We start from the raw sequence: 70,297 nt of genomic DNA, 5'->3' as shown, positions 1-70,297 counted from the left end.
TTGATAATAAGTCAATATAATGTAACTGGGATAGTTTTAGAGAAAATACGGTAATAAGTGAATGTAAGTAACTGGGATATGCCTCATGCAAAAGGTCTCTTGTAAGGTATCATTACAAAGCTTATAATCTACTGAATATGATCATCTGATTTGTATAAATGTACCACTCTTGTATCTAAAACTAGAAATATAAAATGTAACTCTGAGGGCCTATTGTAATTGTGTAAAGTGTGGACCATTAATGATGGTTTGGAATCTTGATGACTCCCATTGTCTGCAGATGGCTGTATTTACCTGTGAGTCTTCCTGTATATGTGTGTGCTGGCAAGTGAGTAATGAAGTCTTGCAGTGACATGTGATCATGTCACCTGAACTGGAATCCATCTTTAACCTGGTGCTTTTCCAGTGAGGGGGGGGTGGAAAACCAGAGAGACAAAGAGTTCCCGCCTTATGCAAAAGATATATAAAGGGGGGAAGAGAACAGAGAGAGGGAGAAGCCATCATGAAGAATCCCCTAGCTACCACCTGAGCTGCAACAAGAGCTGTACCAGGGGAAAGAATTGTGCCCAGGCCTGGAAGGTGTCCAGTCTGAGAAAAACTTACTGAAACATCTCTGAGGGTGAGATTATCTGTATTTAGTTTGATTAGGCATAGATTTGCGTATTTTATTTTATTTTGCTTGGTGACTTACTTTGTTCTGTCTGTTACTACTTTGAACCACTTAAATCCTACTGTCTGTATTTAATAAAATCACTTTCTATTTAGTAATTCACTCAGAGTATGTATTAATACCTGGGGGAGCAAACAACTGTGCATATCTCTCTATCAGTGTTATAGAGGGCGAACAATTTATGAGTTTGCCTTGCATAAGCTTTATGCAGGGTAAAACGGATTTATTTGGGTTTAGACTCCATTGGGAGTTGAGCATCTGAGTGCTAAAGACAAGCGCGCTACTGCGAGCTGTTTTTGGGTAAACTTGCAGCTTTGGGACAGGAGATTCAGACCCTGGATCTGTGTGTGGAGCCAAACAGGAGTGTCTGGCTCAGCAAGACAGGGTGCTGGAGTCCTGAGCTGGCAGGGAAAACAGGAGCAGAAGTAGTCTTGGCACATCGGGTGGCAGCTCCCAAGGGGGTTTCTGTGATCCAACCCGTCACAACCCCGCCTTAGGGACGACCCGGACGTCGTTCATAGGCGATTCCGTGCTATTTTCCAGTCTCATAATCCTGATTGGCAAGACGTGGGCCAGCTTTTAAATTGCCTATTGCGCACGGAGGAGAAGGAGCGGGTCCTAAGCGGGGTCCGGGGGGCTGCAGAAGCCGCCAACAAGGGCCGCGACTTTATAACTCTCGCTAACCCAGCCCAATGGAACCCGAATGATTTAACCCACCAGGCAGATCTAAAGAGATTCCTAAACTATATTTTGACAGGTATAAAACAAGCAGGAGAAAAAACTCTAGATTAGTCAAAGATCCATAATACGGTGCAAGGGAAAGAGGAGCACCCTTCCGATTTCTATGAGAGGCTTTGTAAAGCATTTTGTACCTATACTAACATAGACCCCAAGGCTACGGACACACAGTCCATGGTCAGGCTTATTTTTATCTCTCAGTCAGCTCCGGACATTAAGAAGCGATTGCAGCAGCTCGAAGGTGCTGAGGGAAAATCCCTGGAAGAACTGGTAAGCATGGCCACCCATGTATATCATACAAGAAAAAAGTTCAGGAAACCAAACAGGTGAGGATGCTAGCGGCCCTTATAAACACAAAAAAATGAGAAGGAAGAAGGGTGGCGGGGACACCCCAAGTGGCAACCAAAAACATATCACGGGGGGGCCCCGAGTCGCGCCAATGATATGTGTAACTACTGTAAGCAGCTTGGTCACTGAAAGAGAAAGTGTCCAAACCAATGTACCGGACGCCAGCCCCGTCGCCCAGACCGACCTCAGCAACAGATGGCTGTGGAGAGAACAGACGCTGTTAATAGTGAGGAATGACGGCGACCCAGGGGTCCTCTTGTTACCTATTCCAATGACTTTACCACCTATGTTTGTTCCTCCACAGACCCCCAGGTTCGCCTAACTTTGGGAGGAACCGCTTATTCTTGTCTTTTGGATTCAGGGGCTGCCCTTTCTACTCTTACTGCCAAGCCAAAAAGAGGAAGTCTCACAGATAAGAGCATTCCGGTAATGGGTATAGGCGGAAAGCCATTTGACTGTCCTGTATTACAGGAGGCTACTGTAGAAATCTCTGGGGTCTCCGCCTTCCATGCCTTTTTGCTAGCTCCTGACTCTCCAGTTAATTTCTTGGGCAGAGATCTGTTGTGTAAACTGCGTGCTCAGATTTTCTTTTCAAATGACAAAATCATCCTGCGGTTGCCTCAAAAGCAACTTCCTCAGCTATGTGCCGCATTAACCCAGGCTTCAGAGGACCCGATCCTGCCTACAGGCCTGATCCTACCCGAACGACTCAGGCAGGAGGTACAAGCCTCCCTATGGGGTACTTCAAAAGCAGACTTGGGCACTCTCTGAACAGAACCAGTATACATAACTCTGAAGCCAGGCATTAAAATTCCTTGGATTCGTCAGTATCCCATCCCCCGAGAAGCTCTGCTTGGCCTCCGGAATCTTATCACAACATTCCTGTGGTTGGGAGTGCTAGTTCGCACCAAGTCTCCTTTCAACACCCCCATTCTGACAGTCAGAAAACCTGACATGGATACAGATGGAAAACCGGTATACCGATTTGTCCAGGACTTGCGTGCAGTAAATAAAGTCGTCCAGGCTAGACACAACGTGATACCTAACCCTCACACTATCCTGACTGCCATTCCAGCAGGCACTGCTTGCTATTCGGTAATTGTGTAATGCCTTTTTCAGTATTCCCTTAGATCGAGACAACTGGAATATTTTCGCATTTACATGGACGGATCCAGAGACCGGGAAAGCAGAACAGCTGACCTGGACTCGACTACCGCAAAAATATGTTAAGTCACCAACCATTTTCTCCTCTATCCTGGCACGCGATTTAGCTGATATTAGCCTAGCGGGAGGGTCTACGTATCTCTTGTATGTGGATGACGTTCTGGTTTGCTCTCCGGATCAGGTAACATGCGAAATGGACACTATTTACTTGCTAAACTGCTTGGCAGAGAAAGGACATAAAGTATCTCCTTCTAAGCTGCAGTTTGCCAAAGACAAGGTAACCTATCTTGGTCATGTGCTCACCCCGGGGCATCCAGTACCCGTATCCAGTCAATCCTTAATATTCCCCGACCAGAGACAAAACGTGAAATGCGGGGATTTCTAGGCCTTGCAGGTTTTTGCCATTCCTGGATTCCAGGCTTTGGGGAAATGGCAAAACCCCTTTTTGAGCAGATCACCCATAATGCTGAGGAACCCCTCCACTGGGACTCTGGTGCCGTTAAAGCCTTCCAGGGAATTAAAACAGCTTTGGCCTCAGCCCCAGCCCTTGGACTCCCTAATTATCGAAAACCCTTTGTTTTCTATGTACATGAGCGGCTAGGGGTGGCCTCTGGTGTCCTTACTCAGACTTTTGGGCCTAGAGAGCGACCTGTGGCCTATTATTCTCAAAAATTGGATGCTGTAGCACAAGGCTTTCCTGGCTGCCTCCGAGCAGTGGTTGCTGCTGGTCTCCTGGTGCCCCAAGCAGAAAAGATTACCTTGGGCCATCCAATGACCCCACGGACTCCACACGCAGCCCAACAACTGTTAGTCCAAAAAAGAACTCAACATTTAACCTCTCAGAGACTAACGCGTTTGGAAGTTTCTTTGTGGTCTAGGACCAACTTAAAAATTAAGCAATGCCATATCTTGAACCCTGCCACCCTTTTACCTTTCCCGGACAATGATCATGAGCCCTCATATGATTGTCTTCAAGTAGTGCATCATCAAGAAAAACCCTGACCAGATCTTTCAGATGTGCCCATTCCGAATGCTGAACTGGAACTATACACAGATGGTTCTGCACGAGTCTTGGAGGGCCAACAGATATCCAAATTTGCAGTGACTACCCAGTTTAAGGTATTACAGTCTGCACCTCTGGGACCCTCCACCTCAGCCCAGGCAGCAAAATTAATAGCCTTCACCCGAGCATGTGAGTTGGCCGCAGGTCAGTCTGTAAACATTTATACTGACTCGAAATATGCCTTTGGTGTCTGCCATGCCACAGGCCAAGTTTGGGCAAAATACGGGTTTATTACCTCCAGTGGCACTAAGGTAGCTCATGGGCCCTTGATCCTGGAATTATTGAAAGCCATACATTTGCCATCTGAAGTTGCCATCATCCATGTTCGGGCCCATCAAAAGGGAAACAATCCCACCATCCATGGGAACCAATTGGCTGATACAGCCTCTAAGACAGCCTCCCTTCAACCTTTTGTTGCCAACCAAATGGTGCTCATGTCCTCTCCCTCAACAACTCCAGTCCCTTTTGTTCCTGAACCATCAGAGGTTAGTCGCTGGGAAAACATTGGGGCCACTAAGACACAAAAGGGGGAATGGCAACTACCTGATGGGAGAAGAGCCCTGCCCCGAGCTGCTCTGCGACCTGCCCTGCTTAAACTACATCAAAAAACACATGGTGAAGCAGAGGCCATGGCAGCTACTGTAAATAAACTTTGGTATGCACCTGGGGTATTCCCAGAAGCTAAACAAGTCCTTGCTACCTGTAATATTTGTGCAAAATTCAATCCAAGGGGGGAACCAAAATGCCCCCCCGGAGCAAGATTACGGGCATACATGCCCTTTGAACGGCTCCAAATTGACTATTCAGAGATGCCTAAGTGCCAAGGCTTCAAGTACCTTCTTGTAATCGTGTGCCAAATAACTGGCTGGACCAAAGCATTCCCAACTAGACGAGCAACTGCCTTGGAAATGGGAAAAACCTTATTAAACCATGTCATTCCTAGGTTTAGCCCTCCTAGGTCTATTGACTCTGATCAAGGGACTCATTTCATTGCCCAGATTATTCAACACATTGCTAAGGCCCTAGGTATTACCTGGCTTTTACATACTCCTTGGAGACCACCGTCGTCTGGACAAGTAAAAAAAATGAACCAAACTTTAAAACTTAAACTCTGAAAACTGTGTGCACAGACTGGGTTGAAATGGCTTCAGGCCCTACCTCTGGCCCTTTTGGCAGTTCAAACTGCCCCTAGAGGCTTTCTCTGTCTCTCACCCTTTGAACTTTTATTTGGCAGGCCATACACCAGATTTGCTGATCCAGAACCTGTGTCCGACTTAGCTACATGGGGTGACGAGGAGCTAACCAGATATGTTGTTTCCCTCCAAACCATTCTCATGTCTCTCCACAGGTACGCAGCTCAATTTCAGTCCCTACCTGCTGATGTCCCTGCCCACCGGATCACTGCTGGGGATTGGGTCTATGTGAAAGAGTGGAAACACGAGCCTCTCCAACCCTGGTGGGCGGGCCCATTCCAAGTCCTTCTTACCTCCCACACTGCAATTCGAGTGAGGGAATGAGAGTGGACTAGATGACCCATCTGAGGGAAGGGAGCAGAAGGAGACTCCACCGATTGGAAGGCAAAAGATGCACTGTCCTAGGGATGGGGGTTCCACGACCACCACTCCCAAGAGGAGGAGGAGGGTGGTGGTGGTTGGGGACTCCCTCCTCAGGGGGACTGAGTCATCTATCTGCCACCCCGACCAGGAAAACCGAGAGGTCTGCTGCTTGCCAGGAGCTAGGATACACGATGTGACGGAGAGACTGCCGAGACTCATCAAGCCCTCGGATCGCTACCCCTTCCTGCTTCTCCACGTGGGCACCAATGATACTGCCAAGAATGACCTTGAGCGGATCACTGCAGACTACATGGCTCTGGGAAGAAGGATAAAGGAGTTTGAGGCGCAAGTGGTGTTCTCGTCCATCCTCCCTGTGCAAGGAAAAGGCCGGGATAGAGACCGTCGAATCGTGGAAGTCAACGAATGGCTACGCAGGTGGTGTCGGAGAGAAGGCTTTGGAGTCTTCGACCATGGGATGGTGTTCCAAGAAGAAGGAGTGCTAGGCAGAGACGGGCTCCACCTAACGAAGAGAGGGAAGAGCATCTTCGCCAGCAGGCTGGCTAACCTAGTGAGGAGGGCTTTAAACTAGGTTCACCAGGGGAAGGAGACCAAAGCCCTGAGGTAAGTGGGGAAATGGGATCCTGGGAGGAAGCACAACCAGGAGAGCGCAAGAGGGGAGGACTCCTGTCTCGATCGATGAGTTATCTTAAGTGCCTGTACACAAATGCAAGAATCCTGGGAAACAAGCAGGGAGAACTGGAAGTCCTGGCACAGTTAGGGAATTATGATGTGATTGGAATAACAGAGACTTGGTGGGATAACTCACATGACTGGAGTACTGTCATGGATGGATATAAACTGTTCAGGAAGGACAGGCAGGGCAGAAAAGGTGGGGGAGTTGCGTTGTATGTAAGAGAGGAGTATGACTGCTCAGAGCTCCGGTATGAAACTGCAGAAAAACCTGAGAGTCTCTGGATAAAGTTGAGAAGTGTGAGCAACAAGGGTGATGTCGTGGTTGGAGTCTGCTATAGACCACCAGACCAGGGGGATGAGGTGGACGAGGCTTTCTTCTGGCAACTAGCAGAAGTTGCTAGATCGCAGGCCCTGGTTCTCATGGGAGACTTAAATCACCCTGATATCTGCTGGGAGAGCAATACAGCGGTGCACAGGCAATCCAGGAAATTTTTGGATAGTGTAGGGGACAATTTCCTGGTGCAAGTGCTGGAGGAACCAACTAGGGGCAAAGCTTTTCTTGACCTGCTACTCACAAACGGAAGAACTAGTAGGGGAAGCAAAAGTGGATGGGAACCTGGGAGGCAGTGACCATGAGATGGTCGAGTTCAGGATCCTGACACAAGGAAGAAAGGAGAGCAGCAGAATACGGACCCTGGACTTCAGAAAAGCAGACTTTGACTCCCTCAGGGAACAGATGGGCAGGATCCCCTGGGAGAATAACATGAAGGGCAAAGGGGTCCAGGAGAGCTAGCTGTATTTTAAAGAATCCTTATTGAGGTTGCAGGAACAAACCATCCCGATGTGTAGAAAGAATAGTAAATATGGCAGGCGACCAGCTTGGCTAAACAGTGAAATCCTTGCTGATCTTAAACGCAAAAAAGAAGCTTACAAGAAGTGGAAGATTGGACAAATGACCAGGGAGGAGTATAAAAATATTGCTCAGGCGTGCAGGAGTGAAATCAGGAAGGCCAAATCACACTTGGAGTTGCAGTTAGCAAGAGATGTTAAGAGTAACAAGAAGGGTTTCTTCAGGTATGTTAGCAACAAGAAGAAAATCAAGGAAAGTGTGGGCCCCTTACTGAATGAGGGAGGCAACCTAGTGACCGAGGATGTGGAAAAAGCTAATGTACTCAATGATTTTTTTGCCTCTGTCTTTACGCACAAGGTCAGCTCCCAGATTGCTGCACTGGGCAGTACAGCATGGGGAGAAGGTGACCAACCCTCTGTGGAGAAAGAAGTGGTTCGGGACTATTTAGAAAAACTGGACGTGCACAAGTCCATGGGGCCGGATGCGCTGCATCCGAGGGTGCTAAAGGAGTTGGCGGGTGAGATTGCAGAGCCATTAGCCATTATTTTTGAAAACTCATGGCGATCAGGGGAGGTCCCAGATGACTGGAAAAAGGCTAATGTAGTGCCCATCTTTAAAAAAGGGAAGAAGGAGGATCCGGGGAACTACAGGCCAGTCAGCCTCACCTCAGTCCCTGGAAAAATCATGGAGCGGGTCCTCAAGGAATCAATTATGAAACATTTAGAGGAGAGGAAAGTGATCAGGAACAGTCAGCATGGATTCACGAAGGAGAAGTCGTGCCTGACTAACCTAATTGCCTTCTATGATGAGATAACTGGCTCTGTGGATGAGGGGAAAGCAGTGGATGTGTTATTCCTTGACTTTAGCAAAGCTTTTGATACGGTCTCCCACAGTATTCTTGCCACCAAGTTAAAGAAGTATGGGCTGGATGAATGGACTAGAAGGTGGATAGAAAGCTGGCTAGATCGTCGGGCTCAACGGGTAGTGATCAATGGCTCCATGTCTAGTTGGCAGCCGGTTTCAAGCGGAGTGCCCCAAGGGTCGGTCCTGGGGCCGGTTTTGTTTAATATCTTTATTAATGATCTGGAGGATGGTGTGGACTGCACTCTCAGCAAGTTTGCAGATGACACTAAACTAGGAGGCGTGGTAGATACACTAGAGGGTAGGGATCGGATACAGAGGGACCTAGACAAATTAGAGGATTGGGCCAAAAAAAACCTGATGAGGTTCAACAAGGACAAGTGCAGAGTCCTGCACTTAGGACGGAAGAATCCCATGCACTGCTACAGACTAGGGACCGAATGGCTAGGTAGCAGTTCTGCAGAAAAGGACCTAGGGGTCACAGTGGACGAGAAGCTGGATATGAGTCAACAGTGTGCTCTTGTTGCCAAGAAGGCTAACGGCATTTTGGGCTGTATAAGTAGGGGCATTGCCAGCAGATCGAGGGACGTGATTGTTCCCCTTTATTTGACATTGGTGAGGCCTCATCTGGAATACTGTGTCCAGTTTTGGGCCCCACACTACAAGAAGGATGTGGAAAAATTGGAAAGAGTCCAGCGGAGGGCAACAAAAATGATTAGGGGTCTGGAGCACATGACTTATGAGGAGAGGCTGAGGGAACTGGGATTGTTTAGTCTCCAGAAGAGAAGAATGAGGGGGGATTTGATAGCAGCCTTCAACTACCTGAAGGGGGGTTCCAAAGAGGATGGAGCTTGGCTGTTCTCAGTGGTGGCAGATGACAGAACAAGGAGCAATGGTCTCAAGTTGCAGTGGGGGAGGTCCAGGTTGGATATCAGGAAAAACTATTTCACTAGGAGGGTGGTGAAACACTGGAATGCGTTACCTAGGGAGGTGGTGGAGTCTCCTTCCTTGGAGGTTTTTAAGGCCCGGCTTGACAAAGCCCTGGCTGGGATGATTTAGCTGGGAATTGGTCCTGCTTTGAGCAGGGGGTTGGACTAGATGACCTCTTGAGGTCCCTTCCAACTCTGATATTCTATGATTCTATGATTCTATGAGACACTTGGATTCACCACACCCGAGTCAAGCTAGCCCCTAGGCCGGGGCCAGAAGCAGACGACTCCAGACTTCGAGGGAGCCCCACCAGCTCTTCCCACCGCGATCCAGAAGAGCCTGAAGCAGACAATTCCTGGAAAGCCGAACCTCTCAAGGGACTAAAACTCTTGTTCCAACGAACTAAATCCTAAGGCTTCATAACCATGACTTCGTGGACAGTGGTGCTGTGGCTACTTCTTTCAAGTTTGCCCTTTATAAATGCTAACCCTCACCCAGCGGCCAGATCCCTGCAACGACTAGCCACATTGGGACACTTGTCTGATTGCTGGCTGTGCCACCAAACCCGCTCTGAGGAAAAAAATAGGGCTGTGGGCTGCACCTGCAAACCTCTCTGAAGTACTCTCCTTACAAGTAATGCAAAAAACTGAATGGGCGTGGGTTGAAAAATACCAGTATAATAACTATGGAAAGGTGTCTAAAGTTTGGCATTACTACTGGGCTGCTAAGGGGGTCCCTCTTTTTAATGTCTTAGGGATTGGGTATAAATTGCCCCTTTGCTTAGAAAATATGGAGGGAGTTGGAAGGGAAGTGGGTTATCTTCCCCTTGAGGCCTGCAAGCAAACCCTTCAGTTTAATGTCAAAAATAAAACCCTTTATCCTTTAAAAACTCCTAAAAATGCCCAAAGCTACTCCCCCTGCCGCCTGAGTACGGGTTTTACTACACAATCAACAGGCGTGTATTATCAAGGGCAGTGGCTTCCCTCATTCCTCCCATTAGGTCCCATAAATAAAACACATGCATACTGTATAAATATTTACTCTGGCCTTCTGTTGCCTTACCCGTCCCTTAAAAGGATGTCTGGATGCCCAAAACACATGGGGACACTTGCAAGTTTCACAGCCAAATTGTTTGCTGTTACATATTGTGAAGGCATCCTAAATAACACCCACACCCAAGGGCACCTAAATGCATCCCACTGGGGGTGTCAGGATCGAATAATGAGTAACTCCAAGCACTGGGATGTAAGGGTGGCCTGGTGCCATCGGGTCGCGGGAAATACCCTTACCCTCTATTTGGAAAACCCCGGCTTGTATTTCATCTGTGGCCACAGTGCCTACAAAGCTCTCCCCCAGGTTGGCGAGGTCGATGTGGGGTGGCCCGGGTACTACCGGATGTCCAAATAAACCACACGTTAGATTCAAGTCAGATCCTCAACCTGGGAGCTATTCTCACAAGCTCTTCACCGCCCCCCATAAAGCCTCAAGCTAAACGTGCCGAAAATCTCTTGGTAGTCAGGTAAACGGGGTTTCATTCCTTTGTCCGTGCGTTTATTCCTGGGTTGGAAGTAGCAGAATTAGAGAGGGCGGTAGTAAATATTTCTGCAAAGCTTGAAAAGGCAGCTAATGCCTCCCTAGACGCTCTTCAAAAGTTACAGCAAAAAGTCAATGAAATAGCAGAATTAGCACTGCAAAATAAACATGTGTTAAATGCCATAAATGCTGAAGTAGGGGGGGCTTGTGCTCAGATTAAAAAAAATGCTGTTTTTATATTAACTGCTTTGGCTTAATTAAGGAAAATTTGCAAGCTATTAAGAATGCTGCTGTTGTTTTCCATGCTGTATCTCTTGATCATACCTTTAGCTTTAAGAACCTCCTCCCAGACCTTGGGTCCTGGTTTACAGGACTTTTCCGAACAATTGTTAAGTGAATTATTTTCCTTCTTTTCTTTTTATGTGTTATTTGAGTATTGTTACAATGTGCAAAATGTCTGTGTAAAGCTGTCACAAAAGGCTCTGCTACCCGAGGGAAGACCCAGTATCTGTCCCTCCAGGTTGATTGCAAATTGCGCAATGGGCCTGACAATTTAGAATTGTCAGGCCCGAAGGAAGGACTGTGATAATCAGTAGTGACCCCCCCCTTCTCTTTCTTAACAATCTAGCAGCGGTTATGGCTACCAACGGCCATTAGGGGTAGCAGGAGGGGTAGCAGGAGCCTCACGTACACAGCTAGCCTGAACTCCTCTTGAGGCAGAGGAGACCGGCTCCAAACCGGTTTTCACTGACCAAATAGCAGAAGTAAGGGGTCTGGCAACCACCAATCAAGTGTTAACACGGCAGAAGTCTTTATCTAAGTAGGGTTACCATACCTCCGGTTTTTCCCGGACATGTCCGGCTTTTCGGCAATCAAACCCCCGTCCGGGGGGAATTGCCAAAAAGCCGAACATGTCCGGGAAAATGCCGGCCGGGCACTTCCCCTCCCGCGGCTGCTCTGCTCCTCCCCTGACTCTTCGGCTCTGTTTAAGAGCCGAGCTGCCTGAGCGCTATGGGCTTCAGACAGCCCCCTTGCCTCCGGACCCCAGCCGCCGGCCGGACACTTCCCCTCCCGGGCTCCGGCGGCGCAGGGTCCGGAGGCTTGGGGGCTGCCCGAAGCCCATAGCGCTCAGTGCCCGGGCTCCAGCTGCACTGGGGAAGCGCCGGCTGGGGGCGCAGGGTCTGGGGGCTGCCCGGCAAACCGTGAAGCCGGTAGCACTCGGGCAGCCCTTTTCGCGTGGCTGGGAGTGGGAGGGAGGAGGGGGCGGAGTTAGGGCGGGGAAGGGGCGGAGTTGGGTGGGGCTGGCGGGGCGGGGAAATGGGCAGGGCCAGGTCCCGTGGAGGGTCCTCTTTTTTTATTTGTTAGATATGGTAACCCTATATCTAAGTGCGTATAAAAAAATCGGTACTAAGGTGCAGAGCTCTCTTTTCTTTTCCCTCCTGCAAAATAAAGCAATCTCTTCCTTATCCCTGTCCAGCTGTTATTGGCTCTCAGCTAGGCGGACCCGATATTTCGGTAACATAAGCACTGGAATAAATTGCCTAGGGAGGTTGTGGAATCTCCATCATTGGAGATTTTTAAGAGCAGGTTAGACAAATACCTATCAGAAATGGTCTAGATGATACTTAGTCCTGCCATGAGTGCAGGGGACTGGACTAGATGATCTCTTGAGGTCCCTTCCAGTTCTATGATTCTAATTGGAATAGAATGTTAACAGAAATGAGAGCGAGCAAAACAGAGCTGATTCTATCCCACTGAATGGAGTTGTTTCCACTGGAGTCCCTCAGAATCCTGTTTTCTGCTCAATGTTATTCAATATATTTATTAATACTCTGGGGAAAAACATGGAATCATTTGTGTTTGCTGATGACACAAAAGAATGGTGGAGTGGTGACAACTGGTCAGTTCTGTAGAGCAAACCAGATCACTTGGTAAACTGCGGGCAATCAAAAACATCTGATTTGATAGATACAGGCTATTGGAGACTGTCTTCCAGAAAGCAGTGTCTGAAAATGACTTAGGTGCGTGGTGAAAAGCACCTGATCATGAGCTTCCAGGGTAATGCTGTGGCTAACACTAACAGGGCTAATGTGATCCTTCATGGATTTAGAAATAGGGGAATACTGAGTAGTAGTAGGGAGGTGGCATTTGGTATTACCTCTCTAGATGGCAGTGGTGAGACCCATTCTTGGATACTGTGTCTAGTTCTGGTGCCTCTGGTATAAAAAAAGAAACTGAAAATTGGAAAGGGTTCAGTAAAGAATGTCTGGAAAACATGAGGGATAAATTCAGAATGGAATTAAGATGAACATTTTTAACAATGAACATAACTGGCCACTGGAACAAATTATGAAGGAATGTGGTGTATTCTCCATCACTTGATGTCTTTGTACCAGGATTGGAAATCTCTTTCTCAAAGATACACTGTATTTCAACAAGTGACAGATTTAGTGAAGGAGTTTCTAGGCGAAATTGTCTGATCTGCAATATGCAGGAGATTAGACTAGGTGATCATAGAGGTCCCTTCTGACCTTAAAATCCATGGGTGAAATCCTGACCCTACTGAAGTCAATGACAAGGCTTCCAATGACTTCAAAGGGGCCAGGGTTTCACCCTATGAATCCATGATCCACCTTGTGTCATGTCTGCAGCTCTAACTCTGTGTCTGGCACATGATATGATATAGGAGGCTCACAGGGATTTGGAGCATGTGCAATGTAGATGGAGAGTTAAGGGACAAGTCTTGAAGAAGTTTTTCTGCACATATGCCCAAGGCAATTTTGTAGAGCTGGTTGGTAACCAGATGGAATTTCACAGGGGCACTGAAAATCATGTCTGTGTCCCGAATACTATCCAACCGAGCCTGTTTCCAAAATTCTCAGTCTCAGTCTCTTAACAATATCGGGATTCCTCTGCATCTGCCAGACATGTTAATCCCCTTTCAATCCTTAAACAATACAATTCTTGATGTGTTCGAATGAAGCAGGGAAAATTAAGCATCTCAGATTTCAAAAATTAAGCCTCATGGATTCTCTGATGGGTGATCAGGTAGGAGCCCTGAATGCTTTCCCCACACTTTCTCTTCCATGTGGATTTTCCTGATATATAACAACAATTTCTGGGAGGTGAATAATCTGCCAAATGTTTAACTGGGTGCAAGGGGATCCAGGTTACAGGATGAGATAAGCCATTCCTATTCAACAAACTAAACTTCAGAGTCAGAAGTTCACAGATTGCTCTTATAAACAAAAAGGAACTTCATGATTCTTGGATTCTACCAAATGTGTCTACAACAACCCAATGTCTCCTCCTGAAGAGGAAGTTAAAGTCAATCGTCATGATGAGCCTAAGCTCTAGTGAAATCCGAAAGGCTCCATGACCATTGCCCAGCAGACCTTCTGGGGACAATTCCCTGAACAGAAATCCTGGTGCCACTTGCCCCACTCCTGAGCTAATCCCCTTTCTTGTTATTCAGGTAGATAAGGAGTCCCAGTGCCATAAAGAGTGGCACCAGCACAGAGCCCCCACCCCCCACCCCACCTCTGTAAGGATTTTGCTCCTGGAAGATTCAGTCCCTGTCCATTCAAGTATGATGTTGATGCTGGGACCTAGTGATGACATTTCCACAGCAACATTATTAATTAAATTCCCTGCAGATCATTCTAGCAGAAATATTCATGGCATATGCTTCTCCTTCCCTTCTGCATGCACAGGCTGATGATGTGGGCTGGGGGAGGGGACAGAGAAGAGAGCAGATTTTGTCAGTGTCATTGGAGTGGGGAACGAAGCCCCTAAAGCCCTTGCCAAAAAAATGTCAAATCGCTGCTGACATTGCCCATAAAGGGAGAAGACTCCCTCACCCAGTACCAACCCTTTCCATTGATTCCTTAGGGCCAAGCCCCCAAACTGCTTCCCCTGGGGACATGCTTCCTGGCCCCACAGATCTCACTGCCAGGACATTTCTCCAGAGACTCAGCCTCACTTTTCTCTTTGCAAATTTCACCCCCTCCCACTGCTTCCCCCTGCCCAAGTAATTGGTGTTGAAAGCACACCCAGAAATAACAGAGCTGGAAGCAGGCAGGGCGCCTCCAGTGATCCCTCTAGGCTCACACCACAGGCAGCCTCCATTTATTGGGATTTCCATACACTTCATAAACACCTGTCCCATCCCATCCCCATCCCTTCTCACATCATGCTCTATTACATTAACCAGCATTCAGAATAAAGTTCTCAAGTCCACCCATTTCCCCCAGCCTTTCCTGCCTGTTGTTTCATTCCCTGAACCCGAGGTTTCTCTGCTGGAGCCCACCCTCCCCAGGCAGCTGCTGTACTCCCTGCAAATTCTCTCTGCACTGTCTTTCCTGAGTCAGTAGGCAACCCCCGGCCAGTGCTTCTATATTGTGATGCCAACTTTTCCCATCCAACGCTAACAATTTCCCAAATCTGGTGAAAAATTCCCAGATAAAATTTTTTACAGTGCTTCTATATGCTGGGAAATTTCCCCAAATCTGGGAATTTGTCAGTAAAATGTTTTAATTTGGGAAATTGGGACTTTTCATTCAAAACATTTTACTGACAAATTCCCAGATTTTGGGAAATTTCCCAGCATATAGAAGCACTGCCCCCAGCCCTTTTTAACTAGAGCAACTCCCCCATCACAGCATCTTCTCTACAGCAGCCTTCCTCACTCTGCAATTTCCTGAGTGCCTCCTGCTGCTCTTTGTAGGGAAACAGCTAATCTAACCCAGGTGTGCCTCATTAGTCATCAGCAATCCATACAGCCCTTAATAGGTGAACTGCCCTGTTACAAGAACCCCCAGTTCATGGACATATCAGATCCCAGCCATGGCCTCTGATGGCTCCAATTAGGGTCACAGAATATCAGGAGGTCATCTAGTCCAACCCCCTGCTCAAAGCAGGACCAATTCCCAACTAAATCATCCCAGCCAGGGCTTTGTCAAACCTGACCTTAAAAACCTCTAAGGAAGGAGATTCCACCACCTCCCTAGGTAACCCATTCCAGTGCTCAGAAGTGTCCAGCCTCCTTACAAGGCCGCCTGCCCTCAGCCAGTCATTTCTCTGTCCAGAACCCTGTGAGACTCCACAGGTCTGGAGCCCCTATGGGGCCTTGACTGTCAACCCTACTCTACTAGCTGCCCTCTAACAGGGGAATCTAATGATCATGGCTGCATCCTCATTAGCCTCCCCCTTCCTTGTGTGCAACAGGCAGGGACAGGAATCTGAGACTCCTGCAGAACCGGAGGAGGATGGACCTGGGGCTGTCTCAGGGTGTCCCCAAAATAAATGGGCCCTGGGCTGATGGGCACCTGGCCACAGGTCCTGCCCCAAGCTCTGGCTGGCAGCAGGGACAGGTTTCTCTGGGGCTCTGTCTCTGGTCCATTTGCTCTGGAGGTTTCTCTCTGTTCAGGAAAAAGAGAAGGATTCTGACCTGACCTGGATCCTCCCCACCCCACTTGCCCCACTTTTCCTGTTTCTGTCCGGGGGGAGGATCATTAGCTGTCACCACCAGAAGGTTCTGGTTATTGCTAGGGGAGAGGAAGGAGGCAGCTCTCTTTGCTCACCATCTCCCAGGTTGAGCTTCCTGTGTGCTGCTGCTCCCCAGCGGGGGTCCATGTGGGGAGATCCCTTCACTAATGCCCCTCTGTGCCCAACCTTCAAAAAATCTCACTATGAGACTAAACAACCCCTAAATAATTAATTTTAGGAACATTTAATATTTCAAAAATGGAGAACAATAAAAGACAAATACAAATTTTTGATTGAAAATATAAAAAAATAAATAAATAAAACAAAAATTTTCAGTCATCCCTCTTCCCTGTTTTTGACTAGCCAGTGATGGTACCTGAGCCCTTTAACCCAGTCAGAAGCCAGGCCCTTTTCCCAAAGGCTGGGGAGAGGGAACCCTGAAGTAGGGCAGTCCAACAGGGTAGCTTCAGGGAGACAGAGCTCCATACCCAAAGCTCCAGTCAGAGGGGCACTGCCAGCTACTGACACAAGGTACCTTTATATTGCCAGTCAGGACTTCAGGGATCATGCCAGGCCAGTGTCAAGAGAGAAGAGACACTTGTCAGGACAGGCCTGCCTGCCCCTGCCCTCTTTGGAAGTCCCCACTCCTGCCAGGAGCAAGGAATGAGTGGAGCTGAGGACCATCCCACAGCCGTTTAATTGGAGTAGATTCCACAATCTCATCTGAACGTAGAGACTGAGCATTTCCAGAGGGAATCTTTCCCCTATCTCTTGCATCGTCACTGGGACCACCAGCTGACAAGCTCTTTCACACAGTAAACTGAGCTTCTTGCCTCTGAGCACTCAGTGTTACGCACTAGGAGTTAATCGTTGTGCTGAGAGGGGTGCATTCAACGGACACCGCTGGCATTGGGTGTGTACGGGTATGTGGGTGCATTCAGCAGGCACAGCTAGCATTGGGTTTGTGCAGGTATGTGGGTGCAATCAGCGGGAACAACTGGCAATGGGTGTGTACAGGTATGTGGGTGCAATCAGTGGGCACAGCTGGTGTTTTGTTTATGTGATGTGTGGGCGAAGGGCTGGTGGCGTTTGTCTAATATCTAATGAGGTGCCTGTTGTCGTTGAAGCTTTTCCCACAGTCACAACACTTGTAGGGTTTCTATTCTGTGAGGATCCTCTGGTGCTGAACGTGGTTTGAGCTCTGAGTGAAACTTTTCCCGCAGTCAGGGCATATAAAAGGCGTTTCTCCGTTGGGATCCTCTGGTGCACACTAAGGGCTGAGCTCTCATTGAAGCTTTTCCTGCAATCACACTTATAGGGTTTCTTCCCCGTGTGCAGTCACTGATGGGTGATCAGACTGGATCCCCAAAGGAAGCTTTTCCTGCATTCACCACATGTGTTTGATCTCTTTCCAGTGGGGTGTCTTGGCTGGGCAATTTCTTTGGGTTTCTTGGCTGTCCTGTGAGTGGACTTATTCCCTCTCTTCCTTAGAGGGTGTCCATTCTCCATAACTGGCTCACTCTGATGGTCACAGGCTTTTTCCTGCTCAGGACTCTTGGAAACGCTCCCTTCGGATCTTCCTGAGCCCTTCCCTTGTGGTGCCGCTTGCTCCAGACCTGCCTGCAGAGGATTCTCTTCGCCGTTTTCCCTCACCATCCCGTAACCTGCTGGGATAGAGGATCCAGACAGGAGTCACTCCCTGTGCTGGTGGGCATGGGAACCTGAGAGAGGGGATGGGGAATAGGGCCGGCTCCAGGCACCAGCGGAGCAAGCACGTGCCTGGGGCGGCACATGCTAAGGGGCGGCATTCCGTCCATTCTTGGAGCAGCAGAGTCCAGGCAGGGGGTTTTTTTTTTTTTTTTGCGCTTCGGCAGTTCGGGCGGCAGCAGTCCGAGTGGCTTTTTTTTTTTTTTTTTTTTTGCTTGGGGCGGCAAAAATGGTAGAGCCGGCCCTGGGTGCTAGATTCCCTTTCTGAATATTAGCTAAATCTGGAAAGGAAAAGTCAATTTCTGCTTCCATGGCTCAGAAGTGGAAATCCTCCTAGGTGCCTGGTACTGTATCTAAAGCTGCTCAGGTTCTCTAGTAGAGCCTCCCCTCCCTTACTTTTCATTTTAAATTCTAGTTGGATCCACGTACCTCCCTTGCTAGGCTTCAGATAGAGAGGTGCACTGTCCATTTAGTCCACCCAATTCTTTCTTTGGGGGCTGTAAGGTGAGGTCTCACACACCAGTATCCCTAATCCAGTCTGGGGATGTCTTCTGAAGGGGATAGATGGGCCAAAGCCTTCTACTCCTTGGGCATACTTGTTCCCTGTTTTAGGGTTACCTACCATACGTCCATATTTTCATGGACATGTCCGGCTTTTTGGGTTTTAAATAGACGTCCGGGAGGAATTTGTAAAACTCTCAAAAGGTCCGGGATTTCCCTCCCAACGCATAGCGCAGCTGACAGGGTGGCCCGGCCGGATTGAGCCGCTCGCATCAGGGACACCAGCAGCCAGAGCCCCACCCCTGCTCCCCCACCTCTCCTCCCCTGCAGTCTCAGCGTGCCACACCAGCAGCCCTCGGGGGGGGACGGGGCTGGGCACTCAGGGGGAGCGCAGCAGCGTGTCTGGCTCTGCATGGAACCAGACACGCTGGTCTGAGCGGCATGGCAAAGGGGTCGGGGGGCAGTCAAGGGACAGGGAGCAGGGGATTGGATGGGTCGGGTGTTCAGGGGGGGCTGTCAGGGGCCGGGGGTGTGGAGAGGGGTTGGGGCAGTCAAGGGACGGGGGGGTTAGATGGGTCAGGGGTTCTGGGGGGGCCAATCAGGGGACAGGCAGTGGTTGGATAGGCGTGGGAGTCCCGGGAGTCTGTCAGGGGGCGGAGGTGTGGATAGGGGTCGGGGCAGTCAGGGGACAGGTGGGGACCTAGGGGGGCAGTAGGGTGTGGGGGTCTCAGGAGGGGGCAGTCGGGGACAAGGAGAAGGGAGACTTAGATAGGGGGTGGGGTCCCTGGAGGGGGCGATCAGGGGACAAGGAGCAGCGGGGGTTGGATGGGTTGGGGGTTCTGTGGAGGGCAGTTGGGGGGCGGGAAGTGGGAGTGGATAGGGGGTGGGGCTATTCCCCCCTTCCCCGTGAAGTGACCTCTTTTTTGAATGTGGTATCCCTACCGTTCACAGTGCCACCCCGTTCTAGCAGTGAGCTCTCCATTCACAGCAAGCCTCCGCATGAGGTCTCAGCTACCTACCTACCTCCCCCTCCCTTTCCTGTTGATAGTGGCCAAGGGAATGCTGGGAAATGTAGTTATTTCCCTGCTCCAGGGCTGGCTCTATAGGCAGGGAGATAACCAAAGAACTACAGCTCCCATGCCACCCCTGAAAATGTGCCGCCCCAAGCACCTACTTGCTTTGCTGGTGCTTAGAGCCGGCCCTGTGAATACCCTCAAAATTCAGGAGTGCTCAAGCTCAATTTGGGCAGCTGTTACTTTATTTCTCCCAAATAAAATATACTGATCCACTGTAACTTGCTGTAGAAAAAGTAGGATAAAATAGAGCAAGAAATGCTTCCCAGTAGTTATTAGGACTGGAATTGCTATTTTCAACAGTCATTGACTTTTTTTTTTTAATTTTGTTTGTTTAGAAGGAAGACAGCAATATTGCATTGGCAAATTCCCCACAGAAACGAAGAGTGGAACAAAAGAATAATAAAGGCACCTCAACTTTTCTTCATTTATGTAGGACAGTCATAATATGCATCCAGATATTCTCCAATCACAAGCTGAAAATTGTTCCACTTTACTGCAGTTCTGTAACCATATGGGAACCAATCCTGTCTGTGTTCTGTGCACGTCCAAAATTCCTGCTGAATGACACGCCCTGGGTGCGAGTTACCAGTGACCCAGGGCTGGGGTGGCAGGAGGGTGTGGTTGGTGGGAGTGGGGGGCAGGGCTGGGGCGGCAGGGGGGATAGGTGGGGGGGAAAGCCCAGGGCTGGGGCAGCAGGGGGTGCTGGTTGGGGGGGGGGGGAGAGCCCAGGGCTGGGGCAGCAGAGGGTGCGGGGAGTGGGGGGAGCCCAGGGCTGGGGTGGGGGACAGCCAAAAAAAATTTTGGTTGGGACGGCAAAAAAACTAGAGCTGGCCCTGCCCAGCCCCAAGGGATGAGCCGGAGCTCTCTGCCTGGGAGTGGATTTTATAGGAAAAGAGGAGATTCCAGAGACCCCCAAATAAAGGGGTCTGGGCTGATGGGCACCTGGCCCCAGGGGCTGCCCCGAGCCCTGGCTGGCAACAGGGGACAGGTTTCTCTGCGGCTCTGTCTCTGTTTCGTTCGCGCTGGAGGTTTCTCTCTGTTCAGGCAGGCGAGAAGGGTTCTGGCCGGATTCCCCCCTGTGCCACGCTTCTGCCCTTGGGGAGCGCAGGGAGGGCAGCTCATTAGCTGCAGTCGATAGCGGGCCCTGGCTGTTGCTACGGGAGGGGGCGGGACGGGAGGCTGCTGCTGCTACTGCTTTCTGCATGCAGGCTGCACTTCCTAGGTCAGACACTATTGCTCCATCCGGAGTAGCTGCTCCTCCCGTCCCCTCCCCAGCGGGGTCTGTGCGGGGAGAGCCCTTTCCTACAGCCCCTCTGTGTCCAGCCGGAGGGGTGACCCATCTTTGCTCCCGGGCGGGGATCTGCGAAGCTCAGCGCTGCTGCCCCCCTGAGCGACTGCAGGAGTCGAGCCAGCTCCGGGAGAGCGAACGCCCCGGACCCGGGCCAGGGACCGAGTCTCCCAGCCCGAGAGGAGAGGGGGCAGGAGGGAGAGACTGGACGGGGCAGTAGGAGTAATAAGGGGGTGTATACAGATCTCTGATCAGATCCTTGGGGGGGGGGGGGTTGAACCTGTTTGGCCCACATCCCAGCTGAGTGCTAACTACTGGGCTCTGAGTCATACAGTGGGCACTTTCTCCTCTGGGTTTGGAACGGCCCCTGGCTGAGGCATGCTCTGAGCACACCTAGCAGATCAGGCTTTGCAGGGAAGTAAGGCATTCACCTGCCTGGCTTAGCCTGGTTCAGGGATCGTGCTGGGGTTCAGAAAGGAGATAGTGTCTGGATGCCTAGAGAGAGGCAGCGGTGTGCATGACCAGAAAAGGAACTTAGGTAGCTAGGGAACTTTTACAGCAGTAATTTAGACGTGCAGTGAGAGTGGGGTTGTATAAAGGTGGCACCTGAAACTGACATAGGCACCTAAATCTGAGCCAGTTAGCTTATCTGAATGATTACACAGGCCCAGGAGGAGGCTGTGAACTTGTGAGTTTAGGAGAGAGTGCCTGGCTGGATTAGCACCTGGGCTCACAGAAGATGGATGGACAGGAAGGGTTAAAGATTTGTACTTTTGAGTTAATGAAATAAGCCCCACAAAGGAGGAATGTTGGTCTGAGCATTCTGGTCTGGGAGTAATCATTGCAAGACGGCAAGAGAGCAAGAAAGAGCTGCAGGTCTGCAGGACCGAGCATGCCACCAGGGGGTGGCTCCTGGGTGGCACACCATCACTCCAGTCAAGCATGAGAAAGCCAGGAAAGGCCACAGGTAAGGGACCCCTTGTGGATCTTTAACTGCCCCCTTTTGCTTAACAATTCAGGGCCGGCTTTAGGCCAATTCAACCAATTCCCCTGAATCAGGCCCCACGCCTAAGAGGGCCCCGCGCCCCTAAAGAGGAGAATCGGTTGAATCAGCTTAAAGCTGGCCCTGCCCGGGCCCTTTAAATAGCCCCCAGAGCCCTGGGGTAGCAGGGGCTCTGGGGGCTATTTAAAGGGCCAGGGCTCCAGCTGCCTCTGCCGCCCCATCCTTTAAATAGCCGCGGGAGCCCCACCTTCCCCAGGGCTCCTGCGGCTATTTAAAGGGCTGGGGCAGTAGAAGCAGGGGAGCCCCAGGCCCTTTAAATAGCCCCCGAGCCCCAGGCTGCTGCTGCTACCCCCTGTCCTGCCCACACCAGCCCCACCCCCCCTGCCCTGCCCGCAGCCAACCCCTGTCTCCAGCCAGCCCCACACCCCCTGCCCGCAGCTAGCCCCTGCTGCACCCCCTGCCCTGCCCGCACCAGCCCTTGTCTCCAGGAGGGAGGAGGAGAGGGCACTTACTGTACAGGGTGGGCTGGGGGCTGGCTCTAACCCCCTCAGCCAGTGATGAGCTGGAGTTGGTTCGCACAAACCGGTTGTTAAATTTTAAAGCAGTTTTGGAACCACTTGTTAACCGGCTTCCCTGCGAGGGGGTGCTGCGGCTTTGATGGGCTCCGGCTGGGAAGTGTGTAATTCCTCCTCCAGCTGCTGGGGGTGCTGCGCTGCAGGAGCCATGTGGGCCACCTCCTGGTCCTGTTGCTGCTGCTCCTCGGACCTCTGGCCCTGGGGCTCCCGCTGCTGCCTGGTGGGTCCCCAGCTGCTCTGCTGGGCCTGGGCTGCGTCCTGCTGCTCCAAGGTGCCCTCCCGGTGAGTACCCACCACCCTGCCTGCAGCCAGCTCCTGTCTGCTGCCAGTCCCTGCTGCACCCCCTGCCCACAGCCAGCCCATCTCCAGCCAGGCCCGCACCCCCCGCCCTGCTCGCAGCCAGCCCCTGTCTCCAGCCAGCTCTGCACCCCCTGCCCTGCCTGCAGCCAGACGCTACCTCCAGTCAGCCCCTGCCCTGCCTCAAGCCAGCCCCATGTCCACTGGTGCCCTGCAGTTCCCAGGGCAGTAACCCTGCACACCTGCTTCAATGGGGGGGGGAAGAGCAGCTGGGACCCACACATGTGCACACGTCACACCCCCAGGGAGTGGCGGGGACCCACACATGTGAAACGGAGCTCATTTCTAGTTCAGGCCCATCTTTTTAAAAAAGAACTTTAGGTAGGGTTAACATACATCCGCATACATTACGCAATGTACGTAATATATAATTTTGTTATTATTTATATACTTATGGAAAGCAAATAATACATGGAAGAAATGAAAGGGGGTTTTTTACGTGGTTTTTTTTTTTTTTCTTAGTCATCCCTGCCGGGGCCCCGCCGAAAATGTTCGAATTGGGCCCCGCACATCCTAAAGCATTAGGACACTGTAAGCATTAGGACACTGTGTTTTATTACATGGTCACATATTATCTCTCAGAACTCATTGTCTCAGGAAGTTGTTGAGACCAAGACTTTAATAAGATTCAAAAAAGGATTGGACATCACACTTCAGGTCTGAAGCCAATTTCTGGCTAGTAGAGACCAGGAAAAGACCTAATATGGGGGCACATTATCCCACACAGCTACAACATCCTCTGAAGCAGCTGGTGCTGGCCATTGTGAGAGACAGAATATTGGGCTAGGTCCATACCTGGGTCTGATCCAGTCTGGAAATTCCTGTTTGTATTATACACTGCAGGGTTTTTTCCTACGATCTTAAATGCACGTGTGTGACACCCTGTAATATAACTCTGTCACCTGGCATGCCGACAACAACTTCCCCGTGGCCAAAATCCTACAGTAAATCTTTAGTGAAACAGATTTGTCATATGGTCACTTCTGTCTTCTATAATTGTGTAGGCAGTGATTAATTTGTGCCGGGGCTGAGCCCTGGCACCTCGAGGCTTGGCAGTTCATAGCACCGACACCTCTGGGCTCCTGGCCAGCAGCCGCAGGTCTCCAGTTGCCCAACTCGGAAGGCAGCACCACCAGGGTCGCCCAGAGGATTCAGGAGGCCTGGGCCAAAGCAATTTCGGGGGCCCCTTCCATAAAAAAAGTTGCAATACTATAGAATACTATATTCTCGTGGGGGCCCCTGTGGGACCTGGGGCAAATTGCCCCACTTGCCCCCCCCCTCCGGGCAGCCCTGAGCACCACTGCCATCAGCAGCACAGAAGGAAGAGTGGCAATACTGTCCCATGCCACTCTTAGTTCTGTGCTGCTGCTGACAACAGTGCTGATTTCAGAGCTGGGTGCCCAGCCAGCAGCCGCCACTCTCCAGCTACTCAGCTTGAGCCCCGGCACCTCTTTCATTACAAATTAAGCACTGGGTGTATATCGTTAATTATTATGCTGCTACATGTACAAGCAGGATTTCTATCCCTCTGGACTCAGATACACTTCTGAGGGGTGGTTTTGTTATCACAGCAGAACAGAGAGTTGCACTAACAGCCTGGATGCCTCCTTTTCTGACACCAGTATCCCCTTCTGACACCAACCTGGCCCCTCCGTCAAGCAGTAGCAGTTGTCCGAGGTCCTGCAGGTTGGCTTCGCAGAGGGGGAGAAATCAGTGATTATCCATGAGGGTTTTCAGCCAGCTAGTTTTCATCACACATGGGTGACTCAAGGTAACATGCTGTGGCCACTGAACTTGAGCTATACCAGGGATAAGCAACCTATGGCACATGTGCCAAAGGTGGCAGGTGAGCTGATTTTCAGTGGCACTCACACTGCCCGGGTCCTGGCCACCACTCCAGGGGGCTCTGCATTTTAATTTAATTTTAAATGAAGCTTCTTAAACATTTTAAAAACCTTATTTACTTTACATACAACAATAGTTTAGTTATATATTATAGACTTATAGAAAGAGACATTTTAACGTTTTTAGAAGGTATTACTGGCACGCAAAACCTTAAATCAGAGTGAATAAATGAAGACTCGGCACACCACTTCTGAAAGGTTGCCGACCCCTGAGCTATACCAACGTACTTTTAAGTTTGAAATCGGTCTGTATACACTGTAAGGGTAAATTGCAGTACACCAATCCTGACATGAGAAGGTCAAGCTGCATGCAGGGCAATCCCTTCTCCTAGGAATCTCAACCCCACACCAGTTCCCAGACAGCAGCTCTGTCTCGAGCAGACTGTATTTAGAGAGCAATCTCTCCTGCTCCTCACGCAGCTTCTCCTGTCCCAAAGCTGCCTCTACTCCAAACCTGGCATAATCCAAAACTAACAAAGCACAATATATCATCCCAAGGGTCAAAACTTGCTCACATGCCTAGGAAAAGGGTTTGGAGACTGTGTAACAGTGCCACTTTGTGATACCTGCCAAGTTTTGTTATGAACTTTATTTGCCTCTTTCCTGGGAACTGCCCTGAAATGACCCTCATAGAGTTAACAGTAACTTTCCCAAAGCAGTGAAAGGAATTGCTTTAAAGTATTTATGCTTTTAGCTTCCAAATTTAAGCTAAAGTCCTTCTAGGAGCTGACAAATGCACATGAATGTCTTCCTAGCTGCTAACTGTACACCAGAATAGAATACCCTGTAATAATAGGTCATGCTTGTGTTAAATCTTTCTTAGCTGACCATTTAATGGCACACATTTTTAAAAAGTGGCCTCACTGATAGCCTCCATTTTTTAGGAACCCAACTTGACATCTTGGGCAGCCACAGTTCCCGTTAGCTCCAGCACCTCTTAAGATCCATAACCGTCTCACCGTGGGCACTTTTCAAGTACCTCACATGTCATCAGTGTCCCTGGAAGTGCAGCAGCCTTTGGGGCTGAGCAGAGCAGCCGAGGTTGCCGAAGGTGACGTGCTGTGGCCAGTGAAACTAATAGGGTTTGTCTACACTATGACATTAGGTCGATTTTATAGAAGTCGATTTTTAGACCTGGACTGTGGGTTCCACCAGAGGGGAAGGTCTCTGGGCTGTTCCCCAACCCACATGGTGGATCAGCAGAGACTACAGGGATTGTTCTCTTTCCTTTTCCCCCTGCTGGCTGGTGATGAGGTTATCTGAGTAAAACAGGAGATTTGAGCCACGAAAGTGGCCAAACTGAGGGTTGCCATGAATCTCTGAGGCGAGCAAATCCGCCAATAAGCGCAGGACCCACCAAGGTAGAGGAGGAACTTTTTGTCACAAATTATTGTGGGGCAGGTCTCTGGTCTGTGTCCTACAGTAGGTCAAACTAGATGATCACAAAGGTCCCTTCTGGCCTTGGAGTCTATGAACAGTGGAGGGAGGGGAGATCTTGTACAGAATTGTCAGAGCAAAGCTCTTAGGCTTGCAGAATGCAACAAGAGGCTACTTAACATCCATGTCCTCACCCGGGAGCATCTGGTTTTAAGGAACTTGCATGAAAAATCCACACTCAGAAAACAAACTGGGATTCTCTCTTTTGTGGGCAGGAAGCCTGGAGCCAAGCTAGCCTCGTGGCGCCAGTGGGACCTGGAGGGGGGGTTGCTCTGTATTTCATAGATAGTGTGTGCTTTAGAATACTCTTTTGGTTCCCTGCCTCTCCTAACGTCAGACCAAGTGACCATAATGATTCCTTCTGGCCTTAAAATCTACAAGGGGAACAATACATTCCTCAGCAGGCATTTGTCTCTCACAAAGGGTCTCCATGACCAGGTTCCTATCTGTTCAGATCCCATGCCCCTCAGTATGGAATAGTATGGGTTAAAGCACCGTGTAACACCTTATTGTAAGGAAATGGAATAAACCCTGATTTCAGTTGTTTGTGTGTTTTCTCTTGAGCAGGATTACTCATTGACAACTCCAATCTGAGCTCTCAGATGGAACAAAAGAAAGAGCTGTGGGTCCCAGATCTCCAGGGCTGTGAGGAATGGGAGATTTCAGGTGAGGTTAAACTAACTTGGTAGCCATCAGCAAGTGAAGTAAAAATGAGGGATTCCCACCAACACCCCATGTGTTCCCCCAGTTCTGCCTTCCCCGGGACTGTCCCCCACAGGGGTCGTATCCTCATCGCAGATGTCACTCATCATAGCTTCCCATCCACCCTGCCTGACAGCTGGAGTGTTTGGGTGGGAATGTCCCTTCCCCCATTTCCTCCAGGGGATTCATCTCCTGATGTTCCAGTCTCTCCATTTGTTATTTGGGTTTGTTCCCCCACTTCCTGGTCCCCTCTCTGAGGTTCTCTGTCTCCTCGGCACAGGGAATGACTCCTGTCTGGATTCTCTCTGTTCCAGCAGGTTATAGGACAGTGAGGGAGAACAAGGAGGAGACCCCTCAGCAGGAAGGTCCCGAGCAAGTGGAACCACCTGGGATGTTATTGGGAAGAGCTGAAAGGGATGTTTCCCAGAGTCATGAGCAGGGAGAAGCCTGTGAGAGTCAGCGCAGGCTGGAGAAACATCAGAAAAACCAGCCAGGGAAGGGAGAGAGAAAACCCACTTGCTGTGGGGAAGGACTCAAGAAACCAAAAGACATCTCAGCCTGTCAGAGAGAAGGGAAAGGAGGTGAAAATAGAGGTACACACACTGTGTCTGGGAAGAGCTGTAGACAGAGCTCAGAACTTAGTGTTCAGCAGACAATCCACTCTGGAGAGAGGCCCAATAAATGCCCCGACTGTGAGAAAAGCTTTAGCCAGAAATCAGCCCTTGTTAGACACCAACGGCTGCACACGGGAGAGAAGCCCTACAAATGCAGTGACTGTGGGAAGAGCTTCAGCGTGAGCTCACACCTGATCACCCACCAGAGACTGCACACGGGAGAGAGACCCTACAAATGCCTGGACTGTGGGAAAAGCTTCAGTGAGAGCTCAAACTTTATTCACCATCAGAGAATCCACACAGGAGAGAGACCCTATAAATGCCCCGACTGCGGGAAACGCTTCAGTAACAACTCAGACCTCACGAGGCACCACCGGACCCACACAGGAGAGAGGCCTTATGAGTGCCCGGACTGCAGGAAGAGCTTCAGCATGAGGTTCCATTTAGCTAGACACAAGCACGTGCACGCAAAGGAGGAGATGGAAAGCTCCCTCCTTCTCACACATCAGAGACTTCCGTCGGACGAGAAGCTCTGCAAATGCCCTGACTGCGAGAGAAGGTTCAGGGACAGCAGAGGCCTCGTGACACATCAGAGAATCCACATGGGGCAGAAATGCTATCAGTGCTCCGACTGCGGGAAAAGCTTCGGGGTGAGCTCAGCTCTTTCTGAGCACCGGAGAATCCACGCGAACGAGAAACCCAGCATCTGCCCGGATTGTGGGAAATGCTTTCTTCAGAGCTCAGAGCTGCTCCTCCACCAGATTAGCCATGCAGGGGGGAAGCCCTACACATGTGAGGAGTGTGGTAAACGCTTCGCTCAGAGATCGAATCTCCGGGCGCACCTCAAACACCACACAGCTGAAAAGCCCCATAAATGCACCCAGTGTGGGAAGAGCTTTGTCAAGCACTCCATCCTGGCCAGGCACCAGATCACCCACACGGACCTGAAACCGTTTAAATGCTCCGCGTGCAGCAAAAGCTTCACTCAGCTCTCCAGCCTCACGAGGCATGAGAGGGTCCATGAGGCAGAGATGCTTTCCGAGCCCCCCGACTGGATGGCAGAAATGAACCATACATTCATCGATTCCAGCGGGCGGGCATGGAATTGGGCTCAAGAGTACCCAGCTGCCCGGCTGTGGGGCGAGGAGGTAGCCATAACCAACCCCAAACTGATCAGTGACCCTCGACCTACACCTGGTCTGGCAAACCCCAGACAGGTCAGGGGAGACCTCAGCCAGCCCCTTTTAAGTGCTGTTGAACTGGCTGCCGAGCTACCAAGCTCTTCTGCCTCCTGCCAAGACAGTGCATCCATCTCTCTGGACTGAAAGATCCCCCGTCCCCTTAACCGCTTCCCCGGGCCACCAGCCTCAGGAGCCACACTAGAGGAGGGCATTGCAGCTGGGATTTCCCGAGACACCCAGGGGGCAGGATTGGGGGTGGTGGGAAGCAGAGAGGGCCAGCTGGCTTCTAGGGGTATTAAGTGTCTGGGGACTGGGGGTTAAGGAATCATAGAATATCAGGGTTAGAAGGGACCTCAGGAAGTCATCTAGTCCAACTCCCTGCTCAAAGCAGAGGGAGGATGGGCAGGGTTAGGATGCTGCATTCCCCTCAATTGGAGTCTCAGCATCTCTGAAAGCCAATCCTGATACTTCTAATGACCACCATTAGTCACTTGCGCCATCACTTCCTGGTAAAATCTGCTGCTTTTTCCCACCCTTTGGGTGTCTTCCCCACCCTTCTTTCCAGGTGTCCCTCCCCTGCCTCTGTATTTCTCCTTCTGTCTTCCCTCAGCATGTCCTCTGCTGCTGCAGTTCATGCTGCCATTACTCCCTTTCCCCCCATCCCCTCAGCTACAAGGACAAGCAATGACACAGTTGGGCTGGCATGTACAGTGCCATAGGGATTTAGCGTAAACTCCACCGCAAGAGGAAAGGGGGCGGGGCTTTCTGCAGACACCACTGAACCAGACTTACCTGGTGTTTGGAAGGTTCCCTTCCCTAACAAATGAAAGCTTAGATTCTGCAGGATCTGGACATGCCAGAGGAAGCACACAAACACTTCCGGCAGCTGGATGTTTGATACTGCTCTCTTACATACAACGATTATGGTCCGTATGGAAATGCTTAAGCCGACAGATAGAGGGATGTGTATGGAGAAAATAGATAAATAGAAAAAAGACTTTCCCAGGGACCAATAAAAGATTGTTCCCTCTTGAATATTTTCTAGAGCTTGTTGGAAAGATTGGACTCCAAGTATAATTTTACACCGTTAAAGAAGACCCAAGTATCTTGCAGTGTATGGGGGGGGGAAATGGTTGGAAAGTACTTGAGTTAATCCAGTAGCAGGAACCTTTTTGTAGTTGATGGGTATCTTTCTGTTTTATACTTTTTTATTTTAAACTGCAGGCATATGTAGTTTGAGAAAGCTCCCAAGGGAAACTTTATAAATCAAAATAAAATAATTGTATGATGGCTGAAATGCTGGCACAGCTCCTTAGGGACTTATCAAGGAAAGGTGTGTGTATACGTGTGTACATGTACACAAAAGATATACCTATTTGAGATGGGAAAGTAACTGAAAGTACAGTGAAAGCTTTGTTATCTGGCATGTTGGGGGAATAGGAGGTGCCAGTTAATCAAATATTCCAGTTAACTAAGAGTTATACTTACAATGGAATACCAATTTTCAAAGAATTAGAATACAATAAAATGAATAAAGTATAAAATAGTAGACAGGTACTCACCAATCCAGTAGTAGTACTGCACTGCAGAGTGGTTGGTTTCTTGAAGCACTTAGGTGTATACAGGTAAAATTTTCTATACAGTAGGTTATCTTATGACACTACATATCACTAAGGGCAGCGGATGGCATACACCCAGAACACAAAAAATCCACTTAACACTAAAACTATACTGAATATAATTTCATCTTTCTTTGATGATTCAGAAGGCACTTCAGGATCTTGCAGTGCCTCAGGATCATCATTATCAACATAAATTATCATTGTAGATGTAGAAGGTGTAGGAAATGGGGCTAAATCTGTAATGACCCTATGACACACCCTAGAAGCTGCTTTTTTGAATAAATCTCTGATATCGCCTTGCTGACTTGTCTTCTGCCTCTTTTGCATAAAAGTAGAGTGTAGAATGTGCAATTGCATAACCTCCTGGGCAATATACTAGTCCCAGTTACTAGATTGAAGATTTGTATTGGGAGAGATCAGAAATGCCTGTTAATAGAGCTTTCCTGTTGGTAAAGTGCCAGATACACAGTTTTTACTGTAATTCATAATGAAATAATAAAAATAAATATACAAAAAGCATTAATACTAATAAACCAATGTCACAGGAATATTAACAGGGGAATAACATTATACAGTAACTCCTCGCTTAATGTTGTAGTTATGTTCCTGAAAAATGCTACTTTAAGCAAAACGATGTTAAGCGAATCCAATTTCCCCATAACAATTAATGTAAATGGGGAGTTAGGTTCCAGGGAAATTTTTTTCACCAGAGAAGACTATATTTTAATATATATATACACACATAGACACCGTATAAGTTTTAAACAAACAATTTAATACTGTACACAGCAATGATGATTGTGAAGCTTGGTTGAGGTGGTGAAGCCAGAGGGTGGGATATTTCCCAAGGAATGCCTTACTGCTAAATGATGAACTAGCACTCGGCTGAGCCCTCAATGGTTAACATATTGTTCTTAATGTAACCTCACACTCTACAAGGCAGCACGAATGGAGGGAGGGGAGACAGCATGGCAGAGAGAGACAGAGACACACCCTGTGTGAGAGAGAGAGATGCACATTGCCCCTTTGTAGGCTGACGCCCCTGTAAGTACATTGCCTTTTTAAGTAGATTAGCAAGTTGAGACAGAAGCTGCTGACAGCAAGCTCCCTCAGTCCTGAGCCCTGTAGTGTCATCGTCACCCCCCTCCCCCCTCCCATGGAGATAAGGTACAGGAGATGGGGGTACAGGATTGGGGGGGAAGGTTACTTATTGTACAGGGTTAAAAAAAGAACTAGATAAATTCATGGAGGATAGTTCCATCAATGGCTATTAGCCAGGATGTTCAAGGATAGTGTCCCTAGCCTCTCTTTGTCAGAAGCTGGGAATGAGCAGATGGATCACTTGATGATTATCTGTTCTGTTCATTCTCTCTGGGGCACCTGGCATTGGCCACTGCCAGAAGACAGGATACTGGGATAGATGGACCTTTGGTCTGAGCCAGTATGGCTGTTCGTATGTTCTTGCTTGGCCAAATTACACCAGCTCCCATGCACACCTGTAACATCACAGGCATTCACACTCCAGCTCCCATGCCTTCCTCCAGCTCAGCCATAGAGCTCACAGCTGTGATGTCACAGGCTTGCATTTCACCAGGAATCAGATGATGGCTAAACGAGTGGGGGTACCATTCTGTGTTCTGTGTCCTGAAACAAGCCAGATTATCACCAGGAAGACAAAGGCAAATTAACCCAAGGAGTCAAATACCTGGAGGAGGGGGATTTCTTGGGTCTGTTTGTAAGGCCACCCCCATGAGGGGGTTGTCAACAGCAGGGAGCAAAGCTAGGAACTCTTGCTGTCAAAACATGGTCCCCCAGTGCCGGAGCTAAAAGACCAGTTGTGCTAGCCACAGCTGTAGCAGGCTCATTGATGTCTATGTGTGGCCTTTCCACAAGTGGAGGGGGACAGAGCACCGCACGGGGTGGATGATGTGTTCTCACTGCACATTCCTCTCCGTGTCCTGCTGATGCCCCCCTGAAAGCAAACAGAAAGAAAACTGGGGGAATCACTCCCTGGAGATTTGGCCCCAGATTTCAAAAGCCATTTAGGCATTGCTGCACTCAATGTGCAACACCTAACTGATTTAGGAGCCTATGTCTTATTTTCAAAGGGATGTGGGCTCTTAAGTCTAAATCCTATCAATTGCTCATGGGGATTTAGGCTCCTGAACGCCTAAATCCCTTTTGAAAATCTGATTTAGGTTCCTAAGTCAGTTAGGTGTTGTAACACTGAGCACAGCAATGACTAAATAGCTTTAAAACTCTGGCCTGGCCTGGGCTGTGCCAGCCAGACTCAGTCTGAAGTACCTCCAGCTGAGGTTCACTAACCAGGGTCCTGCCCAGGATCCTTCTGCCTGCGCTGGGCCAACTGAGGCCAAGTCACACAGCTGCGAGCAGCGGCACCGGAGGCAGCAAACAGGGCGGCTAACAGGGGAGTTTGAGAGGGAGTTTGCAGGGGGAGGTAAGGGGGGAGGCAGGAGGACGCGGTGTGGTGTGTGCTTTGAGTCCACAGGTGCTGTGGGCAGAGATTACAGCAGCCATGAGCCAAGCAGCAGCAGCAGACAGAATGCAGATGGCTGCATGTGGAAGCTGTGGTATGTATATGGTCCTAGCAGGGGAGCTGGAACACAGGTATGTGTGTATGAAGTGTCGCCTGATAGTGTTACTGGAGGAAAAGATTAAGGGGCTGGAGATGCAGGTAGATACCCTTGTGGAGTTTAGGCGGGGGTTTGAGCAGCTGATGGAGGACAGGCAAGGGGGGGCTGAAGGAGAATGCCCTGTGGTGCAGGTAGAGGCAGAGGTAGAGGACGGTGAGAGGGGAATGGAAGGGGGAGAACATGGGAGGTGGAAGCATGTGACTGTGAGAAGCAGGCCAAGGAAAAGAAGGGCCAGTGAGGGGGGAATAGAACTCAGGAATAGGTTCGAGTGCTTGGATAGCGAGGTGGAGGGGCAGCAGGTGGCGACTGAAGGTGGGAGGGTGAGGAAGAAGAGAAGAGCAGCAAGTCCAAGAGAGAGAGGGGAGGAGTTGATGGAGACAGCACCAATTCTGGGCCCCGGGAGGATTCAGGAAGGCATAAGGGGGAGCATAAGGGAAGATAGGAACAGGCACAGGTCAGGACTAGAGGGATCGGAGACTAGATTACTAGATCGCACTGTTGCCAGGCAACGGCAGGTGTATGTAATTGGAGACTCTTTACTGAGGAGATTGGACAGGCCTGTAACCAGGGCAGACCCGGAGAACAGAAGGGTGTGCTGTCTACCGGGCGCAAAGATACGCGATGTGGACCTGCGGTTGAAAAGGATCCTAAAAGGAGCAGGTAAGAACCCCTTGATAATCCTTCATGTAGGAATGAATGACACGGCTAGGTTCTCGTTAGAGAGAATCAAGGGAGATTACGCCAGGCTGGGGAAGACGCTCAAGGAGATAGAGGCTCAGATTATCTTTAGTGGGATTCTGCCCGTTCCGAGGGAAGGGCAGCAAAGGGCTGATAGGATTGTGAGAATAAATAGTTGGCTAAGGGAGTGGTGCTATAAGGAGGGCTTTGGGATGTATGGCCACTGGGAGGCTTTCAGGGACAGACACCTGTTCTCGCGGGATGGGCTTCACCTGAGTAGGGAAGGAAATAGACTTCTGGGAGGGAGGCTGGCTCATCTTATCAAAAGAGCTTTAAACTAGGAAGTTTGGGGAGACGGTTGGGAGATGCACAGTTAATCTCCACGCCAGATTCCAGTATGGAAAAGGTGAGTAAAATGAGAGGAGACATAGCCGGGGAGATGAGATTGGACATAGGAAGGACACGGGGGACGGACACAAGGAGGCCCGCAACATATAGTGCTACTAATGGGAGACAGGCTAAACGACATACATTAGGATGTTTATACACCAATGCCAGAAGCCTAGGTAATAAAATGGAGGAATTGGAGCTCTTGGTCCAAGAGCTGAAACCAGATATCGTAGGAATAACAGAAACGTGGTGGAATGGCAGTCACAACTGGAACACAGGTATGGAGGGGTATGCGCTGTTTAGGAAAGACCGGAACAAAGGTAAAGGTGGGGGGGTGGCATTGTATGTCAATAGTGAAATAAGCTGTAAAGAAATAATAGTTGATGGATTAGATAACACAGAGTCCGTCTGGGCAATACTCACACTGGGTAATAGGACTGCTAGAGCCTCTCCGGGGATAGTGCTTGGAGTGTGCTATAGACCGCCGGGATCGACCCAGGATATGGATAAGGAACTATTTAATGTGTTTAGAGAAGTAATTATTAATAGAAACTGTGTAATTATGGGGGACTTTAACTTCCCAGATATAGATTGGGGAACAAACGCTAGTAGCAATAATAGGGCTCAGATGTTCCTAGATGTGCTTGCTGATCAATTCCTCCATCAAGTGGTAGCTGAACCGACGAGGGGGGAGACCATTTTAGATTTGATTCTGGTAAGTAGTGAGGACCTCGTTGAGGAAGTAGTAGTAGGGGACAATTTGGGCTCCAGTGATCATGAGCTAATTCGGTTTAAAATACATGGAAGGAGTAACAGAATTAAGTCAAAGACTAGGGTTTATAATTTTAAAAAGGCCAATTTTAACAAATTAAGGGGACTGGTAAGGGAAGTGGATTGGGCAAACGTATTAATGGATCTAAAGGCAGAAGAAGCCTGGGATTACTTCAAGTTAAAGATGCATGAGCTGTCGGAGGCCTGTATTCCAAAAAAGGGAAAAAGATTACTAAGCAAGAGATTTAGACCGAGCTGGATGAGCGACCGACTCAAAGGGGCGATTAGGAAAAAACAGAAAGCGTACAAAGAGTGGAAGAGGGGAGGGATCAGTAAGGAAATGTACCTAAGTGAAGTCAGAGAATGTAGAGATAGAGTGAGAAAGGCCAAAGGCCGTGTAGAGTTGGACCTAGCGAGGGGAATTAAAAGCAATAGTAAGAGGTTTTACAGCCACATAAATAGGAAGAAAGCAAAGAAAGAAGAAGTGGGACCACTGAAGACTATTGCCGGAGAGGAGATTAAAGACAATCTAGGCATGGCGCAATATCTCAATGAATATTTTGCATCGGTGTTTAATGAGGCCAATGAAGGTATTAGGGATACTAGCACCACTACAGAGGGGCATTCAGGATGGGGGATTACCGTATCCGAGGTAGAAACAAACTTGAACACCTTAATGGGGCTAAGTCGGGAGGACCGGACGATCTTCATCCGAGAATATTGAAGGAATTGGCGCGGGAAATAGCAGGCCCGTTAGCGATAATATTTAATGAATCTGTAAACTCGGGGGTGGTCCCGTTAGACTGGAGAATAGCTAATGTCGTTCCTATTTTCAAGAAAGGGAAAAAAAGTGATCCAGGTAACTACAGGCCTGTTAGTTTAACATCTGTAGTGTGCAAGGTGTTGGAGAAAATTCTGAAAGAGAAACTAGTTGAGGACCTGGAGGTTAGTGGCAATTGCGATAAATTACAACATGGTTTTACGAGGGCAGATCGTGCCAAACGAATCTGATCTCCTTCTTTGAGAAAGTAACGGATTTATTAGATAAGGGAAATGCGGTGGACCTAATATACCTGGATTTCAGTAAAGCGTTTGATACTGTACCCCATGAGGAATTATTGGTTAAACTGAAAAACATGGGGATCGATATGAAAATCCAGAGATGGATAAGGAATTGGTTAATGGGGAGAATGCAGCGGGTCGTATTAAAAGGTGAACTGTCAGGTTGGAGGGAGGTTACTAGTGGAGTGCCTCAAGGTTCGGTTTTGGGACCCATTTTATTTAATCTATTTATAACTGACCTCGGAACCGATTGCAGGAGTGGGCTGATAAAGTTTGCGGATGATACGAAGGTGGGAGGCGTTGTAAATTCGGAGGAGGATAGGGATATCCTGCAGGGAGACTTGAATGAGCTTGTGAATTGGAGTATCAGAAATAGGATGAAATTTAATAGTGAAAAGTGTAAGGTGATGCATTTGGGGATGACTAATAACAATTTTAGTTACAAGATGGGGACACATTGGTTAGAAGTAACGGAAGAGGAGAAGGACCTAGGGGTCCTTGTAGACCGCAGGATGACTATGAGTCGACAATGTGACGTGGCGGTGAAAAAAGCCAATGCTGTCTTGGGATGCATTAGGCGAGGTATATCTAGTAGGGATAAGGAGGTCCTGCTTCCGTTGTACAAGGCGCTGGTGAGACCTCATTTGGAGTACTGTGTGCAGTTCTGGTCTCCCATGTTTAAAAATGATGAACTCAAACTGGAACGGGTGCAGAGAAGGGCCACTAGGATGATCAGAGGAATGGAAAACCTGTCGTATGAAAGGAGACTAGAGGAGCTTGGGTTGTTTAGTCTGACAAAGCGAAGGCTGAGGGGGGATATGATTGCTATCTTTAAATATATTAGAGGGATTAATACAAGGGAGGGAGAAGAATTATTCCAGCTTAGTACTAATGTGGATACAAGAACGAATGGATATAAACTGGCAGTGGGGAAGTTCAGGCTTGAAATTAGACGAAGGTTTTTGACCGTCAGAGGGGTGAAATATTGGAACGGCCTTCCGAGGGAAACGGTGGGGGCGACGGACCTGTCTGGTTTTAAGATTAAGTTAGATAAGTTTATGGAGGGAATGGTTTAATGGTAAAACATAGTAGTCAAGGAAAACCAAGCAATGGTAGGTAAATAGTATAATGGCTAACAGGGGTCAGGCTGGAGACTCTTGCCTATATGCTCGGGGTCTTACTGATCGCCATATTTGGGGTCGGGAAGGAATTTTCCTCCAGGGCAGATTGGCTGAGCCTCTGGAGGTTTTTCACCTTCCTCCGCAGCATGGGGCAGGGATCTCTAGCAGGAGGGTCTCTGCCGATTGAAGTCACTAAAACAGGATTGGGGACTTCAACAGCAGAGTCCAGGGAAGGGGTAGGGGTGGTTTTATGGCCTGCAGCATGCAGGGGGTCAGACCAGATGATCATAATGGTCCCTTCTGACCTTAAAGTCTATGAGTCTATGAGTCTATGAGAAGTCCCAGGGTCTCCTGGCTGGCGTCTGATCCTGGATCCCCTGGGAAGGCTCTTCCTAGGTGTGATTCCTGTTACTCCCACCCCTGCCTTCTCGAGTCAGGCAGCCGCAGACACAGGAACAGGTGCTGGGTGGATGCTAAGTCAGCAGGCACTCTGCTTGGATGTGTTCAGGCTTCCCAGCAGCAGCTCATCCTATCCCATTGGGTCAGCAATATGGGAATGTGACCCTCTCACAGGCTTCTGGGCAAGGCTGCTGGAACAATTTGTATAGTGGAGGTGCTGAGAATCATTGAACCAAACTGTAAACCCTGTGTATGATGGAAACCACTTCAAGCCAGGGGGTGCTGCAGCACCCCTAGCTCCAGTACCTATGCTTCTGGGGCAGTGGTTAGCATCTTCCAGAGGGCAGAGCTCCCTGAATGCTGAAGGGATTTGACCCCCAAGGAAGCATAATCCAGGCCCCCTGTTGGTCACCCAGTGCCGCCCATCTCCAAACACTAAAGCTGATGCCTCCTATGACCATGTGACAGGTTGGTGTAGCCAGCCACCTGTGCTCTGGCCAAGCTGCCAGCTGTGCCAAAGCTGGCTTTCACCTTTCACCTACCCCTCTTCCAGGGAGGACAACAGCAGCTTGAATTAGCTCCCTGGCTGCCCAGGGGCACCAATGTAGGGGTGGTAGTGTGGGATAGGAACGAGATGGCAGGAGCACGATACAGAACCATACGGACCCCATAACAACAGTTCAGACAGAGGCTGGAGGCATCACCAGCCTCAATGCCATTTTGACCAAAGGACCGATAACACTGGTCTACAATTTTTGAGAAGTCGTCTGCTTCAGAGATAAAATGTGCTATTTATTATGTATTTTGATGTGCTGAATTCAAATATGACAATTAAAACAACTGATTAGCTACTGTTTCTAAGATATTTAAGTTTTTACATTTTATGTCTATGTATATTGTGTAGATAGTAGAGTTTTAATCATAAATTGTAAACCTAGGTCTTTTCATGTGTTTATGGTTGCTTTACATGATAATATTTCACCTATCCTGTTTATGTAACACTTTAAAAATCAGCAAAAGGGTTATATAAATAAAATTTATTATGAAACAAAAGGCAAAAAACTGTTCTGCACATAGTTTAGTCCTATTCAGTGTCTACTCGGCGCTTCTTGGCTTGTTTCTTGTATTCATTAAATGGAGCATCTCTTATCACTGTCCAGCAATAGTCTGCAAGCATTGATGGGCTCCATTTGCCCTGATAGCGTTTCTCCATTGTTGCAATGTCCTGGTGAAATCGCTCGCCGTGCTCGTCGCTCACTGCTCCGCAGTTTGTTGGAAAAAAATCTAGATGAGAGTGCAAAAAATGTATCTTTAGTGACATGTTGCAACCAAGGCTTTTGTATGCCTTGAGGAGGTTTTCCACCAACAACCTGTAGTTGTCTGCCTTGTTGTTTCCGAGAAAATTTATTGCCGCTAACTGGAAGGCTTTCCATGCCGTTTTTTCCTTGCCACGCAGTGCATGGTCAAATGCATCATCTCGAAGAAGTTCACGAATCTGAGGACCAACAAAGACACCTTCCTTTATCTTAGCTTCACTTAACCTTGGAAATTTTCCACAGAGGTACTTGAAAGCTGCTTGTGTTTTGTCAATGGCCTTGACAAAGTTCTTCATCAGACCCAGCTTGATGTGTAAGGGTGGTAACAAAATCTTCCTTGATTGAACAAGTGGTGGATGCTGAACACTTTTCCTCCCAGGCTCCAATGACTGTCGGAGTGGCCAATCTTTCTTGATGTAATGGGAATCTCTTGCCCGACTATCCCATTCGCAGAGAAAACAGCAGTACTTTGTGTATCCAGTCTGCAGACCAAGCAAGAGAGCAACAACCTTCAAATCGCCACAAAGTTGCCACTGATGTTGGTCATAGTTTATGCACCTCAAAAGTTGTTTCATGTTGTCATAGGTTTCTTTCATATGGACTGCATGACCAACTGGAATTGATGGCAAAACATTGTCATTATGCAGTAAAACAGCTTTAAGACTCGTCTTTGATGAATCAATGAACAGTCTCCACTCATCTGGATCGTGAACAATGTTGAGGGCTGCCATCACACCATCGATGCTGTTGCAGGCTACAAGATCACCTTCCATGAAGAAGAATGGGACAAGATCCTTTTGATGGTCACGGAACATGGAAACCCTAACATCACCTGCCAGGAGATTCCACTGCTGTAGTCTGGAGCCCAACAGCTCTGCCTTACTCTTGGGTAGTTCCAAATCCCTGACAAGGTCATTCAGTTCACCTTGTGTTATGAGGTGTGGTTCAGAGGAGGAGGATGGGAGAAAATGTGGGTCCTGTGACATTGATGGTTCAGGACCAGAAGTTTCATCCTCTTCCTCTTCCTCGTCTGACTCAAGTGAGAATGATTCTGGTGCATCAGAAACCGGCAGTCCTTCTTCGTGGGGTACCGGGCGTATAGCTGATAGAATGTTTGGATAATGCACAGTCCACTTTTTCTTCTTTGACACACCTTTCCCAACTGGAGGCACCATGCAGAAGTAACAATTGCTAGTATGATCTGTTGGCTCTCTCCAAATCATTGGCACTGCAAAAGGCATAGATTTCCTTTTCCTGTTCAACCACTGGCGAAGATTTGTTGCACAAGTGTTGCAGCATATGTGTGGGGCCCACCTCTTGTCCTGATCTCCAATTTTGCAGCCAAAAGAAAGGTGATAGGCTTTCTTAACCATAGTGGTTATACTGTGCTTTTGTGATGCAAAAGTTACTTCACCACAAACATAGCAGAAGTTATCTGCACTGTTCACACAAGTACGAGGCATCTCTGCTCACTTTGGCTAAACAGAAATGTGTCCCTTTGCAAAATCAAACACTGACAAATAAGAGAGAACGACACTGTATGATTTCTAGAGCTGATATAGGGCAATTTGTTCAGCAGAGTGATGTAAGCTTTGTTATGATTGTATCATCCATGACTTTTAGGAATAAAATGATGCAATTCATATCATGTATGACGCAATACCAGCTTCAGATTGCATCATTCATTGTTTTGCCTAAAAAGCAAGTACTGTCCAAACCCAGTCATAGATTTATTCATAGATCCAGTCAAAGATGTATTTTAGTCATTTCTGGTTTAAATTGAGATCCCTTCCCTTTATAACTCACTTATCCTCCGCCATTCCCAAGTCAAGGGTCGTATATACTGACCCAATAGCATATCTTGAAAACTAGAGCCAATCAACAATTTTAAGCATCATTTTCATTCTCAGTGACCCAGAATTAGTAAAGTTTGACTACATTTATTTCAGAAGCATTTTGGCTGTAGAGCAGTGTAACAGGCCTGCACGATGCCAGCTCTGCCACAGGGCTGGGATATTTTTACCTGCATGCCATGATATCACGGCCCTGCAATGAGCTTTCCAACCTCACTGCCCTGTAGCTCAGCCAGTGTGATACCATGGCATGCAACCGAGCTGGGTAACAAAGCCTGTGATCTGACAGGTTCAGTGCAGCCTTTTGCAGGAATTTAGTGGCAAGGTAAGATCTGTAGCTTTGCAGGTGTTGGTGTCATTCTGGCTCAGCCCCATTCAGCTTCCCACCCTCACCCCCTTCAGGACCATCTGCAGACACTCCACAGCCTCCACTTTTGTTAGCTAATTCTAAACTAGCTTAATACCTCTGTAGGAATTTAAACAGCTTCTACAGCTTCATGAACAGGAGCTGGCGTTTTAAAAGCCTAACACTCCCTGATTAGGACAGCGAGAGATCTCTGTGGTAAAAGCCCTTTAGGAGGTTTCAGCCCTTATGCCTCTGAATGATTGTTCTTTTATTTTACAAGGAAAAGCTATTACAAAAGGTAGCAGAAACCCACAACTCTGATTCCCAAGCATTTTAAATGAAATCCCAAAGCAGAATTCACCCCATCATATTCCCAGAGATAAATGAAACATGCAACAGCAAAATATTGTTGCTCTATGGCCTGATTTATTGCTACTGCATGGTGTTAAATACTTTGCATTAGGATATGGCCCTTCGTATACAATCTACCCAGTTAAAATCTCTGCTCCTTCCCCTGTTGTTGATGTCACACAAAAGTTTCTGGCTGATTCAGTTGGATCACACTGATTTCTTCTTCTAAATGAGGAAACTTCTCTCCCATTCAGGATCTTGTTTTCCCAGATTAAATGTCTCTCTTCTTTAATTCAGCCTCTAGACTCGCTCATGTCTGAGGAATTGTGTGCAAAGTTGTCCCCTGGGCAAGGAGCAGCTATGCAGATTTCAGGGCAAGGTCAGCTCTTCAGCCAGGCGAACAGGTGACAAGATCTCTCTCAGGCTGGGATTTGCTCCTCTCTCTTCTCCCCTCTTGTTCTCACTCTCTTCCCAGCCAGGATGTCGCACAGGGAGAAGGGGAAGGACGTGCCTCTAGGAGGAACGCCTGAAGGTGGGAATGGCGGAGTGCTTGGCCAGCTGCTCAGGCATCACCAGCTCCAGGGTGGCTTGGAGCTGCGACGACCCAAAGGTGGGGAGATGGCTGTTCAGCCTCAGCTGCTCGGCCTCTGTGGACACCCAGCTGTAGAGGTCACTCACAAAGGATTTCATCAGCTTTCTGGCTTTGCCTGACATGCGCACCTTGCCCTGGTGCAGCTGGCACAGGATTCTGGAGACATACAGGGAGTGGGAGCATTTCTTCACCAGGCTGCTCCTTGCTGGCTCTGGTCGTCTCCTGCTGCCCTTCCTGAGGCTGGAGCATCCTCCACTTGGGCTTTGGATGCATCCTTCTGCATAAGGGCCACTTTCTCCTCTGAGCCTGAGCCACCTTCTTCCTTCCTGCCTGGGCGCCTGCCATGGCTCCACTCTGGGACGGCTCAGCTCATTTCAGTTCCTGCCGCACCTGCTGCCCTCTTATATATTGGCTGGCATGCAAATGAGGGGTGCTCATTGTGACAGACCCCATTACCCAACTATGCATGACTATGATCAGTTCCTTCCCCTATGTGAATGAAAAAACCTGCCTGCTCATTGGCAATCAAGATGCTACAGCACCTTTATGGACTTATAATAGACTCCTGCTACCCCACAGAGATTTATGGGGAATAATTACACATTATTAAAATTAAAATATTCGAAGGATCACCAATGAATGATTATTCTCATGATAATATTATATTATAGATTTATAGTCAATTCATTAATTATCATGGACTTACTATTGACATTATCACGTGTTTGTTATTTATTTTATTATTGTGTTATTATTCACTTTTATTGATGACTATCAACCATTGAAAGTATTTGGTGCCATGTCCTACTCTCTCTCACCAGTATAAATCCATGCTAACTCAGTTGCGGCCATTGGAGTTAGTGAAGTATAAATCCGGAGCAAATGATGGCAAAATTTGGCCCTATTTCTTGGGCAACATTTGCTTTGACAAATGTCTAAGGTGACAGGCCAGGATTTCAGACTTTGTACGTTAATTGAATTGTGATTTATAATATTTTCTCCTCTGATAATCTGACTCCCGTGTCTGAATTTAGGTGCAAAAATGCTGGAGCACCCAAAATTCACAGGCACTTTGGAAAATGTTGGCCTCTTTTCAGGGCTGGATTATGACATTCTGAGGCCCGAAGCTATCAAGTGAAAGAAGCCCCATACCATAAAAAAAAAGTATGTATTATTTTCACAGAAAAGACATTGAATGTGCATATGTAAGTAAAGTGGAAGTAAACAATGCAATATAAAAATACAAAATAAAAACAATACAGTAAATAATAAAATTTACTAGAAGAGTTCTCAGGAAATTTTTCTTCTCTGTTGGGGCATCTAAATTGTGGAATTCCTTGTCTGAATATGCAATGAGAGTCTTAAGAGGATAGAAGATGTCAATAGAGGATACAAGAGGCAATAGAGGATATAGGATGTGGATAACCCACAAGCTTAAAGCTCAACTATTAATTATATTGATATGAATTACACCCAGGTAATAAGCAAACCATCAGAAAATTGTATGCGGGTTGTATTTTTCCAATAAATTTATTTGTTTTGTTTTTATAGAAGGTTATGCTGAATTACCTAATATTGGTACTAAAATTAGTAGCAGAAAGTTTTTATTGAAACCAGTAAAAATTTAATTGTATATTATAAATATTGAGATTTATATATCTATTTAACAACAAATAATATTTGTATTAATATATATATGCCAAAAACTTGTGTTATTTTACCAGGATACTTCTGTGAAAGTTAGTGCTATTTTGTCTATGTTCTCACAGGAAAACAAGAGAGGATATATAATTTTTTTACACAATGAATAAGGAAAATTATCCTTTTCATATGAATAAATGAAAAAACATTTGATTAATTTTGTTAGGAAAACATAAAGTTTATCCAGACTATATATAATATATATTTACAAATGTTTATTCAGAATTAATTTTCACTATGAAACAATGAATTGTTGGGATTTTTCTTTTGCCATACTATAAAAATACAGTGAAGGTTCCTGAAATTGACAGAGGGAAGCCAACACAAATGTATCCTCTTCAAGAACCACTCGACCCAAGTCCATAAAACGATCACCTGCAAACTCAATCATGTGAAGCATGGATAACTCATGAAGCAGAAAGCGGCGTGCACACTAAAATACACAATTCTATGTAAGTACAGATCAAAAGAAGAAAGGCCACACTAACACTTAAGAAAACAAAGACAAACAGGAGTGAAGATAATATACGACTGAGCATGCTGGACCGTAAACAAAAGATGGCAGCCTTCTGGCTATTACCAGCCAAGGGGGATGCTATACCTGATGTCACTCCTAGGACAAGTCCCATGCAAGTATGAGCTTGGCAGGATTGCTTCATGACACTGCCATCTCCCACTTCACATTTTTTCACGATTTTATCAGCAGTGAGATTATTTATTTATTTAAATAAATTCTGAAAGCACAGTCAGAATTTTACCAGTAGCAGCTGGCCATCAAAATGCTGCCTTAGGTGACTGATAGCAGACTTACTCATAGAAATCCTAATTTTACTAGTGCAATTATCCTTTTTTTCTCAGCCCTGGCCTCTCACCTGTCAATAATGAACAATTAGTGAAGGGTAAGGGTATTTGTGTAGCCAGATGTGTATACTTTTGTCATATTTGAACAAAAATGTCTATATTTAGAGAGAAACTTCTTTTTCCCATATCTCCTTTATTTATCAACCGAATTTGATAAAATTTGAAATGGAGTCAGTTTTTTCTTTTTTAGAGGCCCTTCATATTGTGAGGTCCTAAACTGTATCTTAGTTATCTTATTCCTTAATCTGGCACTGCCTCTTTTTTTATACACAAGATCAAGGAATAAGTGTCAGAGACACTGCACACTGGCCCCATTCCACCCTGCAAGAGGTATGTTACCGCCATCCTTTGATAACTTCTTCTTTCCTTCTAGCTTCAATTCCAGGTGGTGACTTTGGCTAGGCTTGCCAAAGGATGGTAAAGAATTTAGGTATAAGTTTCCAAAAATGCCACCTTTCACCGTTAACTTGCTAGGAAACTTCCTACCTTCCCCCCAGACAGGTAACTGGCCGCAGTGAACCCTGTATTTGCCAACTCCAGGCTTGATTAGTGCAAATCCCTGTATCTGAGGCTGAATATGCATAGATTCCAGCTGGTACCAAATGCAGCTGCCTGCCTGCTCTGAGGCCCAGGCTGCTGTGAGCACATCAGGCCTGTGCTCAAGTGCCTCCACTGCCTTCCAGTCAGCTCCTGATGCCACTTTAAGGTCCTGACATTTTCAAAAGTATGTCAAAGGCTGAAGTTTCAATCTCTGAACCACCACACAGCTGCAGCCCTCTGGGATAGTGCAGGTCACTAAGCCTAGGAGGAAGCAGGTGAGAACGGGGGATAAAACATTTTCTGTGTAGGCAATCTAGGAACTTCTATAGGAGCTCAGCTGAATCCAGAGTCTGACCATCTTTAGGAAGTGTTGCCAAGCCTTCCTGTTTGGGAAAGCCTTTCCACCACATGCTGAACACTTCTTTTATTGCCAAAACCTCTGTCTTGTCCCCACCAAACCTCCTACCCCAAGCAAAGTTTTGACCCTTCTAAAAAGGCCAGAGACGCCACTAGGGACTTTGATATTGCTATTGATTTTACATGGCAGATGATCAGACAATAAAGAAATAATAAATAATAGATTAAAATAACATTATGTTTATAAAATCAAACACTCAAAAGGTCTTAAATGCCAGATTGAAAGTTGTCCATACAACAAGTTGGTAGCTATTCAGTATTGCTTTATATCATTCAAATCCAAACCCTGCACTGAATACAAAATTATTAATTTCTTCCTGGGTGTTTCCCATGACATATCTGAGTGCTTCACAAACATTAATAAATGTATCTTCACAGCACCTGTGGCAGGGGACATGGCATCATAATCTCCAGATTGCAGATTGGAAACTGTGATTAAAGTCAAAATGGTCAGAAGTGTCCTCTGGTTGTGGGTGCCCAGCTGGAGGCACTCAGGGCCTGTTGTTCCAGAGCACTTAGCACTTTCCATATTCAGAGCAGAGTGCCAGTTGGTCAGCTCTACCATTTTTGCCGTCCCAAGCAAAAAAAAAAAAAAAAAAATCACTTGGACTGCCGCTGTCCGAACTGCCAAAGCGAAAAAAAAAAAGCTTCCTGGACTCTGCTGCCCCAAGAATGGACGGAATGCCGCCCTTTAGCATGTGCCACCCCAGGCACGTGCGTCACACTCTTCCTGCCATTTCCCATACTCCTCCCATATTTTGCAGCAAAGGAGGTTGGGGTTGTACAGGGCACGTTTCTCTGCAGCTCTGTCTCTGGTTTATTCCCTCTGGAGTTTTCTCTCCATTGTGAAGGAGAGAAGGATTCTGGCTGGATCCGTGTGTCATATTTATATGGGGTTTCATCAGCTGTGACCACCATAGAATCATAGAATTATAAAATATCAGGGTTGGAAGGGACCTCCAGAGGTCATCTAGTCCAACCTCCTGCTCAAAGCAGGACCAATTCCCAACTAAATCATCCCAGCCAGGGCTTTGTCAAGCGGGCCTTAAAAACCTCCAAGGAAGGAGACTCCACCACCTCCCTAGGTAACGCATTCCAGTGCTTCACCACCCTCCTAGTGAAATAGTGTTTCCTAATATCCAACCTGGACCTCCCCCACTACAACTTGAGACGATTGCTCCTTGTTCTGTCATCTGCCACCACTGAGAACAGCCAAGCTCCATCCTCTTTGGAACCCCCCTTCAGGTAGTTGAAGGCTGCTATCAAATCCCCCTTCATTCTTCTCTTCTGGAGACTAAACAATCCCAGTTCCCTCAGCCTCTCCTCATAAGTCATGTGCTCCAGACCCCTAATCATTTTTGTTGCCCTCCGCTGGACTCTTTCCAATTTTTCCACATCCTTCTTGTAGTGTGGGGACCAAAACTGGACACAGTACTCCAGATGAGGCCTCACCAATGTCGAATAAAGGGGAACTATCACGTTCCTCGATCTGCTGGCAATGCCCCTACTTATACAGCCCAAAATGCCGTTAGCCTTCTTGGCAACAAGAGCACACTGTTGACTCATATCCAGCTTCTCGTCCACTGTGACCCCTAGGTCCTTTTCTGCAGAACTGCTACCTAGCCATTCGGTCCCTAGTCTGTTTAGTGATCCGGGAGAGGATGCTGCTCTCTCGGTCTCGCTGTTGAGCATGTTCGGTGTTGAGCTTCCTGGGTCAGATCGTCATCAGTGTTGCTGCTGCCACTGCAGCCTGCATCGGGGACTTTCTGCGGGGGCTGGAACCAGCAGGTGAGGGGAGAGACCCGGGGGGAAGGGCTGGAGCCGGGCAGGAAAGTGACGCTGCACCAACGGCCCCTCCTTGCTCCAGCTCTGCTCCCGGGCGGGGGTCTGCGAGTCCCAGAGCTGCTGCCCTCCCTGACCCCCCCCCCCCCGGCTCTGCTCCCCTGAGCGCCTGCAGGAGCCGAGCCAGCTCAGGGAGAGCGAATGCTCCGGGCCGGGCCAGGGACCGAGTCTCCCAGCCCGAGGGGAGGGGGCAGGCGGGAGACAGGGATAGAGACTGGAAGGGGCAGCAGGAGCAATCAGTGGGGAGGGAGGTCCCGGCTTCCAGCCCTGCCCGGCCCCATTCCCTGCAGCACCCCAGGGCAGATTGACTTTCCTGGGACAAGATGAGGAGCTGGGAGAGGAAAAGCCAGTTCCTGCCTCTGCCTAGTCCCCGCACTCCCCTGGGGACATTGTCAGGGGGAGCCCCCAAAGCAGCTTCTTTGATCCTGCTCTTTTCCAGAGTTTGGTCCAGACTCTCTACTAGTCCTGCTGGGTTTTCCCTTTGATAAAGTGACCTAGCATTTTTCTGGTATCCCAGACTCTTCAGGGTCTCTGCAGCAAAGGAAGCTGTGGCGAATCAAGGTGTGAAATGCACTAAAGCCCCATGAAGGAGTCAGTGCTTCAGCGGAGCAACAGGACAGGACCCTGGGCTCCTGAGGAGGACCCTTCCAGACACATCTCACAGACTCAAAATGGCCCAGGGATTTGGGTCTTATCTTGGGTAAGTCCAGCAGACACAGGATTATTGATGAGTTGATGGTGGCGCATCTGTACTGAGGGGACTGGAGCCCCTCTTGCTGCAGTGCACTGGGCAAACCCAGTGACACTGGGTGATGTTGGTGGGGACAGCTGACTGGAAAGCTGGATTTTCAGAGCTGGGGGCACCCGGCGTTCCCTCAGGAGCCAATGGGAGTGGCCAAAGCTTAGGACCTCTGACAATCCCGGCGTGTATAGACACTTACAAGTCTGCCAGGTTTTTTAAAGATTTTTGGGTGTCTCAGCTCTTAGGAGCCGGAATTGAGTCCAGTTCCAGAGCCGCTGAGACCCTGTTCCCTCCGTTTGAGTGGTGGGTGCTCAGCACGTCTGAACATCTGGCTCAGAGTGTCTGAAATTGGGGGCCCAGTATCAGTGACTCCCTTACCTCCCAATGTGGCTAAAGTGAGACGGGTCTTGTGCTGGTGTGTGTGTGTGTGTGTGCATGTGTGTGCCTGCATGTGCGCATCTAGGGGATTTACAGAGCAAGCCTGCCCTGCACTCACGCCGCAGCAGCTGTTCATGTGGCTCCTGTCCCGTGGGGTTGGGTGTGTTTGCTCCCCACTCTGGGTGTTGCAACCTGGGCCTGGCTGCACGAGGTTGCAGTGCCGCTCTGGTTTGGCTCAGCACCCCAATGGATGGGAGGGCAGCTGGACTAAATTTGAGAGAGTGGTGCCCTAACCCTGTGGAATCACTTTGCCTCTCTGTGCCTCAGTTTCCCCATGTGTAGAATAGGAATAATGATACCACACTTTGAGAGCTATGGATGTACAGTTCTGGACATCACTGATCAGGGCCAGCTCTAGGCACCAGCAAAGCAAGCAGGTGCTTGGGGCGGCAAATTTGCAGGGGCACAAGAATCCAGCATGAGAGCTGAGAACCAACAGGGAGCCCTGGGAGCTGTAGTTCCTTGGTTAGCGCCCTGCCTATAGAGTCGGCCCTGGAGCAGGGAAAGAACTACATTTCCCAGCATTCCCTCAGCTGCAATTAACAGGAAAGGGTGGGGGGAAGGCATGTAGAACTGAAACCTCATGCTGCAGCTTGCTGTAAATGGTAGGGACAGAGCCAGCTCTAGGTTTTTTGCCACCCCCCACCTCAGCCCTGGGCTCCCCCTGCACCCCTGTGTTACCCCAGCCCTGATCTCTCCTTTGCCCACACCACCTGCTGCCCCAGCTCTGCCCCCCCTGCACCCCCCTGCTGCCTCAGCCCTGGGTTCTCCCCCCACTCGCATCTCCTGCCACCCCAGCCCTGGGCTCTTCTCCCCCCCCCCGCACCCGCACTCCCTGCTGCCCCAGCTCTGGCTCCCACCTGCACCTCCTGCCGCCCCAGCCCTGGGCTCTCCCCCAAAGAAAGAATTGGGTGGACTAAATGGACATTGCACCTCTCTATCTGAAGCCTAGCAAGGCAGGTACGTGGATCCCACTAGAATTTAAAATTAAAAGTAAGGGAGGGGAGGCTCTACTAGACTGGGCAGCTTTAGATACAGTACCAGGCATGTAGGAGGATTTACACTTCTCAGCCATGGAAGCAGAAATTGACTTTTCCAGATTTAGCTAATATTCAGAAAGGGAATCCAGCACCTGCCTTCCAGATTTGAACACCCTCAGAATTCATTAGTGCTCAAGCTCAATTTGGGCAGCTGTTACTTCATTTCTCCCAAATCAAATATACTGATCCACTGTAACTTGCTGTAGGAAAAAGTAGAATAAATTGAGCAAGAAATGCTTCCCAGTGGTTATTAGGACTGGAATTGCTATTTTCATCAGCCATTGCTTTTTTATTATTATTATTATGTTTAAGTTTTCGTTTTATTTGTTTAAAAGGAAGACAGTGATATTGCATTGGCAAATTCCCCATAGAAACAAAGAATGGAACAAAAGAATAATAAAGGCACCTCAACTTTTCTTCATTTATGTAGGACAGTCTTATAATATGCATCCAGATATCCTCCAATCACACAAGCTGAAAATTGTTCCACTTTACTGCAGTTCTGTAACCATATGGGAACCAATCCTGTCTGTGTTCTGTGCACATCCAAAATTCCTGCTGAATGACTCGCCCTGGGAGCGAGTTACCAGTGACTTCTATGACCTGCGAGTTACCAGCCAAATTTTTTTTTGCTTGGGGCAGCAAAAAACCTAGAGCCGGCCCTGTCACTGATACAGTATTTCTGTTTTTGAAAGCTCAAACAGAAGCTCGGGGCTCAGTGCAGGAATGGCTAGGTGAAATTCTCTGACTTGTGTTATACAGGAAGGGAGGCTAGATGACCGTAATGGTCCCTTCTGGCTTAAAATCTTTAGGGTACGTCTTCACTACCCGCCGTATCGGTGGGTAGCAATCGATTTATCCGGGATCGATATATCGCATCCCGTTAAGACACGATATATCGATCTCCGAAAGCGCTCACTGTTGACTCCGGAACTCCACCAGAGCGAGCGGCGGTAGCGCAGTCGACAGGGGAGTCGCGGCCATCGATTCCGCGCCGTCTGGACCCCAGGTAATTCGATCCAAGATACTTTGACTTCAGCGCGTATCTTGGATCGATCCCCCCCCCCCCCCGACCCCAGTGTAGACCAGCCCTTAGTCACTGATCCACCTCCAACACAAGTTCATATAATTTTAAAAAATCAGAAATGACATTGTGGCAAAGAAAATGTCGCTGGTCTGTGCTTATCTCTACCAGCACCAGGGATAACTTCTCAGAGCCCTCCTTGTTTTTAAGATGTCAGCACATGACCGTCAAGCAGAAATCTCCAACTTACACCTGTTCCTCAGAGAGCCCATCCCCAGTACCACCGCTCCATGATCGTCTGCACATGGTAATCACAAGCTCACCTCTCACAAAAACTCATCCCTCTCTCCCTTTTAAGTTTAATACCTCCTGTTTTTTTAAATAACCATTCAATTGCAAAGATAAAGTACTGCATAGTGTTTGCTGTACGATAAGTGCACTGTTCAACACAATTAGTAGGAGATAAGGACTCAGTTTTCCTGTTATCAAATGTGATTGTAAAACCCCACAGATCTTTCCCCTATTCTCTTCAGTTATTAAATATTGAGATAAAAGCCAGTCACTGGTCCCTTCCCCACGGCCATGGGGGGAGGGGAATTAGCACTTTCTAATTATTTATCAAAGAATGAGCCAAAATCCCCTTGTATTTTACCCTTTTTCTCCCTAATCATCAAAACATTGATATAAAATCCCACCTCCATTCCCCTGCCTGCCCAGCCCCCAATTTGAAATGCAGGAACTTCTGGTTTGGGAGGGAAAATTGTTGTCTGGGCTCCCCAGCCAGGAGCGGCGCCAGGGTTTTTGGCGCCCTAGGCGGGGGTCCTTCCGCGCTCCCGGTCATCGTTGTCAATTCTGCGGTGGGGGGTCCTTCCGCATTCCCGGTCTTCGGGGCACTTCGGTGGCGGGTCCCGGAGCAAGTGAAGGACCCACCGCAGAATTGCTGCCAAAGACCTGGAGCGCGGAAGGACCCCCCGCCGCCGAATTGCCGCCAAGGGCGGCAAAATGCCGCCCCCCCCCCAATCCTGGTGCCCTAGGCAACCGCTTAGGTCGCCTAAATGGAAGCGCCGGCCCTGTCCCCAGCCCAAGTGGGCTGATAGTTACAGCCTGCACAATGATCAGCTCTCCTCTCACATGTGATTATAACATTGCATCCCCTTTTACGTCAAACAGAAGCGGAGAGATTTGCTGATTAGGGTCTGCACGGGCAAGGGTGTGCCCTGGCAGTGCTCATCCGCAATCTAATCTTTTGTTGCTGATGTAGGACTTATGATCTCCTTGACGTTACATGTCCTGGCTCTCCAGGCCTTGGATTTTATGGGACAGGCCAGGAAGCTGTCACTTAGCAAATATAACTGGCTTTTGAAACAAAACATTTACTTTGTGAGGAATTCAGAGTCTCTTGGGAAACAACTGGAAGACTAGGGAGCAGAAAAGTTTTCACAGGAGCCGTATTTTCAAAAATGTGGGGCACGTCCATGTGTTTGTGTGTGCCCCAACAAACCCCACACAACCAGGTCAGTAGGTTTCATAGTGGCAAAGAAAATCTGTAAAATGTGACCCAGGTGTGACTGATACAGATGCATTGCTCTGAGTTTGCAGAACACCTGAGACAAAGGCACGAGCTGTCCTGTGCATTTCAGTGGGTGCTGACTCAGAGGCCACTGCTGATGATTAAAAGTCAACATCAAAACGTTAGAATCCCTGAAAGTCTCCTTTGAGACATCTCTTTTCTAGGGTTCCCTCAGAAATTGTGACTGCTTGTTTCCTGATGGGAGGCGCCAGGTCTAAAGTGTCCAAACACTTTCCCAGCATCACAGATGTTCTGTCTGCAGGGAGAGATCCGGGGGCGGGGGATCACGGTGTGAAATAGACTAAAGCCCCTTCTGAAATTGGCCTCTTTTCCCTTGTTACCCTGACAGGCTGCAGAACAACATCCACATTTCACTCCAGATCGTCCCATCCTCCCAGGAGATGGGAAAAATGACATGGCTGCAGCGGAGCTGGTGACCTTTGAGGAGGTGGCTGTGTATTTCACTGAGGAAGAATGGGCTCTGCTGAACCCAGGTCAGAGAGCCCTCTACAGGGCCATCATGCAGGAGAACTATGAGACTGTGACCTCACTGGGTAAAGGATTCCTGTCCTCTCAGGTATTAGAAATTGTAGGGCCTCTAAAATGCCCAGGTTTTGCTTCTGTTCTGGATTTTTCCTTGGTCCTTTTCCAGCTAGTTTCACAAGTTTGTAGATGAAAAGCAATGAAGCTGGCAGAACCTTGTCTACACTACAGCTGCTACTGGTTCAGCTGAACTGATGGGAGGGTTCGTTTCTTCCAACATTCCCTAGTGAAAAGACTGCCTTAAATCTCAGGAGGTTCAGACCCTCTAGTTCCCAGAGACCATGTGAAAAGGACTGGCCCCTCCACACCTCCTGTGGGACAGGAAATTCTGAGACACAATAGAGATGCTAACCTACCCTCAGGTTTTCAAGAGGGAAGAAGATGTTGATGATTCACAATCACTAAAATGCATAAAATCTCTCTCTTGCGAGCAGTGGCACAGAAGGCAGCGAACAGGGCTGCTAACAGGGGAGTTTAAGTGGGAGTTTACAGGGGGAGGTGAAAGGGGAGGCAGGAGGGCGAGGTGCCCTGTGTGCTGTGTTTCCCCAGGTGCAGAGGGCACAGCTGAGTAGGCAGGCGCAGACAACAGCAGCCATGAGCCAAGCAACAGGGGACACAATGCAGATGATCGCATGCTGCAGCTGCGGTATGTACATGGTCCTAGCAACGGTGCCTGAACAGAGGTATGTGTGCATGAAATGCCGCCTAATAGAGCTGCTGGAGGAAAAGATCCGAGGGTTGGAGATGCAGATAGATAGCCTGATAGAGTTTAGAAGGGAGTTCGAGCAGCTGATGGAGCAAAGGCAAGGAGTGGCTGAAGGGGAATACTCAGGGGTACAGGTGGAAGCAGGGGCAAAGACCTGTGAGGGGGGAATGCCGGGGGGAGAACAAGGGCAGTGGAAGCATGTGACCGTGAGAAGCAGGCCAAGGAAAAGGAGGGGTAGTGAAGGAGAAATAGAGCTCAGGAACAGGTTTGGGAGTTTGGAAAACAAGGAAGGGGTGCAGCAGGTGGTAACTGAAGTGGGCAGGGTGAGGAAAAAGAGAAGAGAGGCTAGTCCCGTAGAAAGAGGGGAGGAGTTGATGGAGACAGCACCAAATCTGGGCCCCGGGAGGATACAGGATGGCATAAGGGAAAATAGGAATGGACAGGGGTTGCAACTAGAGGGAACAGGGGATAGATTAGTTTCAGAGTAGCAGCCGTGTTAGTCTGTGGGTACGTCTACACTTACCTCCGGGTCCGGCGGCAGGCAATCGATGTTCTGGGGTCGATTTATCGCGTCTGGTCTAGACGCGATAAATCGATCCCGGATCGATCCCGGAAGTGCTCGCCGTCGACGCCGGTACTCCAGCTCGGCGAGAGGAGTACGCGGCATCGACGGGGGAGCCTCCCTGCCGCGTCTGGACCCGCGGTAAGTTCGGACTAAGGTACTTTGAATTCAGCTACGTTATTAACGTAGCTGAATTTGCGTACCTTAGTCCGAAGTGGGGGGGTTAGTGTGGACCAGGCCTGAATCCGCAAAAAGAACAGGAGTACTTGTGGCACCTTAGAGACTAACAAATTTATTAGAGCATAAGCTTTCGTGAAGTGGGCTGTAGTCCACGAAAGCTTATGCTCTAATAAATTTGTTAGTCTCTAAGGTGCCACAAGTACTCCTGTTCTTTTTTTAGGGGATAGATTAGTAGATCGCACTGTCACCAGGCAAAGGCAGGTTTATGTGATTGGGGACTCCTTACTGAGGAGGTTAGACAGGCCTGTGACCAGGGCAGACCCAGAGAACAGAAGGGTGTGCTGTCTACCGGGTGCTAAGATACAGGATGTGGACCTGCGGCTGAAAAGGATCCTAAAAGGAGCAGGTAAGAACCCCTTGATCATCCTTCACGTTGGAACGAATGACACGGCTAGGTTCTCGCTAGAGAGAATCAAGGGAGATTATGCCAGGCTGGGGAAGACGCTTAAGGAAATCAAGGCTCAGATCATCTTCAGTGGGATTCTGCCTGTTCCTAGAGAAGGGCAGCAAAGGGGTGACAGGATTGTGATGATAAATAGTTGGCTAAGGGAGTGGTGCTATAAAGAGGGCTTTGGGATGTATGGCCACTGGGAGGCTTTTGGGGACAGAAAACTGTTCTCACGGGACGGACTTCACCTGAGTAGGGAAGGAAATAGACTTCTGGGAGGAAGGCTGGCTCATCTCATCAAAAGAGCTTTAAACTAGGAATTTGGGGGAGACGGTTGGGAGATGTCCAGTTAATCTCCACACCAGATTATAACACTGAGAGGGAGGACAATGAGATAAGAACGGTTATAGCCGGGGGGATGAGATTGGACATAAGGAGGAGGGGGGGATGGATACTAGACTAATAGGTCATATTAGCAGTACGGTGTCCATACCAAAAGGGATAACAAATGTGAGAGAGGCCAAATGGCATAAATTAAGATGTTTATACACCAATGCGAGAAGCCTAGGTAACAAAATGGAGGAATTAGAGCTCCTGGTCCAAGAAATGAAACCGGATATCATAGGAATAACTGAAACGTGGTGGAACAGTAGTCATGACTGGAGTACAGGTATGGAAGGGTATGTGCTGTTTAGGAAAGACCGGATCAAAGGTAAAGGTGGGGGAGTAGCATTGTATGTCAATAATGAGGTAAACTGTAAAGAAATAATAAGTGATGGAATGGATAAGACGGAGTATGTCTGGGCAATACTCACATTGGGTAAAAGAACTACTAGAGCCTCCCCTGGGATAGTGCTTGGGGTGTGCTATAGACTGCCGGGATCTAGCCTGGATATGGACAGAGAACTCTTTAACGTTTTTAGGGAAGTAAATACTAATAGGAACTGTGTAATCATGGGAGACTAACTTCCCGGATATAGATTGGGGAACAAATGCTAGTAACAATAATAGGGCTCAGATTTTCCTAGACGTGATAGCTGATGAATTCCTTCATCAAATAGTTGCTGAACTGATGAGGGGGGATTGCCATTTTAGATTTGGTTTTGGTGAGTAGTGAGGACCTCGTTGAGGAAATGGTTATGGGGACAACCTTGGCTCGAGTGATCATGAGCTAATTCAGTTTAAACTAAATGGAAAGATTAACAGAATTAAATCGGAGACTAAGGTTTACGATTTCAAAAGGGCTAACTTTAATAAATTAAGGGGACTAGTTAGGGAAGTGGATTGGACTAACATATTTAGGGATCTAAAGGCAGAAGGCACCTGGGATTATTTCAAGTTGAAGTTGCAGGAGCTGTCGGAGGCCTGTATCCCGAGAAAGGGAAAACGGTTTGTAGGCAGGAGATTTAGACCGAGCTGGATGAGCAAGCATCTCAGAGGGGTCATTAAGAAAAAACAGAAAGCGTACAGGGAGTGGAAGATGGGAAGGATCAGCAAAGAAACCTACCTTATTGAGGTCAGAGCATGTAGAGATGGAGTGAGAAAAGCCAAAAGCCATGTAGAGTTGGACCTTGCAAGGGGAATTAAAACCAATAGCAAGAGCTTTTATAGCCATATAAATAGGAAGAAAACAAAGAAAGAAGAAGTGGGACCGCTTAAGACTGAAGATGGAGTGGAGATTAAGGATAATCTAGGCATGGCACAATATCTAAATGAATATTTTGCATCGGTATTTAATGAGGCTAATGAAAGGCTAAGGAATAGTAGAAGCGAGACGGATGGGAATAAAGGAGTGGGGATTGACATTACCGTATCCGAGGTAGAAGCCAAACTCGAACAGCTTAATGGGACTAAATTGGGCGGACCGGATGATCTTCATCCAAGAATATTAAAGGAACTGGCACGAGAAATTGCAAGCCCGTTAGCGATAATTTTTAATGAATCTGTAAACTCGGGGGTGGTACCATTTGACTGGAGAATAGCTAATGTGGTTCCTATTTTCAAGAAAGGGAAAAAAAGTGACCCAGGTAACTACAGGCCTATTAGTTTAACATCTGTAATATGCAAGGTCTTGGGAAAAATTTTGAAGGAGAAAGTAGTTAAGGACCTTAAGGACAATGCCAATTGGGACAAATTACAACATGGTTTTACGAAAGGTAGATCGTGCCAAACCAACCTGATCTCCTTCTTTGAGAAAGTAACAGATTATTTAGATAAAGGAAATGCAGTGGATCTAATATACCTTGATTTCAGTAAAGCGTTTGATACGGTACCGCATGAGGAATTATTGGTTAAATTGGAAAAGATGGGGATCGATATGAAAATCCAGAGGTGGATAAAGAACTGGTTAAAGGGGAAACTGCAGCGGGTCGTACTAAAAGATGAACTGTCAGGTTGGAGGGAGGTTACCAGTGGAGTTCCTCAAGGTTTGGTTTTGGGTCCGATTTTATTTAATCTATTCATTACTGACCTCGGAACCAAATGTAGGAGTGGGCTGATAAAGTTTGCGGATGACACAAAGTTGGGAGGTATTGCCAATTCGGAGAAGGATCGGGATATCCTGCAGGAAGATTTGGATGACCTTGTAAACTGGAGTAATAGTAATAGGATGAAATTTAATAGTGAGAAGTATAAGGTTATGCATTTAGGGATAAAAAACAAGAATTTTAGTTATAAGCTAGGGACGCATCAGTTGGAAGTAACGGAAGAGGAGAAGGACCTCGGAGTCCTGGTTGATCACAGGATGACTATGAGTTGGCAATGTGACGTGGCCGTGAAAAAAGCTAATGCGGTCTTGGGATGCATTAGGCGAGGTATTTCTAGTAGGGATAAGGAGGTGCTGGTTCTGTTATACAAGGCACCGGTGAGACCTCATTTGGAGTACTGTGTGCAGTTCTGGTCTCCCATGTTTAAAAAGGATGAAATCAAACTGGAACGGGTACAGAGAAGGGCCACTAGGATTACCCGAGGAATGGAAAATCTGTCGTATGAAAGGAGACTCGAGGAGCTCGGTTTGTTTACCTTAACCAAAAGAAGGCTGAGGGGGGATATGATTGCTCTCTTTAAATATATCAGAGGGATAAATGCCAGGGAAGGAGAGGAATTATTTCAGCTCAGTACTAATGTGGACACGAGAACGAATGGATATAAACTGGCCGTCGGGAAGTTTAGGCTTGAAATTAGACGAAGGTTTTTAACCATCAGAGGGGTGAAGTTTTGGAACAGTCTTCCGAGGGAAACAGTGGGGGCGAAAGACCTCTCTGGCTTTAAGATTAAGCTTGATAAGTTTATGGAGTGGATGGTTTGATGGGATAAAGTGATTTTAGTCAATAGGTCAATAACGTGCCATCGCTGGTAATTAGCAACAATGGTCAATGATGGGATATTAAAAGTTACTACAGACAACTTTTTCCAGAGGGTCTGGCTAGAGAATCTTGCCCGCATGCTCGGGGTTCAGCTGATCGCCATATTTGGGGTCGGGAAGGAATTTTCCTCCAGGGTAGATTAGCAGAGGCCCTGGAGGTTTTTCACCTTCCTCTGCAGCATGGGGCAGGGGTCGCTTGCTGGAGGATTCTCAGCGATTTGAAGTCTTTAAATCATGATTTGGGGACTTCAACAGCTGAGTCAAGGGAAAGAATTCTTCCAGGAGTGGGTGGGTCAGCTTTTGTGGCCCACATCATGCGGGAGGTCAGACTAGATGATCATAATGGTCCCTTCTGACCATAGAGTCTATGAGAGCACTGATCTCTGGAGATTGAGTAAGAGGTGAGGGGATTGGTAATGCTGATGTGTTAAAGTCAGCAAGTTCCCTAGTGCATGGTGATCACTGGGTTAGATTCTCTGGCCTCTGTTGTGCAAGAGCTCCGAGTAGATAATCATGAAGCCTCCTTTTCTGCCTTGAAACGTATCAGTGTCTGTGACATGTCAGGGTAGATGCCAGGTCAGAAGCCAGACTAATCAGCAGCTGTGCCACTCCATTCTGCCACCTTCGTTGCCTTTTAATGCCTTGCTCAATAGCCATTCACAAACAGCCTTCTAACATGCAAGCCTGTGTGTCTGTGTGTGTGTGTGTGTGAGAGAGAGAGAGAGAGAGAGAGAGAGAGAGAAACTGCAGCCTTCCAGGCACACGGGTTACACTTTGGATCTCACCAGCCTGGGTTGTACTTCAGGGTGACCCCAACATACCCCCAGTCTTAGATTTCCCCCCAGAAAGGTGTGTCCTGTATTGTTCAACCCTCTCCTGGACAATACAAGTTATATTATGTCAGTTATTTCTTTAAAAAGAGTAATGTACACACAACTTGTCACCCCAAATGGAATTTCCCAGATACTTCAATGTAAATACACTGGATTAGAGAAAACAATAATACAAGTTTATTAACTACAAAGAGAAAGATTTTAAGTGAGTGACAGTAATGAGGCATAAAAGTCAGAAATGTTTACAAGGAAAATAAAGATAGGACATTTACTAATACATAACTTAACAAATTATATCAGATTTAAGCAAAGTTTCTCACCACATGTTTTCTGCAGTCTCAGGGACCAAACCCTGCACGTCAGGACCCTTCTTCCAGAGTCCAACAAATGCTTCCTTTGTCTCTTTAGATGCAGAGAATGTGATAGGCAGGAAGAGAGAGAATGGGTCTTGCGGTGATTGTCCCTCCTTTTTATAGTTTCAGTCCCCCCTCTTGAAAAACATTTCCGGGTGAGCACCAGGAGACAAAAAGGCTATGTGGAAGGATATTCCCTGCTGATTTTTTCTTACCTATTTGAGCGTCCTTTGTTCCCTGTTTGATGACTCTGTTTACTGCTTCAGTGAAAATTAAGCAGTGCACACATTCTTTGTTTAGGACAGACTAGTTTTCAAACGATAGCTCACAAGGCATATTTTGTACAAAAAATATTACAACAGTGTGTAGGGTGTGAACACAGGGGTACATTCTGTCATAATGTCCTACAAGGGGAACAACACATCCCCCAGCAGGTGTCTGATTCCCCTAAAATGTCTCTGTGACCTAGATCCCATCCATCCAGATCCTATGTCCCTCAGCACAGAAAAAGGCTTGGTTCAAATCAGGGAAAGTTCTTTGTAACAAATATTCTCTGTATCAATAGCAATCCCTGGTCTCCCCGGTCTCCTTTCCCAGGATTTGCAGTTCCCAAACCTGCTGTGATCTCCTGGCTGGAGCAAGGGGAAGAACCGTGTTTCCCAAATCTGCAGGGCACTGAGGAAAGTGAGATCTCCAGGAGCTTAGGTGAGGAATCCGTTATCCTGACACAGAAATGTTAAAAGACAAATTAAAAAATTGGGATTCCCACAAGGGCCCCGTGAGCTCATCCAGGTCTGGATCATTCCCAGCAGCGGCTAAACCCTCACAGCATGTGTCACCAAGAGGCATCGAGTCTGGCTGCCCCCTAGTGGTACCTGCCTTGCTTCTGACTGTTCAGGTGGAAGGTGGAAACAGAATGGGGCCTCTCCTCTGGAGAAGGGTTGTGGAGAAGGGGGGGAAGATTCAGAGCCTGATTTTTCAATTGCCCTAGCAATTATTTTGGGTTGTTTTCCCCTTTCCTATTCCCTTTCCCACAGCACAGGGAGTGCCTCCTGTCTGGATTCTCTCTCTGTCCCAGAAGGTCATCGGTATCGGTGAGTGAGACCGAGGAGGGGAACCCTCAGCAGGAAGGTTCAGAGCAAGTGGAATCGCTTGGGTCGGTATTGGCAAAATCTGAAGGGGATGTTTCCCATGGTCAGTGTAGACCAGAAATAGAGGAGAGAAGCCACCTAGTGGAGGCACGGGGTCAGGATCCTGGGGACGGTTTTCAGGACCTGAAAGAAATTATGATCGAACCAAAAATCCATATGAGAGAGAGTAAATACACATGCACTGAGTGTGGGAGACGCTTTGGGCAGAGCTCGGACCTTATTGTACACCAGAGAACGCACACGGGAAAGAGCCCCTACAGCTGCCTTGAGTATGGGCAAAGCTTCAGCCACAACTCCAACCTGCTCCAGCACAGGAGGAGCGACATGGGGGAGAAACCCTTTATCTACCCTGTCTGCGGGTTTCCAGCTCCCAGCCCTGCCCAGACCCATTTCCTGCAGCACCCCGGGACAGCTTGACTTTCCTGGGACAAGGTGATGAGCAGAGATAGGAAAAGCCAGTTCCTGCCTCTGCCTCGTCCCCACACTGTGAGAGAAACCCTACAACTGCCCTGAGTACGGGCAGAGCTTCAGCCACAGCTCGAATTTCCTGAGGCACCAGAGAACCCACACAGGGGAGAAGCCCTTTCAATGCCCCGAGTGTGAGAAGAGCTTCCGAGAGAGATCAGACATCTACAGGCACTACAGAACCCACATGGGGGAGAGATCCTACCAGTGCCTTGACTGCGGGAAGGGCTTTGCTGTGAACTCAGACTTGAGAACACGAGAGTTCACACGGGAGAGAAACCTTATCAGTGTCTGGGGTGTGGAAGGATCTTCAGCCGGACCTGCCACCTGATTGCACATCAGCGAACGTTCATGACCTATAAGGCCCCAAGAGCAGAGGGGGGAGTGAAAAACACATTTACTGATCTTCTTGTGTGTCAGGGGAATCAGCTATGGCATATCTGTCTGCCTGTCTCTGTATGCTTGTCCCTAGTTCCTCTTCCCTTCCACCACCACTGTATGGCCCTACAAATGCCACATCTGTTCTCCTTTTGCTGGCCTTGCTGTGTCGAGGTTCCTTCTTGGGATGTTTCTTTTGGAGTGAGGCATTAGTGGGGGTAAGCCAGAGCGGTGTAGAGATCTGATGTCAGCTGGGTATAGAGCAAACTTTTTGGCCTGAGGGCCGCATCGGGTTTTATAAATTGTATAGAGGGCCTGTTGGAGAAAAACGAGTCCTCACTCTGAGTTTGAAGCAACAAGCCAGAAGCAGTTTATTCTCAAGCAATTGCAAAAGGGGGAGAGTGCACAACGGCAGGTCTCCCAAAAGAGAAACAATTAAGACAAGCATTTATACCTTTTGTTACATACAGTAATGATCAACAGCTGCATTTTGTTTATACATATTCCTTCCAAATAGCTTACTTTTCTCAGCAGTTCTTGCTATAGTCTGCATTCCATTCTTAACTAACACAAGGTCAAAACAACCTCTCTTACAGTTCTTTTTCACTCGCCCAGGCCCTGCCTGGAAGTCTCGCGTTCTTAGCTGTTAGAGTTAGCCTGACTCTTGCTCTTCCTAGAAGACTAAGATGTCTGTGCTTTTTTCCACTTCCACAGGCCGGTTAGGGGAGGGAGTCATGGCCGGGCCCCCACCTCCTATCTGCCCCCCCAGGACTCCTGCCCCATCCAACCCCCGCTGTTCTCTGACTGCCCCCAGAACCCCTGCCCCTGACTGCCCCCAGTCAACCTCCTGTTCCCCTCCACCACCATCCACACCCCCGCACCCTGACCACCACCCCGAACTCCCCTGCCCTCTATCCAACCCCCCTGCTCCCTGCCCCCTTACCGTGCTGCCTGGAGCACGGGTGGCTGGCGGCGCGGCTGTGGCTGGAGCCGGCCACATTGCCATCACCACCGCACAGCACAGAGCACAGGGTCAGGCTCAGAGAAGCTCACAGTCCCGCCGCCCAGACTAGCGTTGAGCCGGCAGTGGAGCATGCTAGCTGAGGCTGCGGGGGAGGGGGGACAGGAGGGGAGGGCCAGGGGATAGCCTCCAGGGCCAGGAGCTCGGGAGCCATGCAGGACGGTCCCGCAGGACGGATGTGGCCCGCGGACCCTAGTTTGCCCACCCCGGTATAGAGCAATGCTTGCAACACGGATATGTCAACTGCCCTGCTACTGCTGACCCCACACTATGCTGCTGCAGCTGCTGGGAGGATCCACAGGTTAGGCTGGGAGCGAGTGGGGTTAGGAGACCAGGATAAAATGCCGCTGGGAAGGTCAAAGGGACTCGAGACTTTATTTCACCACCCCATCCCCTGTAATGACAGTGCAGCCTGGAAGTATTGGCTCACCTAGCGGCCACAATCCAGCCAGACTCAACCCCTGGCCAAGGTCCCCGCTGTGCTTTGTTCCGCCCAGCTTCCAGCCTCAGCTGCTACTCAATAACTGCTGGGTGAGGGTTTGCGTGTCAGCTCAGCCCATGATTAGCAAGGGAGCCCAGAGTGTGCGCCCGGCTTAACAGTGGCCTCTCCCCACCTTGGATGGAGTAGGGGAGATAAGACCGGAGGGAGTGAATGTTTTCTCAGAGGGTCCCCATATTAAAACAATCTCAGGGCTGATGGGCAGCTGGCTCCAGAGGGTGGCCTGGAGCCATGGGTGGCAGCAGTGGGCACGTTTCTCTGGGACCTTGTCTCTGTCTTATTTGGTTTGGAAGGTTCTCTGTGTTCTGGACGGATCAGTTGTGTGTTGTGTTTCTGTCCCCAGGTGAGCACAGAGAGGGGGCTTGACTGTCCTATCAGAGGGCTCTGGCTATTGCTGAGGGAGAGGAGACTGCTTTTTCATTACCGCTGCTCAGTCTGGGCACAGTTGAGCTTCCTAGGTCAGATGGTGCTACAGTAGCCATCACCCTGTACCCATCACCATGTCGGAGCCCAGGCTGAGCAGCTGCTGCTTCTCAGTGGGGTTTGTGCGGGGAAAGCCCTTCCCTAGCGCCCTTTTGTGCCCAACCGGGGGGCTTTCTCCGGGGGCTGAAACCAGCCCCTGGGGCAGCCCCGGGCTCTGCCGACACCAGCTCCTGAGGGGAAAGGGCGGGGGCCGGGCAGGAAAGTGACTGCTCCACCGGCCCCTGATCACCCTAGCTCTGCTCCCGGGCGGCAGTCTGCAAGTCCCAGAGCTGCTGCCCTCCCTGACTCCCCCAGGCTCTCCTCTGAGTGCCTGCAGGAGCCGAGCCAGCTCCCAGAGAGTGAACATCCTAGCACCAGGCCAGGGACCGAATCTCCCAGTCCGAGAGGAGGGGAAAGGGGGCAGAAAGGAGACATGGGGAAAGACTGAAAAGAGCAGCAGGAGCAATAAGTGGGGAGGGAGGTTTCCAGCTCCCAGCCCTGCCCAGACCCATTTCCTGCAGCACCCTGGGACAGCTTGACTTTCCTGGGACAAGATGATGAGCAGAGATAGGAAAAGCCAGTTCCTGTGTTTGCCTCTGCCTCGTCCCCACACTGCTGGGGGAATGTGGTGTACTGGGGACAGTGTCAGGGGGATACCCCAGAGCATCTCCTTTGATTCTGCTCTTTTCTAGCATTTGATTCACAGACTGTTACCAGGAATCTCTTTTCTGCTGTTTTTTCCATCCCCTTTTGAAAAACTCAATTTGATTTTCAAACCTCCTGGCAATGCCAGCTGTACCAGGCCTATCTCCCTGCTCAGAGTGGGTCTGGTCTCTGTGCGGCCTTTCACATAATCTGGCTGCTTCAAAGGTGTAGTGACTGACCCAAGAGATCCGTGGGGTCATGTGTATGAAGCCCTAAATCTCAGGACACTGAGTTCCTGTGCGTGTATTTGTGTAGGCGAGAGGCCAATTTTGGGGGGGAGGCAATTTGATTCCCAATCCATCATAATGAGGTACATGCCCATTACTTTCTGGACTTAGAGGACACAGGTGACCCTGAGTTGATCAGTCACTCTGACACCACCTGGTCCGGCAGAACCCCTGGCAGGGGAGAAGTCCCCTATCAGCCACTCCTCATTGCTCCAGCCCCAGCTGCTGGGCCTGAGGCTTCTCTGCCAGCTTGCTGGGAGAGGGAATTGCTTTGTAAACCTTTCAATTCACTTCTCCTGCTTCTGCCCCAACTCAGTTGGACAGCTGGTGAAGCTGGTCGTGATGCCTTGAGGAAGTTGCCAAGTGTTAGACATTCCTCTCTCATGTTCCAACTCACCTCATCACCAGAAATGCCAGTTGGCCTCTCTATGAATCATAGAAGATTAGGGTTGGAAGAGACCTCAGGCGGTCATCTAATCCAATCCCTTGCTCAAAGCAGGACCAACAACTAAATCATTCCAGCCAGGGCTTTGTCAAACTGAGCCTTAAAAAAACTATAAGGATGGAGATTCCACCACCTCCCTAGGTAACCATTCCAGTGCTTCGCTACCCGCCTAGTGAAATAGTATTTCTTAATATCCAACCTAGACCTCCCCCACTGCAACTTGAGACCATTGCTTCTTGTCCTGTCCCGTTTCTCACTGCGTGACGACATGCAGGTGAGCCCCCAAATTCCCCATGTTCCACACAAATTGTCAGTGCTAAATATTGCTATCATGAGAAACCAAGAAGCACAAAACTGAGCTGATAGCGAGAGTCACGTACAGGACCTGGTCAGACGGATTGATCTGCTGGTCTCTTCTGGCCTCACACTCTGTGACTCTAGGAAGGGATCTCACAGCATTTCAGTTTACCGCTGGAATGTTTTTTGGTGTGCCTTGCTTAAGTCTTTTTCACATTTTGCCCCAAATGTAGCTCATGGCAGGTCTGGCCCTTCCTCATGTGAGGGAAGTTTTGGTCAGCATCTACACCAATTTTGTAGCATCCCCAGTAGCTGGGGCAGCCCACGTCAGCAGGTCTGGCTCCTCTCCGAGCTGCCTCACTACAGGAATTTCCCAGACCATGGGGCTGGAACAGCTGTACGGAGCTTCTTGCCACCTCCAGCCTATCTGGGCAATGTAAGAACAAACTTTTTCCTCCTCGTCAGACGGCTGGGCCACAAATGGCAATCAGACCACCAGGAAGAAAGAAGTTCTTTATTGCTGAGATAGGAAATGATTATATAAAATGACAGGGGTTAATGCATTGACAAAGCCCTGGCTGGGATGATTTAGTTGGTCCTGCTTTGAGCAGGGGGTTGGACATGATGACCTCCTGAGGTCCCTTCCAACCCTGATAGTCTGTGAATCTATGATTCTAATACAATGCTCAGCATTTGTAACTTATCAGCCAAGAGTCCATGCTGGGCCCTGACTGCTTTTCAGCAAAAGGAAGACCGGGGAAGACAAGGCAGAGAGGATGTTCCTGGCCCACTTACATCACCCCTTGGCTTAAGGTGCCTGGCTCACACAATCAGCTCCAGGTAGGGAGCAGGGTGTGCTGTTAGCTACATCGCTAGTAGTGTGTAGCAAAGTTCCTTTAACACAGAAACCAGAACAGATCCCAGGGGGCTATCCAGGGATTTTCGAGCTACCACCTCTTACAGTGTAAATCCGTCTCCCTATACTAGGCTTTTAACATGTTGGCTCAGACCCACTTCAACACCTAGCTTTTCTCATAGGGAAGACACAGCTGATAGTTTCTGTCTGAGGTGGGGTGACAACATTCCCTATCTACTGGCGGATAGTCTTTTGCTAGCATTTCTGACTGCAGCTGCAGGCTGAGCAGAGGTGCCCGTTGAAATGTCTGCAATGCCAGTTCCCCAATCCCCACACTGAGAGGAGGGTTGGCAGCGCTCCCCTGCAGGCAGCCAGGGGAGGCCCCGCATTTCTGGGGCTATTTTGCAGAAGCATATAAGGCAGAATGTGCCCCCTGAAATGATCTCGCACCAAGAAATTGCATGGGGCGGGAGTCCTCTTGAAGGTTAAGTAATTAAAAGGCAGGCTAAGAAAAACCCCAGTTTATAATATTGTCATTAGTTATTATTTAAATCAGCATTTTAGTCTGGCATCAGGAACATTCTCTTCTGTTTTTTGAAAGGGCCTTATTGCTTTAGTGGGTCTCTTACTCTCACTCTCCACATCACTGAGGCCCAGTGTGAGCTTGGCCAATACCCAGAAGAAAGGGACTATTTTCTCCCCCTTGAAAGGGACTGGTTGGGAATGTCAGATCAGCTTCTTAGTCTCAGAATTGTAAAACACCACCTGCCCCACACATAGTCCAGATACATGCCGACCTTCCTGGGGCTCACATTCAGGGACAGGAGGCTCTTTGGGGAGGTGGGAGCCCAGAGCTGATTCCCCCGCTGCTACAAAGCCCAGAAGCCCTCCTAAGGTTTAAAGCTGATCACGCCTTTCCTTCTCCACAGACTCCCTGGCCACCCCCACAGTACAATTTTCCCCCGCCCCCACATCTGCCTCCCAATAATGTCTTCTCGAGGTGAACCTCACGGAGCCCAGCACACATTGCTCAAAATCAAATCTCTTGTGACTTTGGGGTAGGGCCTTCCACTCCACATTCTATTCCACAGATTTCTGATCTGGAGACACCAGGAGCTGGGATTTGCTGTGTCCGGGTCCAGGGTCTCGTCCTCTGCAGCAAGAGACAGAACGTCAGGGCAGACCAATAGTGGGGTGGGAGGAGAGGAGGAATGGTGCCAGAGCATGACTGCAAAGCCACTCTGGTCAGGGTTGATGGGTGAGGGGCAGAGAGATTCAGAGTAGATACAGCCCCACGAGAGGGAGAGACAAGCACTGAGGGAAGCCGGGTCCACTGCTCAGCATGGGGATGGGAGGATAAGACAGAAGGAGAAGACTCTGTGTCCGCAGCCAGGATGCGCTCAGAAGCGATACCGCAGCCCAAGGGAGCCCGGGGCAAATATGACAGAAAATAACAAGGGGATCTTGGGGAGGGAAAAGCTAAACAATCCCTCCCTGAATATGGCACAGGGGGAATGGCCTAGCCAGCCACGCCCAGTCCTACCAGGAATGGTCAGGCAGCAGACACCAGCCGACCCAATCCCTGTCCCACCTTACCCAATCCCAGGGAGCAGCAGTTCTGGAGATCGACAGTGAAGCAAGAGGTGGGGGAGCAGAAAATATGCTGGAAAGACCGCAAATCTCCTGCTGTTCCCCAGGTTTTAGAGACCCCCAGAAAGAGCCACAGCCGCCTTCAGGTGCCCTGAACTGACTTAAAAGTTTGCTGGATTGGAGCCTCAATGTCGGAATATATTATAATACATAATAATTAAGAACTGAAAAGTCAAACTATTCAGCTTTGCAATGTTAATAGCAAAAGTCAGTCTTTGAGACGCTTCGATCTAAATTCAAGTTCCTAAACTTCAGATCCAAACCCATGCCACTTCATATGAGTGTTCAGGTTTCGAGGTCTGAACTGGCCCCTCAGAAACATAAAGCTGAACTGTGAAGTTGAAATCTGGACCTAGAGCTGATCTTCCTCGTGTTCTGAGTGGGTTGGATTATGTGTCCCAGTTTTGGGTCCATCGTTAGTTACAAGTAAACTGTAACGAGAAAATGGAGTTGTAGGCAGGCTCAGAAATGTGACTTGAACGTTGCTGCTCACTGGGCTGGGCACAGGAGATTGAGCACAGAAATCTGTTTCCATTTACTCTCCATAAATTCTTTCAAGCCACTCTCCTCCTGCCAGGAAATGTTTTTACAGATTTGTTGCTGATGCCCCAAATTTATCATTCTATTATACTATAGATACCAGAAGAGTCAGATGCCAGAGGCGACATCATAGCCCCCAGGAGGGCTAGCATGAGATTTTCGATACTTCTGATGCCCAAGAGAGCCAAGATCTTGTAGACCCAGCAGAGAGAACGGATTCAAATGGAGCGGGGAAATGATTTTACAAGGTTAAGTTAGAACTGATTCCTGATATAATTATTGGGTGCTGATAAAAGATCAGGACTGGTCTGCAAATAGCTCTGTTCTTTAAATTGCTACAACACCAGTGCATTCCAGAGCTTCTTCATGTGTAGCTCTCTTTTAGAACAGTCTCCATCTGCTATTGCATGGAATCGAAAAACATGACATCAGAAGCAGCTCTAGAAATCAAAACTCCATTGTCTCTTGAGTACCTGTCCTGAACCCCACTTATGAACCACCATAACCTTTACACTGTGTCCTCTGCCCCGCTATCAGCAGTTACTAATTGCTCCTGGGGTACTTTAATTTGTATTCCTCTATTACTTTATTATAGGTTTTGTGATTTTTGTGTCATTATTCCTGAGCAAGTAATAAAACACATTTCTGTTTTGAAAAAGCACTGCCTGGGTATCTATCCTTTGAGCGGAAGGCTTTCTCCCTGTCATCCCAGGTATAAACCAATTTAGTCTGGTCAGGGAATTTCCAGAAGTCCATAGGGTGATCCTTGGTAAGTCTTGGCAATTCTACTAGGGTGAGCCCCCACTTTTCACCTTACAGGAACAGATAGATGAATACCTGGGTCTGTTCTTGGAGTAACACATCTGCCTGTGGTTCCAAACCTGAGCAGTGCTGAGACCCCCATGAGCTAGGTCAAAAGGCCATTGAACACTGCCCCCTGCTACCCAGATCTAAAGTTTTTTATCCCTTCACCACTGGAAATCCTTAATTGGGAAAATGTCCTGAATGCATCAAACCACTTACCTTCCACTCAGTGGGTTTCTCTTCCTCCGGTAGATGGCTGACAATTTTCAGGAGTTTCGCCTGACAGGGACAGTTCATGTGAGAATCACTCTTTAGAGCGGCACTGCTCATTGGTGGAGATTATTATAGAATGTGCATTTAGTATAAAATCTAAAAAAAAACACCTTGGAAACAATCAGAAAACTCAGTTCTGCAGGGCGCCTTGGCCTTGGAGGGGCTGCGATGCAGGTCTGAGAGTGGAACCCATTTCCCATGTAGCTACTAGCTAAAGGGGCTTGGGACTTTCTAGACTTGTGGAGTCAATTGAAGTTTTATGTTATTGAGCACAGCCCAGCAAGGCAATAACCCAGAAAGTTGGCAGCGGCCTGGCCCTGAGTGCAAGCTCTGTGGGACAGCAGCCCAGGCGGCATGGGTGACTCTAACGTGCCCAGCACACGGTGACAAGATAGGGTTGATAATTGAAAAGGTGTTTGAAATTCAGTGTGGCGTCTTTTTCCCACTCCCCAGAACGCCCCGATGACTCCTATTTTCTGTCCTCCCAGTCGCTGAAAAGTGACTCTAAAATGCAGCTATTTGTGACAAGACTGATGGCTGGCAGGGAAACTCGGCTGGCACCTGGCTGGATTTCTCTCCCCTGTCCCCCCACTCCACTGGGAAGGCACCTCAATAGCAGCTTTTTTTCCACCCCCTTCTCCTTGGCAGAGGAGTAATTTCTCTCCTCCGTTTTCCCTGTCCCAAGCAGGGGAAGAGGCAGCTTTGCTGGGGGCAGGCTCAGGTTCAGGGTTCAGGGAGACACAGACTGTCACTGCAGGGTGATTGCAGAGCACTTTAAAGAAAGCTGGGTGTTTCTCTCAGAGGGATCTGAAGTGCGATAGGTATCAAAGGTGATTATTAGAGGGCGTCCTTCACAGCTTTCACCGGACCCAAAATAAAAGCTTATTTTCTGAAGAAGCTAGTAATTAAGGGGGAATCTACATTGGGAAAGGGGCTCCAATTTCACCACCTTGATTTAACATAGGTACCCAAGCTAAGGTAAATTGATAAAGATTAAGCTTGTTCAAGTGTCTCTGCATTAGGGATTTTCTGGGTAAATTTTAAATCTAGTTAAGTGGCACAATTTTTCTAAACTAGGTTTTGATATAAAAATATACACCTTAAAGGGATGGCTGGCGGAGGTACAGGGTCAGAGTTCAGGCTGATTCTGGAATTTACCTGTGCATTTCATACATTGCTAAAGCTTACTTTCGTAACTACAGCATCCAAATAATGTTTTCAATAAAGGGATATTTATTTACAGCCTTAACTCTTTCATAATGATTTTTGTATCTGAAGATTAGCCATAAGTAAAACTCCTATCCTGGTTCACGCCTCGCTCCCGGAACCAGCATGCCCCCTCACTCCCCAGCTTGGGAGCAGTTCGAGGTCACATATCCATTTAACTTAAATCATGTTGATGAAGAAAGTATCTTAGCCCTGGTCTACACTACGAGTTTAGGTCGACTTTAGCAGGGTTAAATCGAATTAAGCCTGGACACGTCCACACGACGAAGCCCTTTCTTTCGACTTAAAGGGCCCTTTAAACCGGTTTCTTTACTCCACCTCCAACGAGGGGATTAGCGCTAAAATCGGCCTTTGCGGGTCGGATTTGGGGTAGTGTGGACAGAATTCAATGTTATTGGCCTCCGGGAGCTATCCCAGAGTGCTTCATTCTGACCGCTCTGGACAGCACTCTCAACTCAGATGCACTGACCAGGTAGACAGGAAAAGCCCCGCGAACTTTTGAATTTCATTTCCTGTTTGCCCAGCATGGAGAGCACAGGTGACCACGCAGAGCTCATCAGCACAGGTAACCATGATGGAGTCCCAGAATCGCAAAAGAGCTCCAGCATGGACAGAACGGGAGGTACAGGATCTGCTCGCCATATGGGGAGACGAATCAGTGCTAGTAGAACTCCGTAGCAGTAAACAAAATGGCAAAATATTAGAAAAGGTCTCAAAGGCCATGAAGGACAAAGGCCATA

The 70,297-nt window shown here is 48.5% G+C and overlaps 2 protein-coding genes and 1 long non-coding RNA gene across 10 annotated transcripts; 2 read left to right on the top strand and 1 right to left on the bottom strand.

The window, feature by feature from the left end:
* Window positions 1–17,034: 17,034 nt before the first annotated feature.
* Window positions 17,035–20,285, bottom strand: LOC135974487 (uncharacterized). Its single transcript, XR_010591752.1, has 2 exons — window positions 19,044–20,285; window positions 17,035–17,557 (listed from the first exon to the last, which is right to left on the bottom strand). It is a non-coding gene; the product is annotated as an uncharacterized LOC135974487 (long non-coding RNA).
* A 118-nt stretch (window positions 20,286–20,403) lies between these two features.
* Window positions 20,404–30,159, top strand: LOC101945266 (zinc finger protein 883-like). Of its 6 annotated transcripts, none has more exons than XM_065562355.1 (4): window positions 20,404–21,432; window positions 22,074–22,325; window positions 26,309–26,407; window positions 26,758–30,159. In XM_065562355.1, exons 3-4 carry the CDS (start codon window positions 26,344–26,346, stop codon window positions 28,380–28,382), a joined length of 1,689 nt encoding a protein of 562 aa, XP_065418427.1. In that variant the 5' UTR covers window positions 20,404–21,432; window positions 22,074–22,325; window positions 26,309–26,343; the 3' UTR covers window positions 28,383–30,159. The 6 variants fall into 6 exon arrangements, with proteins under 6 accessions (XP_065418427.1, XP_023969086.2, XP_023969085.2 ...); XM_024113318.3 differs by having other exon boundaries at window positions 20,408–21,432; window positions 22,164–22,325; window positions 26,761–30,159; XM_024113317.3 differs by having other exon boundaries at window positions 20,409–21,432; window positions 22,164–22,325.
* Window positions 30,160–34,977: 4,818 nt separating this feature from the next.
* Window positions 34,978–67,911, top strand: LOC101930992 (zinc finger protein 554-like). Of its 3 annotated transcripts, none has more exons than XM_065562646.1 (9): window positions 34,978–42,557; window positions 43,384–43,546; window positions 47,272–47,454; window positions 50,209–50,305; window positions 51,918–52,145; window positions 52,661–52,757; window positions 59,155–59,262; window positions 59,600–59,651; window positions 67,350–67,911. In XM_065562646.1, the coding sequence occupies exons 3-9, from the start codon at window positions 47,426–47,428 to the stop codon at window positions 67,384–67,386; spliced, it is 648 nt and encodes a 215-aa protein (XP_065418718.1). In that variant the 5' UTR covers window positions 34,978–42,557; window positions 43,384–43,546; window positions 47,272–47,425; the 3' UTR covers window positions 67,387–67,911. The 3 variants fall into 3 exon arrangements, with proteins under 3 accessions (XP_065418718.1, XP_065418716.1, XP_065418717.1); XM_065562644.1 differs by having other exon boundaries at window positions 59,595–59,651; XM_065562645.1 differs by lacking the exon at window positions 50,209–50,305 and having other exon boundaries at window positions 59,595–59,651.
* The last annotated feature ends 2,386 nt before the right edge of the window (window positions 67,912–70,297 follow it).

The sequence above is a fragment of the Chrysemys picta genome, chromosome 12 (genome assembly GCF_011386835.1).
Source record: "Chrysemys picta bellii isolate R12L10 chromosome 12, ASM1138683v2, whole genome shotgun sequence".
NCBI lineage: Eukaryota > Metazoa > Chordata > Testudines > Emydidae > Chrysemys > Chrysemys picta.
This window is presented reverse-complemented; position numbering and strand designations above follow the sequence as displayed.

Coding starts and splice junctions, on each gene's coding strand:
- LOC101930992 (XM_065562644.1), top strand. CDS start 47,426: ATGGCCCAGGGATTTGGGTCTTATCTTGG. Junction 52,758..59,154: donor GATCGCATGCTGCAGCTGCG/GTATGTACATGG, acceptor CTCCTTTCCCAG/GATTTGCAGTTCCCAAACCT. Junction 59,652..67,349: donor CCAGAAGGTCATCGGTATCG/GTGAGTGAGACC, acceptor ATTATACTATAG/ATACCAGAAGAGTCAGATGC.
- LOC101945266 (XM_024113317.3), top strand. CDS start 21,408: ATGAGAAAGCCAGGAAAGGCCACAG. Junction 21,433..22,163: donor AAAGCCAGGAAAGGCCACAG/GTAAGGGACCCC, acceptor TTCCTCCTCCAG/CTGCTGGGGGTGCTGCGCTG. Junction 22,326..26,308: donor TGCTCCAAGGTGCCCTCCCG/GTGAGTACCCAC, acceptor TCTCTTGAGCAG/GATTACTCATTGACAACTCC.